Genomic DNA, 65,466 nt, shown 5'->3' on the forward strand with positions numbered 1-65,466 from the left:
GCATCACAACCAATATCAATTGCTCATCGATCGAAGAAAGGACTGGAGGCCATTTTTGGTCAATCATTTCCCTTGGTCCCTTATCATTCATTCAAACGATAGTCAGCCCATTTGAGCATTTCATCTAAACCCTTCTTTGACAAAACCCATGAGTTTCCAAAGATGCTTGAATTAAAAGGAAAAAATCAATGGGCAAAAAAAAGAGGAAAAAAAGAAAGGAAGAAAGAAAAAAAAAGCATGAAAAAAAAGGGGGCAAAAAGAACTAGAGGCAAGTTCACTAAAGTACCCCAACATTGTCACAAAATAATTCTTCTCCCTCGAATGATCAATTGGGGACAAGCTTAACATGTATTTCATTTCATAAGTCATGAATACAATCAAGAGACAAAGAGAGGCCATCTATCAATCATTTCACCTTGTTTTTGATCCACTAACCAATCCTTTGAACCTCTTCTTTGACTAAACCCCCTTTCTCAAGAGACAAATGTCAAATGTTCGAATGCCCTTACAATAAGTCAAAAAAGGGAATAAAACCAAAAAGAAAAACTAAGTCAACAAAGCACAATTTTGAAAAAAAAAAGAAAAAAAAACTAGGGCAATTAAGCTAAACATCTATTTCCAATTTCATCCTAACCCCGCCTCATTCTTCATGCTGAAAATAAAAATTATCATATTTTTATCCAAAAATATTCAGTCTTTTATACTTAATTAGTACTTAATTGCACTCATTATTCTTGTATTTCGATTCAAGGCATGAAAAAAGGCGTCAGGAGAAAAACAAGGCTAATCGGGTAATTTTACCCAGTTTCGGCACCGTGATACGATTTGGTCATAACTCTTCCATCCGGACTCCGATCGAGAAATTTAAAAATGCATTGGAAAGATAAGGGAAAACTCCACAACTTTCATGTTTTGGGTTTTGACATATTCGGTCTGCATCGAGTTCAAAATTGGGCCCAAAGTCGAAGAAAATTCGTAGTAAAGCCCAGTTCACAACTGAAGCCCAATTTGCATAAAAGCCTTATAGCAGCCCAATTTATTAAAGAAGCCCAACTCGAATTTGAGAATAAAGAGTCCTATCAGATTTAAATTTCAATTGTAATTCTAGAAAGATAAAAGATTGAGATTACTAGATAGGATAGGATAGGATTAGATCTAATTAGGACTTTCTATTTTTAAGAAAGAACTCCTAAGAGGAGTCGAACACAGCCCCTCCTCCTAAAGCTATATAAAGGGGGGGTGGACTAGCTTTAGGCATCAAGCATTCAAGCTCTCTCTCTGAAGTAATCAAGAAGACAATCAAAGAAGCTTCAAGAAGGAGATCAGCAAGGCAAGAAGGCTTCAAGAAGGAGGTGGCGGCAAGGAGAAGACAAGATCTCGGCTTCAATGGCGACATCATGAGTTCTTTCTTACCCCTTGATTGTTTTATTTCCTTTATCATGAATTAATTTATTTGTAGCTAGGGCTATGGAAAGCCTAACCACAATAATGGATTGATTTTTATTCTGATTTATCCAAGATTGTTATTTTCATATTGTCTATGAGTTATTATGCATAATGCGATTAGGAGCTTGGCTACCTCTTAATTGATTTGGTTTATATGAATTAATCAAAAGAGAATTTCATATAGTGGACTAAATAATTCATAGTGTGAATTGAATGGTATATAGGAATATATATACATGATTCATTTGATGATATAAGTTTTTCATAGAACTTACTGCATCTCTATCACGAGAACTCTAGTTGAGAGATCGAAGGGTTACTTGATAGAGGTAGATTTGATATATCTTGAGAGGAAATATTAAATAAATTTGGAAAAACTTCAGCTTATGAAAATAATAAATTATCTTGGTTAATCTAATAAATTGATATCCATTGGAAGGGTTAGGTGGACCAATAGTTCTAGCGCTTCCAATTAGATCGTTGCAAGTTTTGTCATTGATTGCCCTTATTTTTATTTCTTTTTCTTCTATTCTTAATTTTCAGTAGTTCTTATTGTTAGATCTGAAATTTGGTTGTCCAAATAATTAAGGAAGGCTATAGTTCTAATACTTATTTTGTTAAATCATCGTGGGAACGATATCTTTATACTACTTGATAACTAGTGCACTTGCTAGGGTTATATAATTATAGCTATCAAGTTTTTGGCATCGTTGCCAGGGATTTAATCCTAAAATAATATTAGAACTTGTTAACCTTGGTTAATTTGGATTTTTATTTTTTCTTTTATCATTATTTATTTGAATTCTTGCTTAGTGTATGACACGTACTAGAGGAGAAGAACTAGCAGAATTTGATCCTGAGATAGAGAGAACCCTTCGCAATTTGCAAAGAGCTAATAAAAGTAAAGAAAGAGAAGAGGTTGAAGAAGGCGAACCAGCAGAAGAAGAACAGATGGAAGATGAAGCAAATCGAACCCTTTTGGACTATGCTTATCCAACAATTGATGGGGCTACTTCTAGCATTTGCAAGCCCAAAATTCAAGCCAATAATTTCAAGATCAAGCCTACAATTATCCAAATGATTCAGACGAGTATTCAATTTAGTGGGTTGCCAAGTGATGATCCTAATGCGCATATTGTTAATTTCCTAGAAATATGCAATACATTTAAACATAATGGAGTTAGCGATGATGCTATTATGCTTAGATTATTTCCATTCTCATTACGTGATAGAGCTAAGGATTGGCTTAACTCATTCCCGGCAGGAAGCATCACCACTTAGAATGACTTGACCCAAAAATTTTTGGCTAAGTATTTTCCACCCTCTAAAACAGCAAAATTAATTAATGATATCACTACTATTGCTCAATTAGAGAGAGAATCCTTGTATGAGGCATGATAACAATTTAAAGAGATGCTTAGGAAGTGTCCTTACCATGGGATACCGATTTGGCATCAATTCCAAACTTTTTATAATGGTATTACCCCCTCTAATCGTTCCATTATTGATGCATCTGCAGGAGGTACTATCATGAGGAAAACGCCAGAGGAAAGTTATGATCTATTGGAAGAAATGGTGTCAAATAGCTACCAATGGAATAATGATCGAGCTGATCGAAGGGGAGTACACCATATAGATTCTTTTGCAGCTTTATCTGCTCAACTTGCTAGTTTGAATAAAAAATTAGATAATCTTAATGTTGCAACAATAAATGCATCATCTAGCAATCCATGTGATCTTTATGGTTAATTAGGACATATTAATTCTGACTGTCCAGTAGGTAACCCTTTTGCTCCACATGAAAGTGTTAATTTTATTTCTCATGGTAGCAGGCCGAATTTCAACCCCTATTCGAACACATACAACCCAGGGTGGAAGAGTCATCTGAATTTTTCATGGAACAACATGGGATTTCAACAACAGCCGCCCCCACAAGAAAAGAAGGGTAATTTAGAAGAAATGATTTCTAAGTTCATTAATGTTGCTGAAGCAAAATTCCAAGAACATGAAAAGAGATTCTTAAATCAAGAAGCATCAATTAAGAACTTAAAAGTCCAAGTGGGGCAGATTGTGAATATATTGTCAGAAAGAAGAGAGGGATGACTGCTTAGCAATACAGAGAAGAACCCAAGGGAGCAAGTGAATGCCATTGCTTTAAGAAGTGGAAAGACTATTGGAGAGACCTAGAATGATGATCAGAAATCTGAAGTGGTCGATTCACAAAAGGAGACCAAAGGGAGTACACCTAAACTGAATTTAGATGCTATTAAACTTCCTCTCCCCTACCCCAGCAGAGTTTTGAAAGCTAACTTGGATAAACAATTTGAAAAATTTTTAGAAGTGTTTAGAAAAATACATATTAACATCCCTCTTCTTGATGTATTGTCGCAGATGCCAAAATATGCCAAATTCTTGAAGAAGGTGATGTCGAATAAAAGGAAATGGGAGGAATGCGAGATGGTGAAATTAAACGAAGAGTGCTCTGCCATTCTCGAAAATAAATTGCCCCCAAAGCTTAAGGATCCAGGGAGTTTTTCTATACCTTGCACCATAGGAAATACTGAATTTGAAAAAGCCTTATGCGATTTAGGTGCCAGTATAAATCTAATGCCATATTCTATTTTTAAAATACTTGGATTGCATGAATTAACGTCTACTACTATTACCCTGCAATTATCTGATAGAAGCATTAAATATCCTAGGGGAATAGTAGAAGATGTTTTAGTCAAAGTGGGCAATTTTATTATTCCTGCTGATTTCATTGTGTTGGATATGGAGGAAGATAGGATAATGCCTCCGATTTTATGGAGACCTTTTCTTGCTACTGGTAATGCTTTAATTGATGTGCAAAAAGGTCTACTTACCCTTAGAATCAATGGTGAAGAAGTGGTGTTTAATGTATTGAAAACCATGAAGTATCCCAACACAATTGAACATGAAATATATGCAATTGATTGCATTGATGTTTGGGCAGCTGAACTCGATACAGATGATCCTTTAGAACGTTGCAGTCTTAATTCTTGTAAAAATGTGCAGGTCTTGGATGAGGAAGCTAAGGAGGTTTTGAACTATTTGGAGGCCGGTCAAGAAGGGTTCAAGCTAAGACAAGGTAATGCTCATTATATTATGTTGTCAATTTCTAATGAGAGACTGTTACCCTCTGTTTTGCAGGCCCCTATTCCAGATTTGAACCCGCCCATGATGGATGAAAGGGGAGCACACTGAAAGCTGCAACCACGAGAGTTAGAGGATCCAATTCATGTTTATTAAAAATAGGGAAGTTTGTTTTTCCTTTTTCTTTTTGTTTTTACATTTCTAGTTTAGTTTTTCTGCCCTTTCTTTGCATTTAACCTCACATTAGGGACAATGTAAGTTTTAAGTGTGGGGAGGGGATTTAGGATTTAGGTTAGAATTTAGATTGTGTTTTAAAATTTGATTTAGGTCATGTTTTTCTGCATTAAAAAAAAACTCAACTCTTTTGAAATCAATTGAAACAATATTCTAGAAAAATTCTTATGAACTGAGTAAAGAAATATGATCAGGGAGCACACCATTCATCTGAAGCCATCCCTTTTAAGCTAGTCCTAAATTCAGGTTTAAGTAAATAGGATAAATATTTTACCAAGCAATTCAATTGGTAGGATGGAACATAAAATGCACCTACCAACCAAGCAATTCAATAATAGGATGGAGCATAAAATGCACCTATTGACCAAGTAATCCTAACAGTGAGATGGAGCATAAAATGCACCCACTGACTAAGTCCTAATAGTGAGATGGAGCATGAAATGCACTTACATCCACCAAGGAGAGAGAAAAAAAAAGAGCAAGTAAAAATGTTTTCCCTAGTTTACTACCTGGTTTATAGTAGTAAAGAAGGGATTGGCTGATAGATGAGTTGAGTATAACTTGGTTGTGTTGACTTAATAGTTCGCAATAACCGACTTAGGATATTTGTGGAAAAAGATGAAGGAGAGTTGAGTTTAAAAATCGGTAGGATAGTTAGTTTGTTCTTGTTTTATTTTTGCTTGAATTTTGTCTTGCCCGAGGACGGGCAAGGTTTAAGTGTGGGGGATTTGATGAGAATAAAAATTATCATATTTTTATCCCCAAATATTCAGTCTTTTATACTTAATTAGTACTTAATTGGACTCATTATTCTTGTATTTCGATTCAGGGCATGAAAGAAGGCGTCAGGAGAAAAACAAGGCTCATTATTCTTATATTTTGATGATTTGGGCATAACTCTCCCATCCGGACTCTGATTGAGAAAATTCAAGATACATTGGAAAGATAAGGGAGAACTCCACAACGTTCATGTTTTGGGTTTTGATAGATTCGGTCTGCACCAAGTTCAAAATTGGGCCCAAAGTCGAAGCAAATTTGTAGTAAAACCCAGTTCACAGTTGAAGCCCAATTCGCAAAAAAGCCTTGTAGCAGCCCAATTTATTAAAGAAGCCCAACTCGAATTTGAGAATAAAGAGTCCTATCAGATTTAAATTTCAATTGTAATTCTAGAAAGATAAAAGATTGAGATTACTAGATAGGATAGGATAGGATTAGATCTAATTAGGACTTTCTATTTTTAAGAAAGAACTCCTAAGAGGAATTGGACACAGCCCCTCCTCCTAAAGCTATGTAAAGGGGGGGGGGGGGGGGGGGACTAGCTTTAGGCATCAAGCATTCAAGCTCTCTCTCTGAAGTAATCAAGAAGACAATCAAAAAAGCTTCAAGAAGGAGATCAGCAAGGCAAGAAGGCTTCAAGAAGGAGGTGGCAGCAAGGAGAAGACAAGATCTCAGCTTCAAGGGCGACATCATGAGTTCTTTCTTACCCCTTGTTTATTTTATTTCCTTTATCATGAATTAATTTATTTGTAGCTAGGGCTGTGGAAAGCCTAACCATGATAATGGATTGATTTTTATTCTGATTTATCCAAGATTGTTATTTTCATATTGTCTATGAGTTATTATGCATAATGCGATTAGGAGCTTGGCCACCTCTTAATTGATTTGGTTTATATGAATGAATCGAAAGAGGAATTCATATAGTGTACTAACTAATTCATAATGTGAATTGAATGGTATGTAGGAATATATATACATGATTCATTTGATGATATAAGTTTTTCATAGAACTTATTGCATCTCTATCACGAGAACTCTAGTCGAGAGATCGAAGGATTACTTGATAGAGGTAGATTTGATATATCCTAAGAGGGAATATTAAATAAATTTGGAAAAACTTCAGCGTATGAAAATAATAAATTATCTTGGTTAATCTAATAAATTGATATCCATTGGAAGGGTTAGGTGGACCATTAGTCCTAGCGCTTCCAATTAGATCGTTGCAAGTTTTGTCATTAATTGCCCTTATTTTTATTTCTTTTTCTTCTATTCATAATTTTCAGTAGTTCTTATTGTTAGATCTGAAATTTGGTTATCCAAATAATTAAGGAAGGCTATAGTTCTAATACTTATTTTGTTAAATCCTCGTGGGAATGATATCTTTATACTACTTGATAACTAGTGCACTTGGTGCACTTGCTAGGTTTATATAATTATAGTTATCACTTCACCCCGACAAAAAGTTCTCCTAGATCAGGAAAAATGTATGGCTCACGGCATTGAAAGACATGCAAAGCATTTCTCATCCAATGAAAAAAAAGTGAAAAAAAGGAAAAGAAGAAAAGCAAAAAATATGTACTAAAGGCTTCGTTTGTCAATTCAAGCATCTAAAACCTATGTTAAAAGAATATTTGAGCCTCCTATCTTTCGATTCTGAACCATGTCCCGAGCCATGTTTCTGAAAGAATGGTAGGATCCATCTAATGGACGCCAATAAGGTTGCAGAATGGGTGGGCGAATTTCAAAAATTTTCCTACCTTCTTCCAACTGGGAATCATATTCCCTAAATTTAGAATACTATATTCAAGGATCTTACTTGAACCATAATCGAACCAGATCTGAACCAAAAGGCAAAAGGGAGGAATATACCTGATCCGGAGAAGCAGTATCTCCCAAAGTTGGTGTTCACGCCCAAAGAAGAAACCAAGATCCGCTCCTGCTGAAGATGACACAGCTGTGGGTGGAACGGAACCAGCAAAGTGCATCCTACACACTGGATCCTTCGCAAGAATCCTCTGGAAACTCTAAACACCGAATCTTTTTCAGTCTTTTCTGCAAGACTGATGTCAAGAACTGGTTTCTTGACTTCTTTCTTCTACAAAGCTCGAATCTTGTAAGAAGCAATGGCGGCGGTGACTGGAGGAGAACTCCAAGGACGAAGACAGCTGAATTGCTTCTCTTCTCTCTAGAGTATGAATGAGATCTAATCTCTATTCGCAAGAAGCTTTCTTGCTTTTTCTGAAACCCTTGGTTCAAAATTTGATATTTTTCTCACTTAGGGTTTTTCCTCCTTTTTTCTTGATTAAGAAACCTCCTAATTAGGAGTTATCCCAATCCAAATCAGTATTTGGCTAGGGGATTATCTTAATCCTATCTGCAGATTAAGTTAGCTTAGTCCAGTTCTTATCAGAAGGTTACCAGATTCAAATCTGATTTGAATTTGGTCTCCCATAGTAGATAAGGTTAAAAGGCCCTATCCTTTTGCTAACATAATCTCAGATCCGCCCCATAGATGGGTGATCACATCAGCCCAGTTCGAAATGGGCTTTTGGCCCATTAAGTGTTCAGTGCTTAATTTGTTTCCAATCTGTTGCCCAGTTGGGCTTCTTTGTATGGCGTAGGACCCAAACATTGATCTACACACCAACCACATGGGTTCGGCCTAGCCTTTATTACAAGGCCCAGCCGAATTCACTTTAAAGCTCAGTGAACCCCTGAGCCCATCACATGGACCCTATGGGCCCAACACTTACATTAAGTGGTCCCTGGGCCAAGCCATATTATAAAAACCCAGGGACTGTGGGCAGGTGCAAGATTAGCGCATCAGGTACTATCCTAAATGGTCTTACACTTAACCTCTCAGCCCTTAATGATCAAGCACTGCCCGACAAGAGAGGACCTCTCCCTCGGCTGCAAGGAACAGTGCCGCACTCTCCACTCACATGGATCTCGGGAATTAAAACCATTTGCAAACATTTTGAAACCATACATATATATATATATATTAATTTTGCAAAACAAAATTCTAACGATTGAAATCAATTGCTGGCAGTTTGGTTTCCATCAGAGAGAGTGCATTCCCGATCATTACCCTTTGTCCGACAAAGGGGCTGATCCTGTCACTATGATCACCCACTCAGATGAATTCTCAGACTGTCCCAACATACCCAGGTTTTGATCCCCATCTAAGGATCTCACTGATTGGCATATCAAAAACAGCCCGATCCGACACCTAGTGAAGTGTCATAATCGAGTCTAGGGGTCAGGTGTAACTTTCCAGTTTTGCCCATCTATCTCCAAGGTCCAGGGCAATACTGGAAATCTAGTCCGGTTCAAGGATTCGAGTAATCCCATACTGCATGTGCCTTGGGTCTCACCCTGGTGGCCAAGACAGGCCATCCCAACACTTGGTGGCACATTAGTATCAGCCTTGGTAGGATAAATCTCCCCAGACTTATCCAATGGCTGTGAACATTTAAAACTAACACGAGTCTCTATAAGTATCCAGTTTTAGGGTCTTACACATAATCATACCAAACAACATGAATCAAACATGTACTAAAAAACAAAAGTACATCAAAACGGATTGAAGCTAAGGGCATACAAAACTGTCAAACAGTTTCGTCCCATGTAATAAGACCTCATCGATCTTTGAGAGATTAGCAAACTGACCTTGGGCACACCTATTTCCGCTAATAAGGACAGAATCAAGTGTAGGCCCCTAAATGAGAAAAAAAAAAAGAACAAGAAGAAGAAAGAAGTCAAACCTGAAAACACTAAACCAAGGGCAAAAGGGCGAGAAAAAAATAGAAAAGGGGAAGAATATATTCCAAACTTAAGGTAAGCATTTCAAAGCACAAGAAGTTCAATTCGGCAAAGTTTTCAAGATTCAATCCTTTTATGAAGGGGCAACTACTTCTTGCTCGAACATTTTCCCGAAGTGAATTTCCAATTGGCATCTAACATTTATAAGACGCATATCTCTGAAACCAATAGTGCTGCTATCATCAATTCTCACACCACATTAAGGGTAAGCAGGGTCTTTTGAGTGTCATTGTTTCGTCCGAAGTAAGCCATGACCATCCACCTAATCCTTGTCAACCTCTTGTCATTTCGACCCCCCCCCAGATAATTCCAATCTACGCATCATTTTCCCAACCGACATCATACACATTATCCTCTACTCCAGCCTAAATGTTTAAAACTGACCAACCATCACAAGAAAAGAAGAAAATGGTCCTCATCTATTTACCATGCTTTTTAAAATCATCAAGCTTCCAGATAGTCATATCATTTCCAGCACTATGGCATAGAAATCAATGTTTGATCATCAAATCTGTTTTAAGGTCCCTCGTCGCACCAAAGTCTCTCATGGCACCAAAGTCCCTTGTGGCATCAAAGTCCCTCGTGGCATCAAAGTCTCTTGTGGCACTAAACTCCCTCAAGGCATCAAAGTCACTTATGGCATCAAAGTCCCCCATGGCATCAAAGTCCCTCGTAGAACCAAAGTCCTTCGTGGCACTAAAGTCCCTCGCGGAATCGAAGTCCCTCGTGGCATCAAATTCCCTTATGGTGAAGAATTAATTTTGTCTCACATCATCGCATAGCGAAAAGCCCAGTAGCATTCTTTTTTCTTGCATCTAAAGCATCCAAAATTTATTTTCAAATCATCCAAAAGTTTTCCAAAAAATATAAAATCATTCAAAAATCTTTTATCCCAACCATCTAAGAATTTTCATACAAATCTCCTTCATTATGCAAAAATCTTTTCATCATATCCAAAATTTGGCATGCACTTAATCAGAAGTTCTTTGCATCATCATCCTTTTCATAATCTTTCTGTACAAATTGCTTTCATCTAAGTTGTCCAAATCCAAAAGTCATTAATCATCCAAATTTCTTTCATCCAAATCATCCAAAACTTATGAGATCCATTGAAAATCATCAAAATCTCTCGCTTTGTATGATCAGCTTTCGGTCATAATCGAAAAATCATCAAAATTTCTCGCTTTATGCAATCCGCCTTCCGGCATAATCGAATAACCATCCAAATTTATCAAAATCTCTCACTTTGTGTGATCCACCTTTGAGCGTAATCAAATACCCATCAAAAATCAATGAAATATCCCATAATCGAATAACATCGAAATTCATTGAAATCTCTCGCTTCGTGTGATCCGCCTTCGGGCATAATCAAATACCCATCCAAATTCATCGAAACCTCACTTTGTGTGATCCGCCTTCAAACATAATCAAATACCCAATAAAAATCTTCAAAATTTCTCACTGTGCGATCTGCCTTTGGCCATAATCAAATACCCATCAAAAATCATTGAAATCTCTAGCTTTTTACAATCCACCTTCAAGCATAATCGAATACCCATAGAAAATCATCAAAATTTCTTGCTTTGTGCAACCTGCCTTCGGGCATAATCGAATACCCATCAAAATTCATCAAAATCTCTCACTTTGTGTGATCAGCCTTCGAGCATAATCAAATACCCATCGAAAACTATCAAAATTTCTCGTTTTGTGCGATCCTCCTTCGGGCATAATTGAATACCCATCCAAATTCATCGAAATCTCTCATTTTGTGTGATCCGCCTTCGGGCTTAATCAAATACCCATTGAAAATCATCAAAATTTCTCGGTTTGTGCGATCCACCTTTGGGCATAATCGAATACCCATCCAAATTCATCGAAATCTCTCACTTTGTGTGATCCGCCTTCGGGTATAATCAAATACCCATCAAAAATCACTGAAATCTCTCACTTTGCACAATCCACCTTCGGGCATAACCGAATACCCATCCAAATTCATCGAAATCTTTCGCTTCATGCAATCTGCCCTTGGACATAATCAAATACCCATTGAAATTCATTAAAATCATTTGCTTTGTGCGATCCACCTTTGGGCATAATCGAATACCCATTGAAATTCATCAAAATCTTTCGCTTTATGCAATCTGCCTTCAGTCATAATCGAATACCCATTGAAATCCATCAAAATCTATCACTTTCTTAGAGTAACTCAAAGGAAGCATAACCCAAAAAAAAATCTCGTGTGAGATAACTTCAAACAAATCACTAAAAAGAACAAAAAAAAAAACTTTCAGTTCAAGCATTCCTAAAATCAATTGTAGAGTTCAAAAATATTTTGCCCCCAATGCATGGAACTATGTCCAGAATTACAGAAAGCTTGATAAGTTGTAACCAGACCACCTTATCCTCAAACCACTCTTATGAAATCCAAACCATTACTGAAGGCATTAGACTTACTTTAACGTCGTACACTTTGCATCGTACGGTTTTTGTTGCTCGAATTGTCGAAGTTTTAATGTGCAGGTAACTCCTATCTGAAGGGAACTCATTACTATCAGAATCACAACATGCGCTATATTAATCACAGGACCTTTGTCATGTTTTCAAAATGGATTCCAAAAAGGATTTCAACTTCAAACCTGTAATAAATCAAAAACAAAAATCAAAATTCATACTAAACTTCCCTCAAATATTTTTAAAAATCAAAACCCGTAATAACTCAAATATAAAAGTCAAAATCCATATTAAGCTTCAACTAAATATTTAAATCAAATAATTAATTTCAAAACTCAAAACCCGTAAAAACCCAAAACAAAATTCAAAATCCATCAAATATTTTCAAAAAAAAAATCAACACCCATCAAATATTTTCAAAAATCAAAACCCGTAAAAACTAAAAACAAAAAAATTGAAATCCATCAAATATTTTTCAAAAATCAAAACCCATAAAAAAAACAAAACAAAAATCAAAATCCATCAAATATTTTCAAAAATCAAAACTCGTAAAAACCCAAAAACAAAAAAAAAAATGAAATCCATCAAATATTTTTCAAAAATTTAAACCCATAAAAACCCAAAACAAAAATCAAAATCCATCAAATATTCGTAAAAACTCAAGACAAAAATCAAAATCCATAAATCAATGCCCAAATTCAAATCAAAAGACAAAATCCATCAAATATTCGAATCAATTTCAAAAATCAAAATCCATGAAAATTCAAATCAAACGTCAAAAACCATCAAATATTCAAATCAAATAACCAATTTCAAAAATCAAACTCATAAAAATTTAAATCAAAAGCCAAAGTCCATCAAATATTTAAATCAAATAAAACCCACAAAAATTCAAATATTTTCAAAAACCAAAATCCGTGAAAATTCAAATCAAAATTCAAAATCCATCAAATATTTAAATCAAAATCAAGACCTGTAAAAAGCTCAAATCAAAACCAAAATCCATATTAACTTCGTAAAATTTCATTGAACATTTGAATCAAATAGAAAATTCGAACTTCATAACATCAACTACCAAAAACCTAAATCCAACAATCTTTATAAGCCTTCATCAATCACCAACCTATAAGCATCCAACAAATAACTAATTTGAAATCCATAAAAAAAAACTTAACAAGCTTCAACCAATAACAAAACCTATCAAATATTTTGAATCATCAATGCATGCATCCAAAAATCAAACATCAACTAATGCTAGCTATTTTTGGGATGGCACCACTATGTTTTTCTTGTGTTTGTTTGACAGTTGCAATCACCTTCCAAGGCTTGGGATGGTACAACACCTTCCAAGCAAAGGTTTTGCACTACATCAACTTTAATCTTAATTGAAATTTCAGCAGTGAAATCTCCTCATCTAAACTCTTGGCCCTCACAAAAATCTTCGTGTGCTTTTTTTCCTTTGTTGTTCAACAGCCCACTACCTTCAACAAAGAGGGGCAGCTGTTAGCACCTAATTTTTGCTCGGTCCCTTCACCCTACCTCTTTGTACCCTCCTAGACCCCAAAAATTTAGAAACACAACTAGATCAACTTAAGACTTTCCAAAACCTGAAATACCCTCCTTTAACACAATCCACAGGACAAATAACAACCTTGAAATCAACATCAACATCCAATCAAACATCAGCCTCAGACTTAGAAAACTATAACTTAATTACACATCAATTTTCATGACTAAACTACAAAAATCCACCGTTCATCATGCCAACTCCCTTTCTAATGGCCCCAATCTATGTGATATTCAAACTCTAACTTCTCAAAATCAAATCCAACACACCCATCACCTCAAGATCACTAGGAAGCAATCAAATAGTGAATCCCACTACAAATCTACGATGATCAACCACAAAAACGTCAAGATCTCATTCTAATGGCCCTGAATGATTACCAAGATCAACCATATCTTTCTCAGATCAGAATAATCCACTTGACTCCTCACCCTAATCCATGCCTACCTACCAAATTATAGCTCAAAATTCCCTGTTTGACTCATCATCAAGCTTAGGTCCTATTTCAACAAACCCCATTAATTAGAGCTTACCATCTATCATCCCAACTTCATATAACCAATCAGACCTTACCACAGTGTTTGGAGACCCAAAAAACCCACCACGTCAAATTTCACAACCAAATACCTCCATTCGACAGTTGAAAAAGTAAGATTCCATTTTGGGCCCTCTTGTTGATTGAAATAAACTAAGGCCATGATCTGAAATAAATTAGTCAATATACACCTCTGATCAAAGATCCATTGACTCCATCAGGTTTAAAACATTCAACAATGCCAACCCACCAAATTTTCATCCCAAAATTCCCTCGTTTGACCCTTCATCAAATAAAGATTCTATTTCAACAAATCTTATTGATCTGAACTTGTCTTGTCAACCATAGATCTCAATCATCCTAAACATATTTTACCAATCAGACATCACCACTATGTTCAGAGACCCAAAAAACCCCAACACATCAAATTTCACATCCTAATTCATTCGTTTGCCCGTTAAACTAGAAAGATAACATTTCAATGCACCAGAATAAATTGCTATGTCATCTGTCCCAACCAGAAACCTCAAAAGAGTGAAACAAGAATGGCTGATGTCAGATCCATTCTTGACCCATTAGAATACTTGGATCGATGAAACAAAGCTTAATAGGCTTAAAAAGCTCAAAATACCAAACAGACCCCACTTAAAATTAAGAAAAGACAAAATATCATTTAAAAGTTCATCAAATTTACATTTTCTGCCACCGACAGCCCCAAATACGAGACCGTCATGAAAGCATGCCAAAAGCTCCCATTGGACATCCAAAACCCGTGAAAATCAGCCCCAAATCAAAGAAAATGTTTCACCAAAAAGGAAAGCTTGACTAGGCATCTATTTCTTTGAAGAATCTTTGTCTATTTGAATGAAAAACCTTTGTTGAATCCCAGGTACTGTAGCTAAGCGAATTCAGACCTAACCCCCCCCCCCTTTCTCTATAAATACTAACCTAATTTGAGCTCAATGGGGGGAGGATTTGGAGAGCAAGGAGAAATGCCAGAAGGAAAAAAAAAATGAGGAAAGAAAAAGAGGGAGGAAACCTAAGGAAGGCCCCTAGAGTGAGAAAAGGAGAGAGAAGAGAGCTTTCTCCCAACCCATATACTGAACCTCAGATTCCGAAATCGTCTCCTCCATTTTCAAGTAGAAGTTGTTGCAACCAGAAGCACTCTCTAGCTCAAGAACCCATTTGAGCTTCATTTTATATCATCCTAACTTCTGGAAAACTTTCAACAAGGTACATACAAAGGTAAGTCTTTTTTAGATTTTTTGGGTTGCTTGAGGTTCTGAAATATTGGAGAACCATCATTTATGATTTCTTCTTGACTGAGAATAGAGGCAGAGAGGTGAGGGTCTTAGGGAAATCAGTACCTAAGACCCGATAACATCACCTCAAAATCAGCCTTAGGAGAAGTTGGAAGCATGTTCCTCCAGATTTAAGAAATTCCTACAACCATTTTTGTTTTTATCTTAAAAAATGAGCCTAAACAACCCCCGTATTAGGCTTCTATAGAAGCTTGGAGAGAGGGGTGCCTAATACCTTTCCTCTCCCAACCCTTGGGACTCGAAATCTCTCGGTTGTGTGCCTTTTCCATGGAGGACAGAATCACTATCTAAGGCTTAAATTGAGTTTTTCAAATCTAAAAATGAGGGCCCCTTTCCTCTAAAACATGGGTGGTGACTCCATCTCTTTGAGCCAGCCATGAGCTTCCTGGAGCTCATAATGGTTGGAAATAACCTCAAGATCCAAGGGTTTGTCCCAACCAACGAGACTACACGAATTGCAACCTTCGTAGATGAAGGGGTAAAATGGGGAATTTTGTAATGAAAATTTTCAAGGTGGTTCTAAGGTGTCCAACAAAGGTAAATGATGGGGTTTGATTGCTTCGAAGGGTACGCCAAAGTGAGAAATCGTGATTTGGAGTGCATTGAGCAATGGGGCCTATCGGATAGAGGTCTTTCTTGATAGAGGGGTAAAATGGTTATTTTGGATCTAAAAAAGGATGGTTGATTGAGATCTCTAAGAAGGTGACGATGTAGTTTAGACAAATTGGAGGGTGTACCACAATGCGAATATTGAATTTGGATAATTGCAACCAATGAGAGCCTTCAATTTAAAATCATTTTGGGTAAGGAGTAAAATGGTCATTTTAGGGTGCAAAATTGTTAGGTTATCGATCATAAGGTTTTGGTGGGGTTTTCAGGTGTCGAATGATGTGTAACGATGGATATCTTGAATTTAGAGTGTATCGAATGATAAGGGTAGTCTATTTGGAATCTTTTTAAGTAAAGGGTAAATCTCCATTTTAGGGTCTGAAATTTGATAAATTGTTAAGCAGGAGGCCTTGATGAGGTTTGGAGGTATTGAATGAAGCATGACGATGGATATCTTGAATTTAGGGTTTATCAAACAATAAGGATGGTCCATTTAGAATCTTTTTAAGAAAGGGTAAAATGGTCATTTTGGTATATAAGATTTGATGGATTGTCGATCAGGAGGTTTTGATGTATCGGATGATGTGTGGCAACAAATATCTTGAATTTTGAGAGTATCGAATGACAAGGAAGATCTATTTGGAATCTTTTTAAATGAAGGATAAAATAGTCATTTTGGGGTTTAAGATTTGATAGATTGTCGGTCTGGTTGTGTTGATGGAGTTTGGAGGTGTCAAATTATGTGTGATGATGAATATCTTGAATTTGGCAAGTATCAAGCAATGAGGGTAATCCTGAAGGGATGAGAGATCCATCATATGGATAATCGAACCCTGCAAGTAGATAGGGCGAAATTTCAAAAATTTCTCTCTCCCATAAAGGAATCACATTCCCTGTTTTAGAAAACTACATTTTCATAGATCAATCTTAAACCCTAAACCAGACCAGATCTGAAACCAAAATGTAGGAGAGGGATATACCTGATACGGAGTAGCAGTAACTCCCAACGAAGGTGTTCATGCCTAAGGAAAACGCCAAAGACTGCTCCCACTGAAGATGACACAGCGTAGGGTGGAGCAGAATCAGTAGGTGGTTCTTCAGCAAGAACCAAACTCTTCAGCAAGAATTCGAAGGAGGGTGAGTGAGCACGACTTCAGATCAACTTTTCACTCAAAACTGAGATCAAGAACCTTTCTTGATCGCTCCAACAGGTGGAGATCGAACTGGCAATGGCGGTAGCAATAAGAGGAGGCAAGAGAAGAAGATAGCGTCAGTCTAACTGTAGTTGTCTTCCCTCTTATATCAGTAAGACTGATTTGGGTGAATTGGGGTTTGCCCTCCTCCTCTATTATTTATAGCTTTAAAGAGAGCTTCTCCTAATCCCATTAGGAGTTTCTTAATCCAAATCTGTATTCGGATCTAGACTCTTGTTAAGAGATAAAGACAATCCCTTATCTTATCTACAGATGAAGATCAGCCCTCCTAATCTGATTAGGAGTTTCCTGATCCAAATCTTTATTTGAATCTGGTCTCTCTGAGTGGATTGGGATAACTCCCTATCCTATCTGCTAATCTAAATCCCAGAACCACCCCTCTTTAATTAATCATATTAAACAAGTTCGAATTGGGCTTTAGGCCCATTAAGTCTGTGTGCTCACTTAAACTCCAAACTGCTGCCCAGTTGAGTATCCTTGTATGGAGTGGGACCCAAACAATGATCTACACATCAGCCACATGGGTTCAGCCCAGCCTTTGTTACAAGGCCTGTCTGAATTCACTGTAAATGACAGTGAACCCCTGAGTCCATCACCATGGGCACTTAATGGGGCCAACATTTACACTAAATGGTACCTAGGTCAAGCCACCATATAAAAACCCAAGGACTGTGGGTAGATGCAAGATTAGCCCATCAGGTATTACCCTCAATGGTCTTACACTTAACCTCTCAGCCCATAATGATCAAACACTACCCGACAAGAGAGCACCTCTCCCTCGACTGCAAAGAACAGTGTTGCACTCTCTACTCACATGGATCCTGGGAATTAAAACCTTTGCAAACATTTTGAAACCATAATAAATATATATATGTATATCTCTACATAAATATATTTTGCAAAACAAATTTCAACGGTTGAAATCAGCTGCCGGCAGCTTTGGTTTCCATCAGAAAGAGTGCATCCCTGATCATTCACTTTGTCCAACAAAGGGGCTGATCCTGTCACTATGATCACCCATTCAGATGAATTTTGGGACTGTCCCAACATACCTAGGTTTTGACCCCCTCTAAGGATCTCACTGATTGGCATATCAAAGATAGCCCAATCCGACACCTTGTGTAGTATCATAATCGAGTCTAGGGGTCAGGTGTAACATTCCAGTTTTTCCCATCTATCTCCAAGGTCCAGGGCAATATTGGAATTCTGGTCCAGTTCAGGGTTTCAAGAAAACCCACCCTGCATGTACCTCAGGTCTCACCCTATCAGCAGAGACAAGCCACCCCAACCAACTTGGCGGTACATCAGTGTCAGCCTTGGCAGGATAAATCTCCCCAGATCTATCCAACGATTGTGAAGATTCTAAACTAACACGAGTCTCATATGTCTCCCTTTTAAGGGTATTACATAGAAACACACCTTAATAACATGAATCAAATATGTACTTTATTCATTTAAATTAAAAGTCATAAGGTACATCATTCTGATTGGAGCTAAGGGAATACACTATCTAATAGCTCCCACTTGCACTTAGGTCCAATTGGTTAAAAGCCGGAGTCCCAAACTTTCCACGTGTTTCTCAAACACTTTCTGTGTCAATGGCTTAGTCAATGGGTCTGCAACATTCTCCGCTGATGCTACCTTTTAACATCAATCTCCCGTAAATCCAGTGTTGTCACACAACAGTGGAATGGGTGATGTGCGGAATTCCAAATTCCATAATGAACACCTTCATTCATTAGGTAGCCTCACCTATGGCAATGTGTTCGGCTTGGGTTGTGGACTGTTATTCTTACTACTTAGGACCCCAACACACGATCCTATCGTGTAGATATAACTAGATGTAGACTTTCTATCATATGAATCTAACTGGAAATTAGCATCAGTGCACCCCTGGATCTATAGTGAACTAGCATCGAATACCAGACAAAACTCTTTTGTCCTTTGAAGGTACTTAAGTATGTTTTTCACAGTAGTCCAATGCTCCTGCCCTGGGTTGGTCTGGAATCTGCCTACCACACTCACTGCCTGAGCGATGTCAGGACGAGTGCACAGCATAGCATACATGATGCTCCCTACAGCTAAGGCATAGGGAACGTCCTTCATGCTCCCAATCTCCTCGGGTGTCTTGGGAGACATGCCCTTGGAGAGAGTAACTCTATGCCTGAAAGGAACATTTCCTTTCTTGGAGTTCTCCATGTTGTATCTTTTGACAATCTTGTCAATATAAGCAGATTGGGATAATCCTATTATCCTCTTCGATTTATCTCATTAGAGTCGAAGACCCAATATATAGGAGGCTTCTCCAAGATCTTTCATGGAGAATTGCTGTGAAAACCACACTTTCACCGTAGTCAACATTCCTACATCATTCCCAATGAGTAGAATGTCATCTACATACAGAACCAAGAACGTAACCTTATCCCCACTGGATTTCCTGTAAACACAGGGCTCATCTAGGTTTTGCTCAAAGTCAAGCCTTTTGACAGTAGAGTCAAACCGGATGTTCCAACTCCTAGAAGCTTGCTTAAGTCCATATATGGATCTATTTAATTTACATACCATGTGTTCCTGACCTGCAGCTATGGAACCTTGCGGTTGCTGCATGTAGATATCTTCACTAAGATCTCCATTTAGGAATGCAGTTTTGACATCCATTTGTCAAATCTCATAATCATGGTATGCTGCTACCGCAAGCAAGACCCTAATGGATTTAAGCATGGCCACCAGCGAAAAGGTTTCCTCATAATCGATGCCCTCTTTCTAAGTGTACCCTTTCGCCACAAGACGAGTCTTGTAGAACTCAACCATACCATCGGGGCCCTTCTTCCTCATATAGATCCATTTACAACCAATTGCTTTTACCCCAGGGGGCGGATCTACTAGAGTCCAGACTCCATTGGTCTCCATTGAGTCCATCTCAGCTCTCATGGCATCTACCCATTCCTGGTAGTCTCTCGTATGGGCCTCCGAAGCCCTATCACCCAGACGCTCCGGGGCAGGATTCTTAGCTACTTTGTCTAACATCTCTGAAGTGAGGACCAGCATAAGGTTACGGTACCAGTCAGCATAGTTTGGGCCCTTAAGTTTGTTGCCGTCCAACAGTTTAGCGAATTGTAAGTTTGTTATTTCTGATAAAAAGCAACATTAGTCCACAACCTAATTTGATCCATGTTATCTACATAGATATAGCTTTTAATCTATGTTTCATTCCCATTTGTTCATCTATGAGATTTCCCTCATGTCTCAATGACGAAGACTACAAATTATGTCTCTGGAAATGTGGGAAATCACATAGGGTGCATGGAGCCAACTATTTCAGCTGCATAACCCCACCACCTTTCTGTGAAGGATCATATCCACTCATCGTATGAGCTTTCACTTTGGCCTCTGTCAGACAAGATTCATTGTCATTTTAGGTTAAACCTTTCTGTCCAGTGAGTGCTCACCCATCATATTCGTAAATGCCAAGGTACTGTGAGAGAGTCTTCCATTTTAGGATAGGCCCCTCCCACATCGGTCTATGACGCCCCTATCATCTTATGAAACATTCCAATAGATCCAACAGCAAATGGATAGCCCGATTTTATGGTGCATTTCCTCATTACTGAAAGACCCATCTTCCTGCTAATGATGGAAGGCCTTTAGAGAGTTCATCACATGAATCTCCCTATCACATGCATTCATATTTCAGGAGGGAACAAAAGTTACTCCCTAGTTTAATTTAGGTCAAACCAAAGTGGCTCCCACTGACTTTCATAAAGCCAGATTTAGGTAGGCCCTAAACGGCTAGGGTTCCGCATGGTTCCTCTTAGGGAGGTGTGGGGCCACCACGAAGGGAGATCATCCAATGATCTTAAGGACACCATGGCAATGATGTGCATTCAGCCATGGTGTGCGCAAGAGCCACTGTCGTATCAGCATGGACCAAGTACTTATGGCCCATGAACGTTGCACATCACACATCCATACATCACATGCAGGAATAAAATTGATCCAATCAATTAATATCTGTAAAACCCATTATTAAAGCCCATAATTATCCATAATATTACTGATTAATATTATCTAGGTGTATGGGTTGAATAGCAATGAGCAGTTTGGCCCATATAGCTTTTGTGCAGTTAATGGGCTGAAGCAGTTTTAACATATTAAAATTGGGTTTTACAGGTGTGGGCCGAATTAGGTCTTGCAATTAAATATCAACTCCTGGACCCAAGAGTGATAAATTAGGGCTGAGAACAACCCCCATCGAACTACAGATTCGGTCCAACCAGTTTGGTCCAATCTGGTTCGAATGGGTCTAGGGTTTGATTTTTAATTCAAGATTTGATCTGAAATTAAATTACTGATTATAGACATTCAAGAATCAGTACTAGGGCTGGTCGCAGATCTGCTACCTGCAAAACAGATGTTAGATTACAGTTTGCAATTTCACAAACTGCAAAACGTAGATAGTGAAACCCTAATCTGTGAAATCTCTTCCTTTGGAATGATCAGTTTCGAACTTGATTGAAATAAAATAGAAAAACCCTAATTTCTATTAATATTACATCAAATCGAATTCCTATACATTCAGTCTAGAAAATAAAAAAAAAATAATAACAGACCAGAAAGTAAAGAACTGAAAATCGCAGTTTTCCTACGCCATTAAAGAATGCGATCTCCACCATACGAACAACCCATAAATCAAGATAAATAAAAGGAACAGTTCTAAATATAAATCAGATTTAAAAGATTTAATTTCAAATCAATCGCCCTTAATCTGAGAACTGATTTCCCAAAAAATCTATTATCTGCGCAAATCGGGTAGAACGCCTTCCGCCCATTTGCGTAGTTTCAGATCTGATCAATTTTGGTTCAATATTTGAACCTGGTGTTAGACAGTTTTGTATGCCCTTAGCTTCAATCAGAATGATGTACTTTATGAGTTTATTGTAAATGAATAAAGATACATATTTGATTCATGTTCCCTTGGTATGTTTCTGTGTAATACCCTTAAACTGGACACTTAATGAGACTCGTGTTAGTTTAGAATGTTCACAGCCAGTGGGTCGGTCTGGGGAGACCTATCCTGACAAGGCTAACACTGTGGTGCCACCAAGTCGGTTGGGGTGGCCTGTCTCAGCTGCCAGGGTGAGACCCTAGGCACATACAGTGTAGGATTAATTGAATCTTTGAACTGGACCAGATTTCCAGTATTGCCCTGGACCTTGGAGATTGATGGGCAAAACTGGAAAGTTACACCCGACCCCTAGACTCGATTATGATACTACACTAGGTGTCGGATTGGGCTGTCTTTGATGTACCAATCAGTGAGATCCTTAGCGGGGGTCAAAACCTGGGTATGTTGGGACAATCCGAGAATTCATCTGAGTGGGTGATCATAGTGACAGGATCAGCCCCTTTGTCGGACAAAGGTAATGATCGGGGATGCACTCTCACTGATGGAAACCAAGACTGCCGGCAGCTGATTTCAACCGTTGAGATTTGTTTTGCAAAATATATTTTATATAAGATATAAAAGTATATATGTATGGTTTCTAAATTGTTTGCAAGAAGGTTTTAATTCCCGGGATCCATATAAGTGGAGAGTGCAACACTGTTCCTTGCAGCCGAGGGAGAGGTCCTCTCTTGTCGGGCAGTGTATGATCATTATGGGCTGAGAGGTTAAGTGTAAGACCATTGAGGATAATGCCTGATGGGCTAATCTTGCATCTGCCCACAGTCCCTGGGTGTTACAAGGTGGCTTGGCCCAGGGACCACTTAGTGTAAGTGTTGGGCCCATAGAGCTCATTTGATGGGTTTCAGGGGGTACACTGTCTTCAGCAGTGCATTCGGCCAGGCCTTGTAACAAAGGCTGGGCTGAACCCATGTGGCTGATGTGTAGATCAATGCTTGGGTCCCACGCCATACAAGGAAGCCCAACTGGGCAGCAATTTGGAAGCCTTTTGAGTACATAACCTTAAATGGGCCTTAAGCCCATTTCGAACTGGGCTGATTTGATCAGTCATTTAAAGGGGGCGAATTCTAAAGAGGGTCAGCTGAAAGGATTGGGCTTAGACCCTATCCACTCAGAGAGTCCAAGATCTAAATGGGATTTAGATCTGGAAACCTCCTAATTAGATTAGGAGACAGCTGATCTTATCTGCAGATAAGATAAGGGTTATCCCTTATCACTAAGGGACTTCTAACCCAAATATGATTTGGATTAGCAGCTCCTAATCTGATTAGGAGCTGATCCCTTTTGAGATTATAAAAGGGGAAGGGGGCGGCTGCCTACTACACAACAACATCCATAGCATTCTTCTCTTTGAAGAAAGAGAGATTGAGAGATTGCCTGCATACTGCGAATTCTCTCCTGCCGCCACCTTCCTGCTTTTGCCATTCCTTCAGTTCGATCTCCAGTTCTTGGGAGCAATCAAGATTGGATCTTGATTTCAATCTTTTAGGGAAAAGATTGGTTGGAGCTGTACTCAAGTCGTCCAGTTGATCCTTAAGAAGGGTCAAGTTCTTTTGGAAGAACGTTGCTGATTCTGCTCCACCCTGTACTGCGCCATCTTCAGTGGGAGCAGTCTTTGGATTCTTCCTTGGGCGTGAACACCTCCATTGGGAGATATTACATCTCTGTATCAGGTATATTCCTCTCCCATTATTTTTGGTTCAGATCTGGTTTAGTTTATGGTTCAAGATTGATCCTTGAAAATATGATTTTCTAAATAGGGAATACGATTCCCAGTTGAAGGGAGAGAAAAATTTTTGAAATTCGCCCCTTATTCCGCAATCTTTGGGTGTCCATAGGATGGATCTCTCATCCCTTCACCTGGCTATGATACCACTGAAGGGGTGAGAGATCCATCATATGGATAGTCGAACCCTACAGGTAGGTAGGGCAAAATTTCAAAAATTTCTCTCTCTTCCATAAGGGAATCACATTCCCTATTTTAGAAAACTGCACTTTCAAGGATCAAACTTGAACCCTAAACTAGACCAGATCTGAAACCAAAAGGTAGGAGAGGGATATACCTGATACGGAGTAGCAGTAACTCCCAACGAAGGTGTTCATGCCCAAGGAAAACGCCAAACACTGCTCCCATTGAAGATGACACAGCGTAGGGTGGAGCAGAATCGCCAGGTGGTTCTTCAGCAAGAACCGAACTCTTCAGCAAGAATTCGATGGAGGGTGAGTGAGCACGACTTCAAATCAGCTTTTCACCAAAAACTGATATTAAGAACCTTTCTTGATCGCTCCAACAGGTGAAGATCAAACTAGCAATGGCGGCAGCAATAGGAGGAGGCAAGAGTAGAAGATGGCATCAGTCTAACTGTAGCTGTCATCCCTCTTGTATCAGTAAGACTGATTTGGGTGAATTGGTGTTTGCCCTCCTCCTCTATTAATTATAGCTTTAAAGAGAGCTTCTCCTAATCCCATTAGGAGTTTTCTAATCCAAATCTGTATTTGGATTTGGACTCTCTTTAAGAGATAAGGATAATCCCTTATCTTATCTGTAGATGAAGATCAACCCTCCTAATCTGATTAGGAGTTTCTTGATCCTAATCTTTATTTGGATCTGCACTCTCTGAGTGGATTGGGATAACTCCCTATTTTATCTACTAATATAAATCCCAGAACCACCCCTTTTTAATTAATCATATTAAACCAGTTCGAATTGGGCTTTAGGCTCATTAAGTCTGTGTGCTCACTTAAACTCCAAACTACTGCCCAGTTGGGTATCCTTGTATGGCGTGGGACCCAAACATTGATCTACACATCAGCCACATGGGTTCAGCCCAGCCTTTGTTACAAAGCCTGGCCGAATTCACTATAGATGACAGTGAACCCCTGAGTCCATCACCATGGGCACTTAATGGGGTCAACATTTACACTAAATTGTCCCTAGGTCAAGCCACCTTATAAAAACCCAAGGACTGTGGGCAGATGCAAGATTAGCCCATCAGGTATTACCCTCAATGGTCTTACACTTAACCTCTCAGCCCATAATGATACCCGACAAGAGAGGACCTCTCCCTCGACTGCAAGGAACAGTGTTGCACTCTCTACTCACATGGATCCTGGGAATTAAAACATTTTGCAAACATTTTGAAACCATAATATATATATGTATATCTCTATATAAATATATTTTGCAAAACAAATTTCAACGGTTGAAATCGGCTACCGGCAGCTTTGGTTTCCATCAGAGAGAGTGCATCCCTGATCATTCACTTTGTCCGACAAAGGGGCTGATCCTGTCACTATGATCACCCACTCAGATGAGTTCTGGGACTGTCCCAACATACCCAGGTTTTGACCCCCTCTAAGGATCTCACTGATTGGCATATCAAAGACAGCCCAATCCAACACCTAGTGCAGTATCATAATCGAGTCTAGGGGTCAGGTGTAACATTCCGGTTTTTTCAATCTATCTCCAAGGTCCAGGGCAATATTGGAATTCTGGTCTGATTCAGGGTTTCAAGAAAACCCAGCATGTACCTCAAGTCTCACCCTGTCAGCTGAGACAAGCCACCCCAACCAACTTGGCGGCACATCAATGTCAGCCTTGGCAGGATAAATCTCCCCAGATCTATCCAACGGTTGTGAAGATTCTAAACTAACACGAGTCTCATATGTGTCCCTTTTAAGGGTATTACACAGAAACACACCTTAATAACATGAATCAAATATGTACTTTATTCATTTACATTAAAAGTCATAAGGTACATCATTCTGATTGGAGCTAAGGGAATACACTGTCTAACAAATCCGTTTGGAATCTTTTTTAGGGGAGGGTAACATGGTCATTTTAGTCTCTAAAATTGAATGGGTAGTCGATTGGGAGATTAATGAAGGTTTTGGTAAAGTTTAGGTACCGCAGAAGGTGCGTCGCAATAATAATTTTGAAATATGAGAGTAACAACCAATAAGGATGATTGATTTAGAATCTTTCTGAATAGGGGGGCAAGATGGATATTTTAATGTATAAAATTGGGTGGGTGGTCAATCATGAGGTTAATGGAGGTTTTGGTGAGATTTGAAAATCTCATAAAGTGTGTAGCGATGATGATTTTGAAAATGGGATAATGATGACAAATAAGGATGATTGTTTGGAATCTTTTTGGATGAACAAAATGGGTATTTTGATGTTTGAAATTGGGTAAATGGTTAGTCAGGAGGTTGATGAAGGTGATGGTAGGGTTTCGGGGTGTTAGGAGAAGTATCAAGATAAAGATCTAAATTTTGAGTGTAGCAAGCAATGAGAGTGGTCGATTTAGAATCTTTGTGTACAAGGGCTAAAGCGGACATTTTTAGATTTAAAATTTGCTGGGTGGTCAATGAAAGTTTTGGTGAAGTTTGGGTTTCTTAGGAGTGGTGTCATGATTGAACTCTAAGATTTTGAAATTAGTAGATAACAAGAGTAATGATTTGGAATCTTTCTAAATGAGAGGTAAATGAGTGTTTTTGGGTCTAATTCGATGTGTGGTCAATCAAGTGTCTAATGAAAGCTTTGGTGAGGTTTGGGTGTATTGAGAAAGGTATTGTGATGGAGATCTAAGATTTTGAGAGTAATGTGTAATGGGAGTGGTTAATTTAGAATCTTTCTATATGAAGGGCAAAATGGACATTTTTAGGTTTGAAATTTGGTGGATGGGTATCTTAGGATCTTTAGAGTCTAATAGGAATATCTTTTAGAGCTGTGAGAATCATGAGAATCTAAGTTATGGGTATTTTGGATGATGAGGGGGCTTAGAATGGAATTTCAGTTTGATGGATGGGTAAATGAGGGGTTTTAGGTTGAAACTTAGTATAGTGTAATGGATTTGAATTACAAATCTGTTGGAAGGGTTTGATCGTGCTTGGGACATGTGAGTTATAGGTTTTAGGCTCGAAAAGAGTCATAATAGCAGATGCATTGAAATGAAATATCTGATGGATAAATAACAAAATCAAGGAACCTATGGCTGAAATTTAGTGTGGTCGGTTGTTCAAAGGTTTTGTTTCATGTGATAAAGTCTGATCGTGTTGTGGGTATGGTGGTGTGGCACAATCATGACCACTGGAAAGGAATCTTATAGATTTAATGGTATATTTAAGGGTATTTGAGTTGAGATTTGGATTCCCAGGGTTTTGGTATGTTTTGAAGAGATTGGTGAATTCCGATCATGCATTCAAAGTGTGAGAAGTGGGTTAGAGAGGGGGCCAAGCAAAAATCGGGTGTTAACACCCCCCCCCCCCCCCCCCCCCCCGCATCACAAGAAACACATGTCATCTTTGTACCGTGCAGTGTCGACCCATCATTTGAGTCATGCTGGCATGAGTGGAATTTTTATGTCATGCCATGCTGGCCTATGGGCCTCAAAACGCCCAAGCTGACACAACCCAAGGGTTCAGACCACCCTTAGCACGGCTCTCTACAATAATCAAGCCATGCTGGCCTGCATGCAGTCCGGTCCACATTATAGCTCTAACTTCGACTCAAGTAAAGAGTTTTATCTAGATAGTTGTGACTTGCATTTGAGTACCATGGCTAGGCATAGGATGATAGGAGGACCGAAGTTTAGTAGATTTAAGAACAAGAATGGAGATTGGACTTAAATCCCCCAAGGAAGTGGCTCATGTTTTTATTAATTATTATCAAGGTTGTTCAGCACTTATGGTTGTCCCCATTTGAAATCTATTCAGGAATTACTTGATCCGGTAATCAATGAGAATGGCAAAAACTATTTGCAGCTACGCCAATAGTGGATGAAGTGAAAGAACTGCTTATTGCTTACTATTGGGTCTTAAAACACCTGGCTTGGTTATTTTTTACAAGTTTTGGGACCAAATGGACCTTAGTATTTTTAATTTTTTCAGTTGAGTTTTCCCCAATAAAAGGCTATTAAAGAGGTTGAATCATACTTTTATCACTTTAGTTTCCTAAGGGTCCAAATACTAATTTTGTTCAAGACTTTAGACCCATTAGTCTCTGAATGTTGTTTATAAAAGTATTACTGTTTTTTTTTTTTTTGTTTTTTGGCCAATATGCTTAGGAATGTTTTATATAAGTGCACTCCCGTATCAATCAACTTTTTTTAACTAAGAGATTTTTTTATGGATAATGTGATTCTTGCTCAAGAAATCTTTTGCAGCAATTAAACTTAATGTCTAAGGCTTATGATAGATTAAAGTGAATGGGAAAATAAGATTTACGTAACCGACCCTATATAATTGGGATAAGCCTTGGATGATGATCATGATGATTTATTGTCTTAAAATCTTTGCGCTTCTCAAAGGTTTGGTATTAAGTGATATTTAAATGTGCCAACTGCATCCTATTATATTCTTATTAATGGGTCCTCGAAGAGTTATATGTTTATCCTACTAGAAGCATTAGGCAAGATCATTTTTCTCCATACCATTTTATTATTGCTACTGCTATGGAGGATTTTATTAGTCTACTACAAAAAGCTGAGTTGAAGGATAAAATTGGCTGACTTATTGGATATTTTGGATTTATTTCAGGATTTGTCTAGCCAAACTGTCAAACTACTAAATTTAATAAATCTGGTTAGTTTTGTAGCAGAAGTGTTCCTCAAAAGTGTGTTAAACTTAAGAGAAAACAGCTTAAAATGGATAACATTGATTTGTCTCATTATCTTGGTATTCCTTTTTGTCTCCTAATAAAACTAATTGTTTAAATTTCATTATTGATAAGTTTAATCAGAGATCAAATAAATGTAAAGCTAGTCTACATCAAGTTGGAAAAGTTTTCTTATTAAGGCTCCATTTGGTTCGCAAGAATAGGAATCCGGAATCGGCCTATTTCAACTGTTTGGTTAGGTGGAATTAGAATCACATTCCCATTTCTGGTGGAATGGCATTCCCCCCATTCTCTTGGGAACGAAATATCATTCCTAGATTCCAATTTCCATTCTCATCCCTGTCTGAACAATATATATATATATATATGGCAATAGACCATTCCAATTCCGATTCCAAAGGATTTTGATTCCAATTCCAACTGAATATCAAATGGACCTAAGTTTATTCTGTAATCCATACCTAACCACCGTATGTCTAATGTGTAATTTCCTAACAAAATTCTTGATCAAATAAATAAAATTCTGATGAACTTTTGGTGAAAAAAGTTTCCTCGTCAAAATTGCTTGGAGATTTTTAAATTCTCAAATCCAGGTTAAAGTTTTGAGATCCAAGTATCTAGATAATAAACGTCTCCCCACAAAAGTTGCTGTCAGATTCTCATGCATGGAAGAATAGTTCATTCTCTTTTGGATTTGTATGAGAATACTCGTTGATTGCTATCTGTTAATTTTAATGCTAATCTATGGAATTTTAATAAATAATTAATTGGTTTCTCTTTTTGCCCCCCCCCTCCCCCACCCCTCCCAATAAAAGCCATCAAACTTTATGTTTTAAAGATTTAGTTATTGAAAATTCTAGGAGGTGGGATAGTGATAAAATTCGAAGTATTACCAGGATTGCATGGCTGATAATATTATGAGAACTCATTTGTTTAGGAATATTAACAAGGATAAATTTGTTTTGGATTTCTGGCAGAAATGGATCTTTCACTATTAAAGAGTACTATTATCTGAGGGGAAGTGTTAGGAGAGCTAGTCTTGATGGGAGTACCCTCTGATTAATTAAATACATCTGGTGTTTGAAAATTCCTCCTAGATATAAATTTTTTTATGTGGAGGGTTTGTAGGAGATTTGTAACCGTTAAAAGAGTTTTTAAATTTGTAAGAGTTTACATCTCGTGCTCAGAAAAAAAAAAAAAAAAAAAAAACTGTAATTAACAGTTTTTTAATTCATAGGGAATCAATATCATGAGCATTACAGTTTTTTTGTGGTCAAAAGGAAACAGTATCTCTTTTTTTGTTTTTTTGATAAATAAGTTCTCATTTATTTTTCTACTGTCCCTATGCTAAGACAATTCTTTTTTGTGTTACCTTGAGGAATTTGTGTTCAGCACTAGGGTCATGAAGAAGTTTATGCCGTTAAGGATTTGATAGGTGGTTTTCCCCATGCTCATAAACAACTTGAATTCTTGGTTGGTTAGTAGTTGCCTCTCATTATGTTTGATTGCCCATGATGAATATATAATGGTAGATTTAAACCTGTTGAGTGGGTTCTTCACAAGGTATTTAGTGTCTTCAATTCTTTTGTAGATGATCCGTTTACTCATGCTTAACCTGAATCTGTGAGATAGAGTGACATATTTCATTGATAGGAGTAGGAACGTCCTCCAGAAGGAATGCTTAAGATAGTTGCAATGATAACATAACAGATGATAAATTTGGGTCTTGTGGATTTGTTATTAGAACTGAGCAAAAGTGTTTTATGTGCTGCAGGTGCTAGTTATTGCAGAATATCTCAAGGTGCTACTGAAGCAGAGCTGAAGGCGATATGGGCTTGTCTTCTTTTTGTGAAAGAAGAGAGATGCTTTTATTTATTTTTTATTTTTGGTACTTGAAAGAAAAGGGATGCTTAAGATCAATTTGATGGAAACATATAAATGATAAACTTGGGTCTTACGGATTTGCTATTAGAACTGAGCAAAGCTTTTTTATTTATTATTATTTTTTTTTTTTTGTGCTGCAGATTCTGGTTATTGCAGAATATCTCAAGGTATTATGGAAGTGGAGATCTAGGCAAATACTGGTCTTCTTTTTCTGAAAGAAATGGGATTGTATTTCATTGATAATGGAATCAAATTCTCTTCTTTCTATTAATATTTTGGGAGGTGAAAGGAAGGATGTTCCTTGGGCCTGTCTTGCTCTGGTTGATGATATTTTGTCCATAGTATCTGCCTTGAACCATATTTCTTTCTTGTTTGTTAATAAATCTGGCAATCAGGCTGCCCATTGTATTGCTCAATTCTGAGGTTGTGGGCCAATTCCTCAAGGTGGCTGATGTTCTTTTGGATTGTATAAAACCCTGGATTTTAATGTTAAACTTTGTTTACCTTCAAATACTAAGAACAAATAAAAAATATAAGAAAACATATATACTATATGTTCATTTATTACAGTGTTCCTTTTGTTTTACTATTTTAATGGTAGGTCTGCTATGACAAGGGTGATTTATGCACAACTGGTAACCAAGATCAGAAGCATTAGAACCATGTTAAGAGTATCTCAAACCTGGAATGCGTATCTTGATTGCATTGAGAAACTGTCCTTTAGGTCCAACATGGAGGTGCCACATTTCTTCAAAGAGTAGTTTCAAGTCTCATTTTCTATCCAATAATTATAGAAAAACACTCCCAGAGTCCGAAGACATGGTGTAAACTGATTCACATTTCTTTAAAAAAATACAATAATGCACAATGCATATCTGATATAAAAATCTATCCTTTGGATAGAAAGCAAGTGAGTAATTGGTGAATGCAGAACTCACCCATGCAGCCCAAAGAATATGAAACTATACACACAAATAATAATAAAAAAAAGAAAAAAAATGAACAATAAAGAAGATGAAAAGGAACAAAATCACCTTGTCATCTCTCGTGGATGATCTAAAATAGGATTCATTTCTACCTCTGTTCTTTCAAATTCCTGGGGAATCCCAAACTTCTCAGCTTCTCTAGCAATCTGAACATCAGAAGGACTAAAGTATTGACTAGAAACTTTTACAACAAAACGAGGAACAACTGCTGCCACTAGGATGGCAAGTAAGCACAACCAAAATAGTCCAGTCTTAGCAATATCGAAGATGGCCCTGAGAAAGGACAAAGCAAATGTAAGCATCTTGTTAAGTTCTATATAAAACACACACAGGTATTATTATAATGTTGTAGATCCCAACTTTTGAACATGTTTCATTGCATTTTAGAACCTTGAACACTTGTGAGTTTTGCAATATGCAGCCTGTTGAATGAATGGTTCAGTCAACCAATTTCTGCTGCTTGACACAGCAAATGGAATAGCTGGTCTTTTGATTGGATGAGCTCTAACCGCACATCCCCAAACTGGACTAAAGATGGTATCATGAATGGAAAACGTACATCTACAATGATGACCAGTGTTTTAAAACCCAACCTGGAGGTTACATGGGTCAGTGGTTTAACTATCTGAGTCAACAGGTCAAACCATCATATCATCATTACAGAAAAATTAAAATAATATGAAAAATTGGTAACCTGTTGAACAGATCAGATGGATCAACAGTTCCAACAATCTGGATCGATAGGCCATTGACCAAACCAGCGGCTTTTTGTAATAGAGCCAGTGTTTTAAAAGTGCAAAGGGCATTTTGTGCCCAAGGCGCAAGGCAAGGTGTGCACCTTTTCAAGCAAGGAAAAAATTTTAAAAGTTCAATAAAAGCAAAAAGAAAATAAAAAAATGTAAATAAATCAAAATAAATGAAGAAAATATTAAAAATAATATTAATAAAAAATACAAACTTTAATTTTGAACTAAATATTTCGAAAATAGCTCAAATTAAAATACATAACCATAACATATAAAACATATTCTAAGTAAAAATGCAATCAATAAAATCATAGTAATAAACAAATTCAAGTATGTCAAACTTTTAATTTCTTTATTTCTTTCCTAATTGCATTATTTGAAATAGATAATATGATGTCAAGCATTTAACAAGCCACTTTTGTACCAAGCCCCTTGAGGCAAGACCCCAACAAATACATGTTAGGGTCTTAATCCCTACAAAGAAATGGTTTTATAATTTTAATTATCTCTTAGAAAATATATTTATTAGGAAGAATGAAATGAACAACATTAGCAAGGGGGTCCTTGGAGTGAGCAAGCTGATGCAGAAATGAAACCCCCTATTTGCAAATGTTGTTCATTTTTTGTAAGGGTTAAGAATTCAAGGGACTTAGTTGGGGTTCTGGGGACAGAGACCCCAGCCCAACCACCATGTTTCAAAACACACAAAAAAAAAGTGCACTAGGCACACTAGGCACGTGCCTTTTCAAGGGGTGTGCCTGGGCGTAGGCAAAGCACAGGCCCTAAAATGTGCCTCACTTGTGTGCCTAGGCACACCTTTTAAATCACTGAATATAGAAAATTAGAGGTTGACCAGAACTGTAATAATCACTGGGTCACCAATTAGATGTATGAAATACCTCATAATGGATTAAAATCAATTAATGGGTAAATAGGCATCAATACACAAAATTTAATTGGCTTTTTATGTATGTACTGAAGTGCGTGAATATATAGCAGGCATAAATATTTCCCCAGATGTGAAGAGTTATTAGAGCAACTAGACCAACCAAAATGCTAAAACCATCAGTGACCTAAGCAAATGCACAGAAGTCAAGCAACTGAACTTTTGACTAAATGGCTTTATTATTACAGGAATTCTTAATCCAATCTTCAAAGCAAGCAACCTCATCTATTACAGATAAACTACATTCCGGTAATTCTGCATAAAATTTACAGAGGTCCTAAATCTTGCTAATCATTGTGAAATAGTATTTTGAGATCCAGACATCGAAAGACATGTAAAACAAGGCCAGATCTATAATATATATGTATATGTACACACAGGCACACAGAGAGCATGTGCATGCATGCATGAGAGAGAGAGAGAGAGAGATTACCAATAGCCCGGTAGCGTAGGGATAACATCAATGATAATGACACAGATGAATGTTGCAAGAATAGAACCCCATATCACTACGTGGGTAACCCATGTCCAATGTATTACGTCCATAGCTAGATGAATATTAACTAGAATCACCACTGCAAGGGTCCACAGATCTCCTATGCTGGACCCATCCACAGTGCTCTGCCTATAAGCAAGGAAAGGAACAAAGAATACAACAACACTTTGAAACACAGTATCCGTCATTGTCAGCCAGAACAATTTAAGATTGTAGCACTCTCGTCTCTGCCCTGCTGCATATAGTTGAGGATACTTCAACAGAGTCCTTCGACTCAAGTCTTTGTCAAGAATCCCAACAATTATTGTAGGCAAGGATGTATAGATAATTGAATACAGCACACTACTCCATTCAGTGATTGCAGTAGTCAGAGAAAATGCAGTATAAAGAACATACCTATACAGAAACAATTAAAAATCAGCCACCATCAAAATTTATATGATATGAAAAGAAAACATAGTTGTAAAATATAATTTTAGTTGTATCAATTCAGAAAAAAAATTGACAAGAAATAAAGCACAAACTATGTAACTCATAAGTCTCTACACATTATATTTGGTAATTAGAAAGAAAAAATAAATCTTGTTGTGTGCCTGGATTTTAGGTAACAAATCAAATCCCGTTTTAGTTAAATTATTATATATAAATCAAACCCTAATTCAATTAATAATCCTATTGCAGTTCCCATGTATAATGAAAGAGAACTTTCTAGCATGTAAAGAAGTAACACCACAGCCTTTATACCTTCAGGTTATATAATATTCTGTATAATATCTAAATTATACATTAGCATACTTGCAATACAAAAAAAAAAAAAAAAAAAATTAAAAGAACTAGAATTGGAAAGCAAAGATTCTGTAAAAGAAGCCTACCCCCAACCAAATCAGTTTCATTTGAATGTTATGAATTATAAAGTGATAACCAGAACCCAAACCAAGCAATCCACCAAATTCAATAATGCATTACAGGGTTCCATCATTACTTTTCCCCATAAATACATCTTTCATTGTTTTAATAGACAAACAACTCCAATGACCAGATAATTCTTATAATGAAACTTAATCAGTTCTCAAAAGGCTTATACCATGAAAAATTTGTCATGCATTTATGTAATTTAACCAACGAATAGAACAGTCTAAATACCCAAATATATGATTGATGTAAAAGTTAAACCATCATGAGCCTAGTCATTGGATGGAAGATTGTAAAAGTATGGAGTTTTTAAACTAAGGAGTAATAATATGCCACTTGGTAATTGTACAATTCACTATGTTAAAAAATAAAATATCCAAAGATTCATCTCACATAAAGTACTCACCAAAACAAGATGAGAACAAACACAGCATTCCTATAGAAGTTGTACAATATCATGTAGCCCATTCGTTGATAATTCCAATGTCCATGGACCAATAAAAGAGGAACCAAGAATCTGAACTGCCCCATTGCAAAATCTGATGCCATGACTGCTTGACGTCCCTCTTGGCCACTTATGCCAATTCCCACATCAGCCATTTGGATCATTGAAACATCATTGGCACCTGGATAAAACATAGGAAACAGAGATCTTCAAAAGCAGTTCCATAAATGCATTACGTTTGAATGTATGCATGTATTATGCATGTAAATAAAATGGTATTTACCATCGCCAATTGCAAGGGTCATGTCATCTGTCCTATTCTTTATGAGGGCAACAATTCCAGCTTTTTGTAATGGAGCTACTCGGCAACATAGAACAACACTGCATTTGGTTGCTAATTGGAAAAGCTGCAGCATCAACACAGAAAAAATATATACCAGATCACCACAAATGCAATTAAAGGAAGAGTAGAGAACTGGTTTCTAGAAAAATTTACCTCATCTTCTAGTTCACTGTCAAGAACATAGACAAGGCTGGTACCATCAATGATTAAAGCAAGTGGAACTTTGGTAGGTAAAACACCTGATCCACCATTCTGTGTGGATATTCCCAGGAGATGCTTAGACATGGCCTTTGCATCTTCAAGACTCTTCCTACAGGATTCCTTTGAAGTGCTATTTATTATGATCTGGGTCATCCTACTGGTTAGGAGCTTACAGGAGTAGCCAATTGATATGGCAGTTTCTTGCTTGTCCCCTGTCAAGACCCACACTTTAATCCCTGCTTGCTTCAGAGATTCTATAGCTTCAGGCACACCCTGTTGCAGCTTATCCTCAATGCCCGATGCTCCCAATATGCACAGATTATTTTCTACTTTACCAGCAACAGCACGAAGTAAGCTTGCTCTTCCCATCAATGAAGTACTTGCTTTCTCATAGGCAGACTGCCATTGCTCAAATTCCGAGACATTCAATTCTCGCATCCCAACAACTAGTGTTCTCAGACCTAATGAGGAGTAGGCATGCAGATGGCTCTCGGTAGAACGAATTACCTCCAAACCTAGAGATCTATCAATTACACCAAACATGGAGGTGTCTGCACCCTTCACAAAGACTTTCACCATATTGTCTGGGCAACCAACAATAACTGACATTCTCTTACGGTCACTGTCAAATTCATGTAGACCCAAGACATTGAACCTGCATTTTAACAAGAAAACAACAGTTAAAAATAAAGAAAATGTAAACAGTTTCCCAAGTTCTAGATTATATATGTAGCAAAGACATTTGTATTCTTAAAGCTACTACTCCTGTCAAAACCACCAACACATAGATGTCAAGGAAAAATGGCATTTTCATATTTTCTCTTCTTGTTGTCAAGGAAAAATAACATGTTAATATTCTCTCCTCTCTATCATTGTTGCATTCAAAATAACAAGGGCTCCATAGAAGAGCAGTAGAAACACGAGAGAGAAAGGAATGAGAAAAGAAAGCCGATCGTAGGGGATTAAGAGGTCCCCTTATTGTTATTTATATTAATCTCTACTAGTAAGTAGTAAATAAGTTATATAAACACCCTTCATAAGGTGGCAGCATTAAGAAACATAACATGCTTGGCCCATAGGCCCAATATGACAAAGAATAAAAGACAAATAAAATAGGCTAACAAATAAATAGAATAAACATAAAGCTACCTCTCGACACTCGACCTCAACTTGGGAGTAAATGTCCATCATTAGCAACTTGCCAAAAACAGCTAGTAGCTTCAACCAAGGTACCTCCTTAGTAAAAATGTCTGCTAACTGCTAGTCACTCTTCAAATAAGGAAGACAAATCTCTCCAGACATCACTCTCTCCCTAATTAAATGACAATCTATCTCAATATGTTTAGTACGATCCTGCTGAACTGGGTTGTATACTATATTAGTAACTGCCTTGTCACAGTGAAGCACCAAAGACATCTCCAAACTAATCTCCAACTCACCAAGTAGAGACCACAGCCAAAGAGCCTCAAATAATCCTTATGCTATAGATCTATGCTTAGCCTCTAAACTGGAATGAACAACTAGTTGCTTCTTGTTCTTCCAAGAAACAAGATTAACACCCACAAGAGCACAGAAACCAAATGTTGACCTCCTAACATCAAGAGAATCAACCCAGTCTGCATCAGCAACATCTCTCTAGTCTATCCTCATATGATCATACTTAGAATATAAAATGCCTTTTACCTGGACAACCCTTCAAGGATGCCAAAATGCTATATTCTACTGCAAGATGTGTGGTACAAGGTGCATGCATTTACTAACTCATAAAACTGGCTGAGTAGGCTGTCTGGCAAAGTTATACATTAAGCATAAAATCCCCCCAGTTAGCGTCTGATACATGCTTTGATCAGTGAGAAGCTCCTGCTCATTGGCCTTGTCTTATGATTAGGATCAATATGAGTATCTATAGGTTTCACTCCTAATTTCCTTGCATCTCTAATAATACCCAACACATACTTTTGCTAAGAAATGTAAATACCATGCCTGGATTGAGCTACTTCAATCCCTAGGGAAGTACCTCAGCTCTCCTAAGCCCTTGATCTCAAACTTGGTACTTAGAAACTTGAGATGAACAATGTCCTCTATATCAATCCCTAGTCACGACAATGTCATCGACATAAACAAACAAGTGAGCTGCCCTTTCCTCTTAACAAACAAAGTGTTATCACATTAAAGTTGAGTATATCAAACATTCAACAACACACCTTGAAATATACCAAACCATGCATAAGGACATTGTTTAAGCCCACACAAATCATTCTTAAGCTTACACACACTACCCCTAAACAAGTGGCTATAAAAGCTACATGAAATGCCCATCTAATAAGAAATGCATTTCTGACATCCATCTAATAAAGAGGCCAATAATGAAGAGTAGCAAGACAAGAGTACCTTCGTAGAAGTCATCTTAACAACATGTGAGAAAGTCTCATCATTGTCAACCCCATATGTTTGAGTATAGCCCTTAGCCATAATCCTTGCCTTATATATTTTTGTAAAGTCATCGCCCTTGTTTTTCACTGCGAACATCAATTTACATCTAACAAATGTTTTCCTTAAAAAAGGAGAGAGTGGACTGCCAAAAGATAGTGAGGATTATTTAAAATTGGAAGTTCCAGTTGCAAGGCTTGGAGTTGAGTTAGGTCGAAGAAGGAAATTAGTGAGCAAAGAAAAGTGGATTAGTGGCTGATATTCTGATAAGAGTCTAAATGAGGCTCAGTCAGTCAATTGGAGGAAAAGGGAGAAAAAGTGGATTAGAGGTCGATATTTTGACAATAGTCTAAATGAGTCTCAGTCAGTCAATTGGAGAAAAAGGGAGGAAAAGTGGAGATTGAGTGTTTGACTGACTGACAATGATGTTAGGGTTGGCAAGAGCTTAGGTCTTTTTTTTTTTGGGTGAGGGGGTAGGGGAAGGTGGAGAGGAGTGAGATGAGGAAGGAGACGAGCAAGATGAAGTGTTTGAAGGAGATGACTAAGTTGCTCTTGGCTGGGGAGGTTTCTCTTGTACTTTTTGTGTTTAGTATAGATGAAGTTCTATTGTTTTGATGTTGTTGGCGTGAGTGTTATCTTACCAAAGCCTATTGGTAATAAGGAGAGAGGGAAAAAAACTAATGAACTAACTGAGAGAGGCTAAGGGTGAAAAGGCAATGAACTTGGAGGACTCAATGGCAGAATTTCTAGGAAAGCTTGGGTGTAAACTAAAGGATACAAATGATCTTAAAGTGTTTTTACAGGAGCAGAAGGAGGAAGTTAAAATGAGGAAGCAGAAATTAAGCAAAGTGGAGAGATTAAAGAGAGACATGTAGGAGGATAAAACTTTTGGAGGGAGAGGGGAAAGAAGAAAGGGGTATCTTGACAGTGTAGCCGGCCAGAGATAGGAGGAAGAGAAGAGAAGAGGAAAGAAGAGAAGAGAAGAAGAAGAGAAGAGAAGAGAGGAGAGAAGAGAGAAGGTTTGCAATGTAACAGTATTGGCGGCGCCAGTGTTTATTTTACTATATATAGGGCAACAGAAATAACAAGGGAAAAGACCCTTGTGCCCCTGAGTACAATAACTGACATAACAGAAATAAAAAAAACGAAATAAAAAAACACTTTAATTAGCCAAACAGGCCCTAACATCTGCAACTAAGTTATTTTAACATTATTCTAACACTCCCCCTCAAATTGGAGCATAGATGTCAATCATGCCCAACTTGTCACACAAATCTTTGTGCCGCACATGATGAAGACCTTTGGTGAAGATATCTGCAAGTTGCTCTTCCGAGCTGACATATGGTGTGCACACTTCTCCACTTTCAAGTTTCTCTCTGATAAAATGCTTGTCCACTTCAATGTGTTTCGTCCTATCATGCAGAACTGGATTAGCAGCAATATTGATGGCAGCTTTATTGTCACAGTAGAGTGACGTAGGATTGCTTACTGCGAAACCCAGCTCACCTAACAGATTTCTTATCCACATGATTTCCGCAACCCCATGAGCCATCGCTCTATACTCTGCTTCAGCACTGGATCTAGCCACCACACTTTGTTTTTTGCTTCTCCATGTGATAAGGTTTCCTCCTACAAAAGCACAATAACCACTGGTAGACTTTCGGTCATTGACTGCTCCTGCCCAATCTGCATCAGTATATACTTCCACTTTTAAGTGACTATGTTTCTGGAACAACAAACCAGCTCTAGGAAACTTCTTGAGATATCTCAAGATCCTCTCTGCGGCCTCAAAGTGAGTTGTCATCGGGTTGTGCATGAATTGACTAAGGACACCCACTGCATAGGCAATGTCAGGCCTGGTCATAGACAAATACAGAAGTCTCCCCACAAGTCTTTGGAACATCTTTACATCTTTCAAAAACTCTCCCTAACTGTCTCCCAGATGGTGATTAGGTTCAATAGGTGAATCAGATGGTTTTTGAAAGCTGAACCACTGTAGTCGAAGTAGCAGAGAAGAGGAGAAGAAGAGATGCTGAAAATGTCGAACTGTACTAGCCCGTCGACCAGTTCTTTATTTATAGATGAATATAGTACAAGGTACAAGAAATTACTGGGATGCCCCTGATTAGTGATGGGACACCCAGATGACTTAAATCATTAAACAGGATTAGGCCCATTAACACAAGCCCAGTTACAAGATAAGTTAAACATAAGAATGGGCTAATAAGAACTCTTATCAGCCGAACATCACTCTAACATTCTAACACTCCCCCTCAAGCTAAGCATAGATATCAATCATGTTTAGCTTGCCAAGTATGTCCCTGAACTTCGTTGATGCCAGCCCTTTAGTTAATACATCTGCAATCCGCATCTCTGATGGAGTATAAGGCACACAGAGTTCTCCTGAAATAATTCTCTCTCTGACAAAGTGTCGATCAATTTCAATATGTTTTGTCCTGTCATGCTGCACAGGGTTGTTGGCAATGTTGATAGCAGCTTTATTATCACAATACAGCTTGAGAGGACCCTCTGTCTTGATACCAAGCTCATTAAGGAGAGTCCTGAGCCATAAGAGTTCAGCAACCCCGTGTGCCATAGCCCGGTATTCTGCTTCTGCACTTGATCTAGCCACAACATTCTGCTTCTTACTACGCCATGTGACTAGGTTTCCTCCCAAGAATGTACAGTAACCTGAGGTTGATTTTCTGTCTCCAACAGACCCAGCCCAATCAGCATCAGTGTAGGCTTCAATTTCAAGTCTGCTGTTTTTTCTGAATAAAATTCCTTTCCCTGGGCAAGTCTTCAAGTATCTGAGGATTCTTTCCACTGCTCTCATATGAGGGGTCTTTGGTGAGTGCATGAATTGACTAACAACATGCACTGCATAGGCAATGTCTGGCCAAGTATATCAGTTTTCCTACCAACTTTTGGTACCTTTCCTTATCACAGTATTCCTCACCCATTGATTCTTGTAATCCATGGCTTGGTTCTATTGGAGTGTCTGCTGGCCTACACCCCATCATGCCTGTTTCCTCTAGGAGATCTAGCACATACTTTCTTTGACATATGTAGATTCCTTCTCTTGATCTAGCAACTTCAATTCCAAGAAAGTATCTCAGATTTCCCAGGTCTTTGATCTCAAACTCTGAAGCTAAGAACTCCTTCAGCCTCTTCATCTCTCTCACATCATTTCCAGTAATCACCATATCATCCACATACACAATGAGTGCTGTAAGTTTGTCATCCTGTCTCCTTGTAAACAATGTATGATCTGCACTGCTCTGAGTGTACCCTACTTTCTTCATGGCCAAACAAAGTCTCTCAAACCATGCCCGGGGAGATTGCTTCAAACCATATAATGCTTTCCTTAGTTTACATACCTTCTTTCCAACATCATATCCAGGTGGGGGTTCCATGAATACCTCTTCATGAAGATCACCATTTAGGAAGGCATTCTTCACATCCAGGTGATGAAGTTCCCAAGAGAATTTTGCTGCTAGTGACAGTAGAACCCTGATTGTGTTGAGCTTTGCTACTGGGGCAAAGGTTTCCTTGTAGTCAATTCCTTCCTTTTGTCTAAACCCCTTTGCCACGAGTCTGGCCTTGTACCTCTCAACTGACCCATCTTCCCTGTGCTTTACTATGAATACCCACTTGCACCCAACAGTGCCTTTCCCTTCTGGCAGGTCCACCAATTCCCATGTCCTTGCTTTCATTAGGGCTTTCATCTCCTCATTCATGGCTTCTTTCCACCTTGGATCAGATGCCGCCTCTGAATACCTGGAAGGGACACATACAGAGGAAAGAGCAGACACAAAGGAATGATAGGCAGGGGATAAGTGTGAGTAAAAAACATAATCGGCTATGGGATGCCGAGTGGTACAAGAACGAACAGGCTTACGGAGAGCAATAGGAAGATCCAAATCTGAATTGAGTGAATCAGAATTACCTTGGATTGCAGAGACAGATTGATCTGAGTTCAACTGGTTGCAATCATGAGGTTGAGGGGCCTTCTTCCTTCTACTGTATGTAAGTATCTCTTTCTCTTGTTTATTGGAACCTTCAGAAGTATCAGCCGAATCTGGAGAAGCAACTGGCACAGTGGAAGTCTCACTAGGTTGACCCGGAATGTTATAGCTAGTAGTAGTGGAAGGTGCTGAAATGGGAACAAAAAGGAAGGGAGAATGAGAATCCTCTTCCAACCCACTACTCTCCCCCTGAAGAGGATTCTGAGAAGACTCGAAATAGGGTTGAAACTCAAAAAAGACTACATCCCTGGTGACATATTTTTTCTTGGAGACAGGATCATAACACTTATACCCCTTCTGCGTAGGAGAGTACCCCAAAAATATTCCCTTTGTAGCCTTAGGATCCAGCTTGGTCTTCTTTGGATCTTTCACATGTATGAAGCATGTACAACCAAAAACCCACGGGGGAAGAGGAAATTCTGGAAGAGTGGGACACAAAACAGAGAAAGGGGTCTTCATACCCAGTACCTTAGATGGCATCCGATTTATCAGGTATGATGTAGTGAGAACAGCTTGAGACCAATATTGCTTGGGCACATTGTGCTGGAAAAGAAGAGCTCGAGCTGTCTCCAATAGATGTCTGTTCTTGCGCTCAGCGACCCCATTTTGCTGAGGGGTGTAAGCACACGATGATTGATGTAACATGCCTACATCTTCCATGAATGAGTTCAGGGATCTTTCAAAGTATTCAGCTGCATTGTCTGAACGGAATTGCTTGATCTTTTTATCAAATTGTGTTTCAACCATCTTGCAAAACATCATAATTATCCGGAGAACTTCTTCACGTCCTTTCAATAGATAAATCCAAGTGCACCGAGAATAATGGTCAATAAAACTGATGAAGTAACGGAAGCCATCAATGGAAACAATGGGTGAAGGACCCCAAACATCAGAATGAACCAAGTCAAAAGGGGCTTGAATTTCATTACTAGAAATTGGATACATTGATCTACATTGTTTTGACATTTGACACACATCACAAATTAAACTTTGACTCGAAATGCCCTTACATAATTCGGGAAACAACATTGCTAAGGAAGAAAAGGACAAATGACCTAGCCTAGCATGCCACAAGTGCAGCCTAGCTATTGACTCCACACTCTCCAGACTAGTAGTAGAAGCTTGCATGGCTGAGCTGACATCTTCATCAAAGTAGTAGAGGCCCCCATACTCATGACCACTCCAAATCGTTCTCCTCGTCAATCTGTCCTGGAAGACACAATGAGAAGGAAAGAAAGTTATACTGCAGTTCAAGTTTTTTGTAAGCTTTGAAACAGACAACAGATTTGAGGTAAGACTAGGAACATGTAGGACTGATTTAAGAGAGAGATCCTTGCTTAGGTCAACCACCCCCTTTCCAGAGATGGTGGAGAGGGACCCATCAGCTACTCTCATCTTATCCTGGCCAGACAACAAATGATATGTGGAGAATAAGGAGGACATATGTGTCATATGGTCAGTGGCTCCGGAATCAATCACCCAAGAGGTAGAACTAATGGAACTAGATGCACTAAATGCAGAGGCTGTACCTGATTTGGCAAGAGAGGTGGAAGCTAAAGAATTGTTCTTCAGACGGGCTAATGCCCGACTGAGAATCTCTACCTCACTAGCTGTGAAGCCCAAAGTAGTTGGTCCAGAGGAGTCGGCAGCCTGCCTTGCGGTGGAAGATGACACTGTCTGAATACTCTGTGAGTTGTCACTACTGTTGTTGGTGGCAAGATTCCCACTTGCTGTGTGGCCCTTCTGTTGCCTTTTGTCCTTTCTCAGAGCAGCTGGCTTCAGATGAGGGTACAGGACCCAACATTTCTCCTTTGTGTGTTTCTCACCACCACAATGTGTACACTTGAGGGACTTCTTGTCTGAAAATCTATTCCCCTTAGTGGAGACTAAGGCTGAATGCTCTCCAGGTTGTTCTGTTGACTGTGTCTGGGAGTCAACTTGCATCTCCTTTCTCCTTACTTCTTCATTCCTCACCAGGTAGTAGACATGGTGAAGCTCAGGTAATTCATCTCTCCCTAGAATCTGTGACCTTATACCTTCATATACAGGGTCAAGACCCGCCAGAAACTTGAAGGCTCTGCCCTCCTCAATCTGCTTATCATGCCTCCCCTTATCATTAGCATTTTCCCAATCCAAAATCAAATGGTGGTCAAGCTCTTCCCAGAGGCCTTCCAGTGTTGCAAAGTAGGTTGCCACGGACATGTCTCCTTGCCTTAGGGCTGCAATGTCTTGGTTCAGCCTGTAGATTCTAGCATTGTTCTTTTTCTGGCCATATGTCTTAGATACTTTCTCCCAAATTTTAGCAGCTGTGGGGAAGTGATGAACAGTTCTGGCCACCCTAGGAGTCATAGAGGCCAGCAACCAAGACATGACTGTGGCATTTTCCTTACGCCACACGGTGTATTCAGGACTGCCAATTTCTGGTTGTTTCTTGTCTCCATCCAAATAGCCAGTGAGGTCACGAGAGGTAATAAACAGTCTTGCTGAGACAGACCACTCTCTAAAGTTATACTCATCCAATAGCACACTTGTAATCTGCAAGCTATGCAGATTAGGGTTCTCCAGGTTTGAAGACCTTATAAGAGGTCTGTTATCTTTAGAAGAAACTTCACTGGATAGTGATGACATCCTAACTTCGGTCAAGGAGTTGTTTACAGTACTGTTGGTGGTTCTGGTTAGGGCTAGCCGAAGTAGTCACAGAGTTCACAGTGCTGATAGCACACAGATAGGCTTCACCTCAGAGTTCACAGTGCTGGTAGCACACCGGATAGGCTTCACTTAGACTAAACCAGTTCGGGTACAGCAGCAAGAAAAAAAATTCTGTAACTGAACCAGTTCACAGAGCTGGAGTAGGGCTGGTAACCGACCTGGAAATGATCAGTAACTGAAGTCGCCACAGTCTTGTAAAGGTTTTTCTGAACCAGTTCTGATGCAGGTTCTGATTAGCTGAAGTAACCTCAGCAGGTCCTGACAGCTCGCAACACAGTTTCAGACTTGTCGAGACTGTCACAGTTCTGAAGCAGCTCTGTTACAGCAGCAAAAAGTGTTCTGGGCTGGTAACCGACCTGTGCTATGTAGACACCACTTTGCACTTCGAGTACTGCTACTGTAAAGGGAGTTCCCCTCCTTACAGACAACACTAGGACTGCTGAAATCAGTCCTCAACTAGGTCTGTCCTATACAGACCTCTTCTTAGCAGCCGAATAGCTGCTAACTACTAGAAACTAGTAGGACTCCAGCTTCAGGGTCTTACCTCCCTTGCGCCCTACAACCAAGGGAAACCCTAGGTCGAACCTTGTGTTGTTCTCCTGCAACCCTAGGGTTTCACAGCAGCAACCCAGATAAAAAAAAGGTGAACTACAGCAAGAAAGATGAGATGGCGTCAGCAGTAACCAGGAAAGTGCTCAATGCTCTGATACCATGAAAGCTGAACCACTGTAGTTGAAGTAGCAGAGAAGAGGAGAAGAAGAAGAGATGCTGAAAATGTCGAACTGTACTAGCCAGTCGACCAGTTCTTTATTTATAGATGAATATAGTACAAGGTACAAGAAATTACTGGGATGCCCCTGATTAGTGATGGGACACCCAGATGACTTAAATCATTAAACAGGATTAGGCCCATTAACACAAGCCCAGTTACAAGATAAGTTAAACATAAGAATGGGCTAATAAGAACTCTTATCAGCCGAACATCACTCTAACATTCTAACAGTTTTACCCCCAACTTGCATGTATCTTCTAGTAGATCTAGTACATACTTCCATTGGGAAATAAAGATGCCCTTGTGAGAGCAGGCAACTTCAATTCCAAGAAAGTATCGTAAGGGGCCTAGATCCTTCACCTCAAATATAGTGGCTAAGAATTTTTTTAGTCTCTGGATTTCAGCCTCCCAATCTCCTGTGATCACTATGTCATCCACATACACAATAAGAGCTGCAATTTTACCTTCACCTCTTTTTACAAACAGGGTATGATCTGACTGACATTGTTTGAATCCCATCTGTTGGACTGCTAAATGGAACTTACTAAACCAAGCCCGAGGTGATTGTTTCAACCCATATAGGGACTTTTTTAACCTGTACACCTTTTGTTCACTGCCTTTGGCACAGAACCCAGGGGGTTGGGTCATGTACACTTCCTCTTCCAAGTCACCATTCAAGAAGGCATTCTTGATGTCCAATTGGTGAAGATCCCAATCAAGATTTGCTGCCAAGGAAAGGAGAATCCGGATAGAGTTCATCTTCACTACTGGAGCAAAAGTCTCTGCATAATCCACTCCATATACCTGTGTGAAGCCTCTTGCTACCAATCTAGCCTTGTACCTTTCAACAATTCCATTAGCTTTGTATTTCACTGTGAACACCCACTTGCACCCCACTGGTTCCTTCCCCTCAGGAAGATCTACCAACTCCCAAGTACCATTTTTGTGTAAGGCATCAATTTCTTCCTGCATTGCATCTGTCCATTCAGGTTTTGACAAAGCTTCTGCCACGGTCTTAGGGATGGGGACACTATCCACAGAAGAGAGAAAGGCACGGTACGAAGGTGAAACATGCTCATAGGACACAAAATTAGAGATAGGATGATTAGTGGTACAAGATCTAACACCCTTTCTCTTAGCAATAGGAACATTAAGATCATTGGTGACAGGTGAATCAACATTTAAAGGAGCAATGAGAGCAAGTGTACCTGGCTGATGAGATGGATCTGCCTCGGGTGAATCCGATGATGTTGGTTGCATAGTGTCCGGCTCCACGGCTCTTGAACTCTGCTGGCTCTTATGGCGATGATGAAAAACCCGGAACGAAGGAGGATCGGGTAAAGGAGGTAGTTGAATCTGAGTCGTCGCCTGTTTCTCCTCAACCCTACTCTCCCCTTGAGGAGAAACCGAGAAGAACGGTTGACTCTCAAAGAATGAGACATCAATGGAAACATAGTACTTGCGGGCAATGGGATCATAGCAATGATACCCCTTTTGAGATGAAGGGTAACCAAGAAAAACACAAGGAATAGCCCGAGGGTCAAGTTTACCACGAGTAGGTGACAAGTTGTGGACAAAACAACGACACCCAAAAACACGTATCGGAATGGTTGACAGCGGGGCTGTAGGGAACAAGAGCTGATGTGGGGCCTTATACTCTAGTAGCCGAGAGGGCATGCGATTGATGATATATGTCGCACACAATACTGCATCCATCCAGAACTGTTTTGGCACATTCATATGAATCAGCAAGCCACGAGCAACTTCGAGAAGGTGACGGTTTTTTCGTTCAGCCACACCATTTTGTTGGGGTGTCCTGGCACAAGAGCTTCGCTGAAGTGACCCACTCGAAGCAAAGAACTTCGTGAGATCATTATGGAAATATTCCTTTGCATTGTCCGACTGGAAGATATGAATTTCCGTTTGGAACTGAGTAAACACCATGCGTTGAAAATCTTTCACAATTTGTGGCACTTCATCTCGAGATCGCATAGGGTAAACCCAAGTGTATCGAGAATAATCATCAATCAAAGTAACAAAATACTTATAGCCAGTCGCAGTAGGTAGAGTAACAGGGCCCCAAACATCAGAATAAACAATATGAAATGGAAATTTAGATCTTTTATTTCGTAAAGGTAAAGAACTTCTACAATGCTTACTCAACTGACAAGTTTGACACTGTAACTGACTCACTGACAAGGACTCAAACAACTTTGGGAACAACTTTAACGACGAACTTGTGGGAACATAACTTTTAACGACTCAAAAGAACATAACTTCTCCAACACGTAGAGACCATCCACCATGCTTCCTCTACCAATCGTCTTCCCCGAGGTCAAATCCTGAAACACACATGAAGATGGAAAAAAGGTGACTGAGCAGTTCAAAGAGTGAGTAAGACTACTAATGGACAGCAAATTAATAGGTAATTTCGGAACATGCAGGACATTAGGAAGAGTAAGGCCAAGTGGGAAAGATATGGTGCCTCGGCCAGCTATGGTAGAAAAAGAACCATCAGCCAGTCTTACCTTATCTCTCCCAGAGAGAAGGTTATATGTCTGGAACAAATTTGACTTACCGGTCATGTGATTTGAGGCTCCGGAGTCAATAATCCAAGGTGAATCAGTAGTATGAGATGACACATGGAAAGCTGTGGCATTACCTGATGTAGACGCAAATGAGGTAGGAGTAGGCCCAGAATCCACCTGGCGGAGAGTCTTACCATACAATTCCAAATGTTCACGGAAGGAGTTGATAATATCTTCCTTAGAGTCAGAACCGGGATGTCTCTCCTGAGTTACGAAAGGTCTAGTCTCTGCTGGCCTGGTTTCCTGCCCTGATCCGGTGCTGACTTCTTACCCAAATCCTGTGCCCATTTAGGTTTTCCTTGGAGATCCCAGCATGTATCTTTCGTGTATCGTGTCTTCTGGCAGTGAGTGCACCAAAGCTTGCTTTTATCTTCTGATTTTTTCCGAGTGTCACCCCTTTTAAAGCCACCTCCGACATTTGTATCTGAATTTCCCCGGACCGCTAGGGCAATTGACTCCCCTTCTACGCCATTCATCACACTTATTCTGCTTTCTTCTGACTGCACCAAGGCATACACCTCCTGGACTGATGGCAAGTCTTTACTACCCAAGATCTGTACCCTGATGAACTCATATGACGGATTCAGCCCTAGGAGGAAGGCAAACACTCATTGCTGTGATACAAGTGACTTGTAGGCCTTTGCATCTTCATCACACTTCCAATTCACATTCTGATAGTGATCAAGTTCTTTCCATATTGATGTCAAATCAGAATAGTACATCGAGAGACTCCTCTCCCCCTGCTTGCAAGTAGAAGATTCAGCTTGTAGTTGATATATCTTGGCATAGTGTCTCTGTTCTGAATAGTAGACTTCGCTTGTTCCCATATCTCACAAGCAGTTTCAGCCCACATAAAAGTCTTCCTTACTTGTGGCAGCATTGAAACCAAGAGCCAAGACATCACCATACTATTCTCTTGGTTCACCTATCATGCTCAGTACTTCCATACTTCAGTTCCTTTACTCTCCCATTGATGTATCCTATTCGCCCCCTAGCAGTGATGTAGAGTTTTATCCCCCTAGACCACTCAAGGTAATTCAGACCATCAAAGGGAATGACAGCCATGGGAAAGCTCATATCCATTCCCCCACTCACTCCATTGTGGCTCCCTGAAATCTCTGAAGTAGCAGAATTCTCAGTCGACATGGTCAAGCAGTTAATCAGTCCCAAACACCGGACTTAGGACCCCTCCTTACTCCACAAAACAATGCTCCACTCAGTTCACACCCACACACTCGGGTTTACCAACCAGATTGAGCACAAACAGTACCAAATTCCGGACCAAAAACTGAGGTAATATTCGGCAGATTTCAGACCTGTATAGTTTTAACAGTCCCCACCTACCAGAATTCCAGAATGTCTAACAGCCACTAATCAGCAGGAGAGATCCTTCTTACTTATAGTCAACTCAAACCATTGAGAAGACAGGTCATCCTTGACCTACAGTTGTCTTAACACATGAACAGGATCACACGATCCAAGAAAACTAGGGTTACACAGGTTCGACAGCATTCAGCCGCCCCAGATTCATAGGGTTCTCACTCGGCACATGACCAAGGAGAGTAAAGAAGAGAAAAATAGGGAGAACTGTACCAGTTGTAGCTATTCTGTAGTCCAGAATCAGATTTCTGTTCCGCTAGTCGGTTCGATCTGTTCTTTGGGTTGATCGATCTTCTCTTGAAAGTAGGGTTGATCGATCTGCTCTCTTTTAATCAGCATTCTCGCTCTGATACCATCTTGACAGTGTAGCCGGCCAAAGATAGGAGGAAGAGGAGAGAAGAGAAGAGAAGAAGAAGAGAAGAGAAGAGAGGAGAGAAGAGAGAAGGTTTGCAATGTAACAGTACTGGCGGCACCAGTGTTTATTTTACTATATATAGGGCGACAGAAATAACAAGGGAAAAGACCCTTGTGCCCCTGAGTACAATAACAGACATAACAGAAATAAAAAAACGAAATAAAAAACACTTTAATTAGCCAAACAGGCCCTAACATCTGCAACTAAGTTATTTTAACATTATTCTAACAGGGTATAAGTAGACTGTCTTCAGTAGGAGGGTCTAGAAGGTAAGGGGTATAGGAAATGCAAGGAAAAGAGCAATAATAAGAGAGGTTATTGAGAAGCTGAATCCAGACATGGTGTACATTAAGAGTCTAAATGGGCAGATTTTGATAGCAAATGGGCTAGGAGTATATGGAAGGCCAAAGGGATTAGTTGGGCAGCGGCATCTTCTTGGAGATCCTTAGGGAGTATAGTGGCTGTGGAAGAATGAGGAGTTAGAGAGTATTGAGGAGCCTATTGGTAATTTTTTAGTGTCCATGAAATCTGAACAAATAGAGGATGGATTTGTTTGTGTGCTTACTAAGTCTATAGTCCTAATGATTATCGAGAAAGGAGGAAATTGTGGGAAGAAAGGGAGGATTTTAGAGGCTTGTGGGAGGGTCCTTGGTGTGTAGGAGGAGGTTTCAATGTAATTAGGTCCACAAATGAAACCAAAAATTCCAGGCAAAGGGTGACAACTAGTATGAGGAATTTCAATAGATTTATGAACACTTTTGAGCTCAAAAATTCCACTTTTTCACAGCAACTTCACTTGGTCCAATCTCCAAGCTAACCCAATATGCTCCAAATTGGATAGGTTCCTTCTCTCACTAAATTGGAAACAACATTGGAGAGGGTTGACGTCTAGAGCACTCTTGAGGGTAATATCACACCATTGGCCAATAGTGATTAGTAAGGATGAGCTAAGAAATGCTGGACCAGCTCTTTTTCAGTTTGAAAACAGGTGGTTTTGCTAGTCGGGTTTTATTAAGAAAGGGAGTGGTGGATGGAGAGTAACCCTAGAATGGAGTGGAAAGGTGTGAGGTTCCATAGGAAACTTCAATACCTAAAAGAGCGAATTAAGGAGTGGAACTTTCTTGAGTTCGGGAGACTAGAGGAGAGGAAGACTAATCTTGTTGACCAAATTGAGGAGATAGATCTGAAAGAAGAAAGAGGGAGCCTTGAGGAAGGCAACATGGGACAAAGATGGAATTTAAGGAAGCAATTGGAGGATCTTTTGCATAAAGAAGAGAAAAGTTGGAGACAAAATCAATATAGAAATGGATTAGGGAGGGTGATAGGAAAACAAAATTTTTTTCATGCTCTAGCAAATCGGAGAAGGAAAAACTTTGTTTCTAAGCTAAAAGTGGAGGGCTCTATTATTACACAACAAAATGAAATTGTTGAGGCCTTTGCTAACCATTTCAAATCAATTTTTAGAAGACCATTCAAGGAGAGAGTGTGGATTGAAGGTCTGGAGTGGCCAAGGTTATGGAATGGTTAGAAAGAAAGCTTGAATTGGAAGAAATTAAAGAGGAGGCTTTTTCTATGGACCGATCAAAAATCTTGGGCTAGATGGTTTCATAACGGCCTTTTATCAAGATTGTTGGGATATTTTGGTAGTATGGGGGTCTTTGATGAATTTTATAAGAGAATAATTAATCTGATCTTGAACTCCACCTTTGTGGCTTTGATCCCTAAGAATACAAATGTTGTCCATCCAAGAGATTTCAAAATGATTAGCTTAGTAAATAGTTTGTACAAGATCTTAGCAAAAGTGTTGGCCCGTAGGATTAGGAAAGCCCTACCTACTATTATTGCACCAAATCAAGGAGACTTTGTGGAGTGAAGACAAATTATTGATCAAATATTAATAGCAAATGAAAGTGTGGAGGCCTTCAAAGAGTTTGAAAAGAGAGGAGTAGTACAAGTGGATTGGTCATTCTTATTTTAGGTGATGGTGAATTTTGGGTTTAGAGACAGATGGTACAAGTGGGTGATGGAGTATTTTAGAGCTTGTCATTACTCCATCTTGGTAAATGGGACATGGCTGATTTTTTCCCGACCTTGAGGGAAATAAGGCAAGGAGACCCTTTTTCTCCATTTTTGTTTACTTTGATGGCAGATGTTCTGGGAAGGTTAATCGCTAGAGTAGATTCTAGGAATTTAGTAAAGGGTGGAGAGTGGAAAGGATGGGATACCACTGACCCACTTACAATTTGTTGATAATACGGTGCTCTTTTGTTAAAGTGGTGACTTGAGTTGTATGAGAAATTTAAAACATATTGTAATTTGACCAAATGTCAAATTTAAAGGTGAATTTTGATAAAAGTTATATAGTAGGTTTGAATTTAGAGGAGAGGAAGATGGAAGAGTATGCAGGTATCCTAGGGTGTGTGGTATCCAACTGGCCTTTGAAGTATTTAGGGTAGCCCTAGGGGATAACCCAATGAGATGAAATTTTTGGGACCCGATAGTGGAAAGATTTGAAAAGAGACCAACATCTTGAAAGAGAAACTACTTGTATCTTGGGGGAAGAGTTTGGTTAAATCCACACTAGCTAATTTGTCAATCTACTTTCTGTCAATTTTTAAAGTGTCAGAAGGGATATCAAGGAGATTGGAGAAGCTAATACGAGACTTTCTGTGAGATCCAAGGGAGGAGAAAAAGGACCATAGGGTTAGGTGGGAACTGGTTAGCAGATGTAAGGAGTGTAGAGGCCTCGGCCTAAGGAATTCAGAAGAGGAATTCAGCCTTGTAGGGGAAGTGACTGTGGAGGTTTCCCTTAGAAAAAGAAAAATTGTGGAAAAAGAAAATTTGTGGACAAAGATAGTAATTAGTATTCATAGGCTTGCAGATAATGGATGGGACGTTGAAATTTTGGTTAGGAGCACAAAGCTTCTCCTTGGAAAACTATCCAAGCTTCTTTGCCTCTAGTCTTACCCTGGATCAAGTATGAATTGCACTCTAGTAACCTCATTAAATTCTGGGAGCAAGCCTAGATTGGGGATTCCCCCTTGAAGGAAAAATTTCCATCCTTGCAAATTCAAATTAGATAAGGAAATTCAAGGAAAACAAGGTCCCCCAAAACCTGATAGGTAAATAGTACCCTGACTCTCTTAAGCATTCTTGAGGAGGTTGTTTTAGATCCCACAAAACCTGATAGCAGGGTTTGGACTCTGTCAGCCTTTAGGGTTTTCACTTGTGCATCCTTTTCCAAAGCTTTAACTCAACCAATTGATATGTATGGGCAGTCTTTCCCCATTAAGGAAGTTTGGTGCAAACCTATTCCACCTAGGGTTGGGAGCTTTTGTTGGGAAGAAATCCTGAAAACATTCAAAACTTGCAGTTTACTTCAGAGAAAGAGACCTAATAGTTACTAATCTCCTCACCAGTGTGCTCTCTGCAAGACTATTTGTGAGACTAGTTACCACTTATTAATTTCCTGCTTTTTAGCTAATTGTATTTGGGAGTGGTGTTTTTCTTTGTTTGGGTATAGATGGTCTTCTCTGCTAGATGTAAAAAGTCTCTTTACCCCTTTTCTGTTCAGTTGGCCAAAGAAAAGAACCGTGTGGAGATGTGTCAGGGCTGCCATGTGTTGGACTATTTGGGAAGAAAGGAATCAAAGTTTTTTTTCAAATAGAGAAAGAAGTCTACAACATATTCTGGAGGTAATTCATTTTAGAGTGGTGCAGCTAAGGGCATCCCCCTACTGACTTGGACTCCTCCTAGTGTTTTCTTCAAATTAAATTTTCGATGGAAGTAGCACTGGAAATCTAGGTCTCTCAGGTATCAAAGATGTTCTAAGAAATGAGGAGAGCATTGTAATTGCTCTTTTTTTCCAGGCTAAGATTCCTTCTGTTTTGGAAGGAGTTCAAAGAGTTAAAGAGCTGAACATCACTAAATTGGTCATAGATAAACTGGTGGTGAGCTGGCTGAAAGAAGACTCTACTGGTTTCTAGAATTATAGTAATGAGAAGAGGAAATTTAATTGGCTGACTAAGCATATTGAAGTAAAATTGAACCAGGTAAAAAGAAGTGCTACTGCTAACTCCTTTGCTGATGGGTTAGCCAAACAAGGGGTGACTAAGGACTTTATGTTTAGGGCTAGAGATGAAAATTATCCCCATGAGGACCCACCCTGAACGGGGCGAGGATGGGAATGGGGAAATTTTCATCCTCATTGGTAGGGACTTAATATTTTTAAAAATATGGTTGAATATGTTTGGATATATTTGGATCTTGTTTAATAGGATTATAAATTTTAACTATTTTATTTTTAATTTCTTAAATGAAATAGAAAACAAAAACGAAATGATTGATACCGTAAACAGGGAATGGGGATCCTTGTGGGGACAGAGATGGGGATAACCTTGTCCCCGCCAGCAGGGATGGGGATGGGGGTGGGGATAGGGGTTGAGGCAGGGATGGGGATGGGGAATGGCTTCCCGTCCCCGCCCTGCCCCACTGCCATTCTTATTTTGGCCTCATTTGCTTGTTATTTTTGTCTTGTGGTGGGAGAGTTAAAAGAGTTTATCTCCCCTCTTTCTGTATTTAATTCTCATTAATCTTGATGAAAGTTATAAGTTATTGAGCACAAAAAAGGTTGCCTTTTATTGTTCTATGTTGTTTCTCTTTTGTGGCCTAATCTCATTGCAATAGACTATTGGTGTGTCAATCGGAAATGGCACAAGAATCCTCCACCTCGAGGTCCACTGTTACTTTGGCCTCTGAAGGAACCAAATCCAACCTTGTAGAGCACTGAAATCTTCAAATCACCACCATCAAACTTGATGGTACCTGTTAGAAGTTTTAGGAGTTTATTTTTGAAGGAGGAGGAGGAGGAGGAGGAGGAAGAGATTGAAGGGAATCAGAGGCTGGCTGGTTTGGTGTCCTCTTTATGCAGTTGCACCATTTGGAGCCAAACAAAATAAGCATAATCATATGTGCAAACATAAAACGATTTTGCATTCTCACAAACCCTTTTACATTGCTTTTGCGCTGTACACTTTTACATTAGTATTGTTTCCAAATGCAGCCTAAAGTATCAGTCGTGCTGTTCTCTGCCCTTTGAACCTGTTGAAATCACACCTCCATATCTATAGTCAGACATCTGAATTTCTAGATTTCATTCCTGTAAAACCATAGAGCCACCTCTCTATTCTGTACCACCCAATCAAAAGTCTTGAATTTCCTTCAATAATTAATTTGTTCATATTCATATTCATTTCCCTTTGCTTACCTTCCATTACAGCCATAATCTCAGCCTTAGTGAGTCCCCTATACCAATCAGTCCGGAGAACATTGCAACAATATGACTATCATCATTCCTCAAAATACCCCCTACTCCTAATGAACCCTTTATTGAAGATGTCCATGCAGGTCGATATGTACTTTTTTTATCAGCTAGGCTGATAAGTACTTTATCTGTGAGAATGTGGAGAAGGGCAAGATATGTATTCCCTTTATTAGTTCCAAGAAGCAAGTGGCTTATGTCTTTACAATATATCTATATATATATAACCCAACTTGAGGGGAGTGTCATAATTCTTTAGTTATCAGGGTGAAGGAGCATAAATGTAATTTTCTCTTATTATAACACTAAATAAAAGACCAGAGAGTGGCCCTGCCACAATCACTTTTCCTCCTCTTTCACACATCTGTCTTCTTGCTTCTTTCTTTCTCTTCTTTCCATTCTCTATGATAGACAGACCATAAAACCCAGACAATGAGATAGTCCTAAACCAACCCCATACATTAATATGCAAAAGATGAAAATAGTAAAACTTCTATTATTGCTTGGAGAAAGTTATTTTACAAAGTTCTAATAACTAACAAGCTTGGAGCAATAACTCTAACAACTGACAAGGAAACAATGGCTTTAAGGACTGAAATGACAAGTGACCCAAGTGCTTGTGCCACAAGAAAAGGCAACTCATACAAACTATTAGACTAATAGGAAAAAGACTGACCCAACTTAGACACAATTGACAAAAATGCATGTTGCATCAACATGGACACAAGAATCAGAGGACTTGGGTTGAAAGAAAAGAGCCCTTCTCCATATAATGTTGTATTGAGAAGACATGCTGTTATGTACAAATGGCCCATGTTTCCCAGATTAGGGAGCCAAAGGGGATAGACATGCGTTATGTACAAACGACTGATGTTTCCCAGATATGGATATGGACACGAACATAGATATGAGAAATGGGAATACAACTCTCCATTCGGACACAGATACAGTTATTGGTATCTCACATAGTATGTATCTACTTTTTTGAAGCTAAATGTCATTTCTCATGATTTATGTCTTGCCAAATTTAATTAAATTTCTGAGATGTGTGGATTTAGTTATAATATGTTAAGGCATACCATTTTACACATTTTACAAGTGTTAATGCTATTTAGTATATCTAGAAGTATCCATGCAGTATTCGGGTATCATAATTGATGACTGCAACCAACATATTTCTTGAACAACCATGGTGATAACATATATGACTGACAAGTTAATAAAAGCTATGTTTTCTGTTGCTGATCAAGAAAACAGATATGAAAATAACTACACTTTTCAACAAGGCCTCAAAGAGTTCATCTTCAAGCCAATGAAGCCTAAGTTGGCATGAAAGTACTCCAAAGTCCAAACAAGTTGCTTCCTTCAAAGAAGGCACATTTGCATGACATCACAAATGGGTCCACCAGTTAAGAACCCTATTGGGATACCCCATAGAAAGATCTCTAAAGATGGCATACAACAACTGCAAATACATGTGAAAAACATGTTGGAGTCCAATAGCAAGATATCTATCCTCCTCTTAAGTCAAAGGGTCAAGTTCTTCAAAGACAAGAGAAACTGATGTAGGCCTTGCCTAATGCCCCAAGCCCCACCTAGCCATCTATTTTAGGTCATGGGCCTACAGTTTTGGGGCCAGTCCACTCACATGACCAATGAGTATTCTAGCGCAGACCATGTTTAAGCCCAGTCTTGGAAGTTGAATGGATGATGCCAAAAGAGAATATTCCAAGAATGTGATAAAATATATTTTATTTGTTATTTTATTAGAGAGAAACAGAATTAGAATTTATTGTCTCTCTATAACTAGTGGAAATGATATTTGAATGAAGGTTTTTTTATCTTTTCTGCAGCTCTTGGAGTTCATACATTGAGGAGCCCTCTTTTTTTCCTTTGGTGACAACACCATTAATCTCTCTCTCCCCTTATTCTTCCTTATTTTGATAGGTTTTTGTTCTTCTTACTGTTACTCTTCTCTCTCTATCCCCTCTAGTTTCCACTCTTTCTATGAAAGTTCTCCCATGACCCCTCCTTGAGGAATAGTGCCACACCACAACCATTTTATGCAACCCATACCACCAACCACATCTAGTTCTAGAAGAATAATGGCTATTAAATGAAACATAGCAGCATAACAAAGCAAGATAGAATTACCTCTGTCTCTCTCCATTAACATCAATGATAATGTGACCAGAGGTTCGTTCTAGAAGCATGAAACCATAAGTGGCAGCAGCATAAACCAGTGCCTGTTCATCAGGAGATTCACCCTGATAATCTACCAACCTGACAGCTGGGTCAGATGTCTCTGTGACAAGAGGCACAATTGTATTGCAAGCAGCCAATGCAAGGAAGAAATCATAAGCGCGCTTTCCCTCCTCTGTTTTCTGTCCATTTCTTAGCAACCATTGGAGTTCTGGGTCAGCCTTTACTGTCATTTTTGGCCTCCATATCTTCCCATCAACTAATTCAAAAATGAAAAAAAAAGGCATAAATTTCCTCTTTTGTATAATAGGTCACATACAAGGGAAACTAAATAATTAATTAAGAAGAGAGGAAAATGCTAAAGCAATGTGGATATTACCGCAACACACATTCTATCTCATGGCGGTATTGTGTATGGTGGCCCTGCCATGTAAATCCCACCTGGATGGTGGGATGAGTACATTGCGGTGACATCCATGTTGTTTATTTCCTACGAAAGATTGTGTAGTACCTTTGACAGAGTATCCATCTTGTTCACCTGGCATAAGATTTCTAGCACCACTATAATCTACTCCCCAGATGCTGGCACATCGAAATTCCATCTTGTTTTCAGTAAGTGTTCCAGTTTTGTCTGAAAAGATGTATTTTATCTGTCCTAAATCTTCATTTATATTCAAAGCCCTGCACTGGAACCTCGAATTTGTTGTCTCATCATACAAAGTTGTATCTCGGATCATAAAATAGGCCTGGCCAAGGCGCACTAACTCCATTGAAATGTAGAGAGAAATAGGGATCATAATCTGGAATACAATGACTGACATGAGGAATGTGAAGAATATCTCCCATCCCCACCCATAGTAGTTGTAATTTTCTATATTTCCCTCGGAGTAATCCTTTCTCCTGTAATAAGGCGAGGTGTCCAGTTCATCCCGATGGTGCCGCAGCCAAATCCCAGCAAAAATAGAGACTATACTACACAAAGTAATCAGAAAAAACGAGAGCAAAATGATCTCCCGGTTCATACGAGTCTCCAGTCTGCTCCTCTTAGAAGGAGCTCCAGAGCTGTTAAGCATGACCTTAGTCTCACGGCCAGCGTATACTGCAACTCCAACAGCCCAAGCTGTGTTCTTGAGCTCACAACCGCGAAGAATAATGTTTGAGGGTCCCAAAGAAAGCCGCTTCCCGTCAATCTCCATGTTTGCATGAAAACCATATATGTTCCTATTGGGGCGCTCACATTTAATCAGCCCATTGATCCCCTCTTTCTCAGGCATCTTCGACAGGGTCTCCTGTTTCGCATACCGTGTTTTCAAGTTCGATTCTCCATCTAAGTTCAGTGTCTGAACATAGGCAACCCCAGTTTGATCACTAGTAGAAAGCAATACCATGTCACAAGGAAGAGTTTCATTTGCGGAGACCATTAAGGTCTCCCCAACCCTGATGTCCGCCCATCTTTTGGTTTGAAACTGACCATTTACGAGCACAGACGCTAATCTATTATTCTCAATTCGGTCTGAGCGATGACGCCTCCAGTCCTCGTACGCATCCTTAACTGCCGTAACCAGTAGAACGAAGGCCAAAGGCAATATCGAAGCTCCCCGACCGAACACCGCGAGCTGAGGGAGTTGGTTCAGGATTGCAATCACAAGGAAATATATATACGCTACTCTGTGGAATTGTTCAAACAGGTTGCGGGGCAAGAAGGTTAAAACAGAGTACTTGCCTGTTCGGATCGAATTGCCTGCAAATTCAAACCTCTCGTTCGTCCTCAAGGGATCATTGATGTAAACCAGCCTCGCATCCTCGTCGCTGATTTCCTTCTGGGACGAACCAAACCCTTCAGATTCAGTTCTCCCCGACCCATATCTTACCGGCTTCGATCCCGACCCCCGGAAGCTATCCACAGTGAAAGTCACCGATTCTTTTGACTGAATAGAAGAAATACTCCGCACAGAAGACGACTTAAGCGCCGAGACGCCTTCGTGGGAAGAATTCTCAACTAGGTCGGACCGATCCATCCTAGAAGACGTAGACGGGTCTGGATTACGAGGGGTGGACTTGATTAGATCGGCAAAGGTGGACATTGCGATATGACGATTCTGGGTATTCAGAGTTTGGGGAGAAGGGATCAACAGAGGTCGCTCAGAGGCCATGATCCGAAGACCAAAGGCCTCTCGAGCAGCGAAGAGCCTCCAAACTTCAAAATCATGAAAGATCTAATAATTATAATGGAAATATCTGACTAACCACCAACTCCAACACCTGCAAGGCTGCAATTACAACGAACAAACAAGAGCAGCTTAAAGTAAAATGAAGATAGAATAGAACATGGGAAAGTATTCTGTTTTCTCTACTGCTTCCTTGTCCTGTTGTAAAGACGAACCAACTACTAACGTACCTGAGATATAAAGACTGAGGGAGATAGAGATAACCAACTATCCGAACGTCTTAGTTTTCTGGATTTGTAAGATGCAGCGACACAAAAGAAGGATTGTAAGAAGAAAAGAGGGGAGCAACCTGTAACCCTGAGAGAGAAAGCCAAAAGGTGGACAGAGAACGCGAGAAACGAGGGCGGGTCGTAATGAGATGATGCGAGCAACAACAGAAAATCAAAAACGAGGCAAAAGATTTTCAAACATGGAGAGAGAGAGAGAAGCAACTGATTTGGATTTGGAGAAACAAAGAGGGGGAGAAGTGTTTCTAGAAGGATTCGATTCTTCTATTCTAAAAATCCAAACTGATGGGCTAATGGCTGCGTGAGTTTGCATTCTAAATTCTAATTTGACCGGCGGCTTGTGCCTCAAGAAATTTCAACACAGAAGCCTTCCTGTGGCTTCGCCAATCGCCATTGTCAACGACCCACCCAAATTGAACCATTTTCTACGTCCCTCTTGGTTTGATTTTCAAATCAATTTAAAATATCATACAAGTGGGTCAATTTTTGGTTGGGTCAATGCACTGAATTCACATTCACACTTGTAGACCGAAAATAAGACAACCTGTATTTTTGTTTTTCAATTTGATCAAAGAAATCATCTCAACTCAAGGTTGTTTTCTCTTCCTTTGTGCCAAATTATTATACCACCAAGCCATGTAATTTTTTTAATTGCTTGAGATAAAGAGTACATGTGTGTATATGTGTGTATACATAAAATTTTTAGTTAAAAATTCAAAGACAAAACAATGATAACAAATATCAAATCTTTGATATTAAATAAATTGGGATACAAATATGTAAGACATAATCTCTTTACAATGAAAAAACCTTTGGTTCTTTTTTTTTTTCTTCTTTATTCTATCTAAGGGCTTTAGAAGCTTAATTTCTGATGAATTTGAAAGTGTGTATGATCTAAGAGTCAATGAAGCTTCCTCTTGAACTGATGCTTGTAGATCTTTTAACAATTATACGATAGGGATCTCTTATAGAGAATCACTAAGGATGTTTTTTAGTTGGTGAATAACTCTCAAGCTTTTGTTGATAGAGATCTCTTATGAGTTGGAGAAAATGGTAATAGAAAACTCTAAGGCTTCTACTGATGGAAAACTCTGAAGGTCTTTTAAAGCTTTCTTTCACTTCTTCCAAAGATCTCCTGTGATGTGGAAAAAAAAACGTCATTTCCTTGTGAATAAAAACCTTTTAGTAGAGGTATATTGAAAGAATCTTAATCAGCCTCAACCTTCTTGGTGAAAACTTATTTGTCTGAGTTTCAGCCAATATCCTTCAACTTGTGGGACTTATGTGGTTAGAAGATAAGATTTTCTTCTTATTTGTAGAATTAAGATGAAAGTAACCATCTTGATTTTTTTCTAGATAACTCGGGATGTTTAGAGACTCTTTTAGTGGGTTCCACTTGAATCCATTGATTTTGGACTTTATTTTGTAGAATTGAGCTTAGCCAAGGCCCACTTAATTTGAACTTGAGTTTCTTGAATGTTTGGCCTCCATCTTGGATTTGCAAATCTATCCCATTTGCGATGTTGACATGTAATACCAAAATTTTATGTATTTGGCAATCTAAATATAAGTACCTCACAAAATGTATTCTACCATTCTATGGGGAATATGGTTAAATAAGGCTATGTTTGATTCAATTCTCATTCTTGTTCACTTTTTCTTAGAATTATATTTTAGAATAAGCAAGAATGGAAAAGAATAAGCAAAAGGAGAAAATATTTCTATGAACCAAATGCTTTCTCCAAAAAAATAAAAAGAATTCTTTACATTTATAGAGACCCTTGAAGTGAACAAAAGAGGAAAAAAAACCCTTGAGTTTGAAAGAGAGTAACACCCCATTTAAGCCACAAGTCTTCACGGTGCTAGTTTTATTTGTATTTGCCATATTTACCTATTTGAGAGGCATTTGATTTATACTTGTGCTTTCATTGTAATATTTATTGTAAAAGGAGGTGTTCAATTTTGTAAACACTAGTGTTGGTAGGGATAACACAAAGTTGTAAACAAGTTCAAAATATCGATACGCCCGATACGTCGATAGGGGCGTATCAGGCGAATCGATACTATTTTTTTTTACTTTTTTTATTTTTTTTTTCTGAAACCGGTTCGGTGGGTGGTTTAGGGCTCCTCCACCCCCTGAATCGGTCAGACCCTCGATACACCCACTATAGGGGCGTATCGGAGGGGTCTCGGAACGATACTATCAACCAATATGGGCCAATACGTGTCGATACTTTGAATCTTAGTTGTAAACACTAGTGTAAAAGGAGTTGGTCCATATGAATATATATTATTTTATATTTTAGGATAAAATATAGATTGCCCCCGTACTATGGGGGTAGTGGCACTTACCCCCAACCCCCCCCCCCCCGAACTTTCATTTGTGATAAAGACCTCATTGAACATTTAGATTCCAACAAAGACCCCCTTCCTTAGGGTTCCATTAAGAAAAGATTCTCATGTAATCGGCATGTGATTGTTCAACATTTTATAATTCCCAAACTACCCTCCCATTATTTTTTGGACCATTTTACCCTTTTAGTTTATATATCGTCCAAATGCCTAACATCTCTTATCTCTTACTTTCAAAGTCTTCCTCATTACAGCTGAACCCTCAACGCTCAAAGGATCAATATGTATGCAAGCTTCTTTCTTCATAGTTTAATATGTTGCATTCCTATATTTTTGCTACCAAATGGAAGCTTTTCTTTTTGTGACATGTATCTTTTGCCAACAAATGGATTTGAACACATGTATATTCATCCTTATTTTTTGTGAAAAATTTCTCCTCTCCCTCAACGAAAAATACTCTCTTCTTCCTCTAGGCATTGCTTTTTTCCTATTCTTCTCCTTCAAATAACCAATAGAAAATCACAAATTTTTATTTTTTCTCTCCTCTTTATTAAAGGGTCTTCTCATTTTTTGTGTAAGCATAACAATGTCACTATGATGGTGTTTGGAAGCATGAGCGTTTTCTGGGATCGATTTTCAAAAAAACACCCATGCTTGTTAGACCCATTTTTCACAAAAAAAAAAAACGCTTTGATATGTTTGGGAGTGTTTCTGCCACGTAAGCGAGTGCAAGACTTGTCTTATTTATTATTAGAGCCATTTTCTGAATTCATAGTGGAAATAATTAAATGGTTGTTCATCATAGCAGAAATGACTAAACCAAAAATACTAAGTTGGGTATTTTTTGAATTCACACAATTTCTTGGACACTTATCTAGATTTGGGTTTTTATTAATTGACTTTATTGCATAATTATTCCAGAAAAAACCATAACTTGGTAAATTTGGGTTATTGTTTGATTTCATACAAATTTTAAGAAAAAACCTAATTTCATAAATTTGGATTTTTTTTTTATTTCACACAATTTCAAGAAAAACCCTAAGTTAGGATACTCGAATGAGTGGAGTTATTGTTGTAATGTATACTCGAATGAGTTTGCAATCTACTTGTGAATATACTTCATCTTGCAATATTTAAGAATGTAGTAAAATTTTATTTGTGTGGGAAGAAATGAGCGATTAAACTTTCTGAGGCACCTGCCAACCCACATAAGTTTTTCTAAAACTACCTTAGTAATATTGTTAGCAATTATCGATCTTAAATTTCATTTTCATACATGTAGGGAAAGCAATGCAAATTTTTTGAATGGGTTATTCCAATCAATTATTACATAATTGTTGAATGGGTTATTCCAATCAATGTTTCTTGTATCATATGTGCTTAACAAGAAGCATATATTTGGGAAGATGATTTTCAGGCTCATAGCATTGCACCTCCATGGTGTATGGTGTAAGTAGGATTTATCTGTTTTTTGTTATTCTTCCTTCTATTGGAATGAATAATTCAAATGGCAATACTATTGTAGGGTGAGAGTGGTTATTCAAACTCTCCAAAAGTGGTCTAGGCATATCAAATGCCTTCACAAGTTTTGTCATTAGTTCGTTAAATAGCATATTCAGGCATATTTTGGCATGTCCTCTTATTTTCTATGGACAAAAATTTGAATAAAAAGTTGACCAAAAAATGCATCCAATTTGAAGAATATAGAATTTGGTAAACGGTATGTTTTCGGAGATGAATTATTAACATTTATCATGTCCTAGAATTTGGTAACTAGTATCTTCCAAAACCACTCGGGCACTCAGATGCTAAACGCAAGGATTTATTTAATCTTATAGTTTTAACAATCAATTATTTGCACTTGAAAATGCTTGGACAGTAAGGCATAATTTCCTATGTACGTATTTGTGCTGTTAAGAAGTATCCTGTAGCAACTATCACATGGACTTTCTTTTTCACATTTCAAATAAGCATTCGGGGGGTGTTCTTTTTTCAGATTTTTAGAGGGGGGAAAGTTGGTCAATGGGATTTCGGTTCCCATTGACCAAGAATCCCATGTTCTTTTTTTAGATTTGTGTGGGGACCAGGGAAAGTTTATTTTCTTAGGTATCACTTACCCGGGTAGGTGATAACCATCTCCTAGGTGGGTAAATAACTCTACCACCTAAGGGGAAAGTTGTCCACACTTGAATGGGAGAAAAATGCCCTTTTTAGTAATGGATTTTTATGGCTAAAATGGTCATTGCCTTATTTGCATGAAAAATAAAAAAACATGGGTAAACGCACTTACCTGGGTAAGTGTTTCCTAGGAAAAACTTACCTAGGTAACTGCACTCACCCGGGTAAGTAACTTACCGAAAAAATGAACGGGGCCTCAAAATAAAATGCAAAAAAAAAGGTAAAATAAAAGAAAAAGAATGACCATTCCAAATTCTTATGCTCAAGGATCACGTAATAGGATGATCCAAATCCCATTAACATCTATCTCGTAATGGAATAAACATTCCCATATGTAAGTAAACAAACCAACCAAAAAGAAGGAAGCAACCCCGGTCTCACCACCCTCAAATCAGTTTCACACTCCTGTTCAAACTACTACTACTTCGATCTCTCCAAGTCTTCTAACAGCGACCACTTCGTCTGTTCCTCTAAGGGAGTGTTCTTTTTTCGGATTCTGAGAGGGGGGGAAGTTGGTTAATGAGATTTTGGTTCCCATTGACCAAGAATCCCATGTTCTTTTTTTCAGTTTTATGTGTGGGGCAGGGAAAGTTTATTTTCCTGGGTATCACTTACCCGGGTAAGTGATACCCATCTCCTAGGTGGGTAAATAACTTTCCCACCTAGGGGGAAAATTGCCAACACTTGAATGGGACAAAAATGCCCTTTTTAATAATGGATTGTTATGGCTAAAATGGCATTGCCTTATTTACATGAGAAATAAAAGAACATGGGTAAATGCACTTACCCGGATAAGTGCTTCCCAGGAAAAACTTACCCAGGTAACTGCATTTACCCGGGTAAGTAACTTACCGAAAAGCGAACGAGGCCTAAGGGTTTTTCCTGGAACCTTTAGTCTAGCTGCAAACCTTGAGATAGATCACTCCTCTCCTGATTTCCCTATTTACGATAGGCTAGAGTCATCAGGGTTCTCTCTGGTAGAACGAATCATCCCTATTGATC

At 38.8% G+C, this 65,466-nt stretch overlaps 1 protein-coding gene across 2 annotated transcripts; it reads right to left on the minus strand.

The window, feature by feature from the left end:
- Window positions 1-31,380: 31,380 nt before the first annotated feature.
- On the minus strand, window positions 31,381-60,368 carry ALA1 (aminophospholipid ATPase 1). Of its 2 annotated transcripts, XM_088898489.1 has the most exons (9): window positions 59,878-59,968; window positions 59,203-59,749; window positions 57,991-59,095; window positions 57,432-57,738; window positions 35,588-36,290; window positions 35,375-35,498; window positions 35,053-35,272; window positions 33,672-34,130; window positions 31,381-31,819 (listed from the first exon to the last, which is right to left on the minus strand). In XM_088898489.1, the coding sequence occupies exons 3-9, from the start codon at window positions 58,898-58,900 to the stop codon at window positions 31,591-31,593; spliced, it is 2,952 nt and encodes a 983-aa protein (XP_088754615.1). In that variant the 5' UTR covers window positions 58,901-59,095; window positions 59,203-59,749; window positions 59,878-59,968; the 3' UTR covers window positions 31,381-31,590. The 2 variants fall into 2 exon arrangements, with proteins under 2 accessions (XP_088754615.1, XP_010266737.1); XM_010268435.3 differs by having other exon boundaries at window positions 57,991-59,749; window positions 59,878-60,368.
- Between the last annotated feature and the right edge of the window lie 5,098 nt (window positions 60,369-65,466).

The sequence above is a fragment of the Nelumbo nucifera genome, chromosome 2 (genome assembly GCF_055504915.1).
Source record: "Nelumbo nucifera cultivar China Antique chromosome 2, China Antique-T2T, whole genome shotgun sequence".
In the NCBI taxonomy this organism is placed as follows: Eukaryota; Viridiplantae; Streptophyta; class Magnoliopsida; order Proteales; family Nelumbonaceae; genus Nelumbo; species Nelumbo nucifera.

Bases quoted from the DNA above. Each gene is read 5' to 3' on its own strand.
- ALA1 (XM_010268435.3), bottom strand. From the start codon at position 59,632: ATGGCCTCTGAGCGACCTCTGTTGATCCCTTCTCCCCAAACTCTGAAT. The intron at 57,739-57,990 runs GTACTACACAAT...TTTTTGAATTAG, and splicing joins AGATGGATACTCTGTCAAAG to TTGATGGGAAGATATGGAGG. The intron at 35,273-35,374 runs GTAAATACCATT...TGTTTTATCCAG, and splicing joins GACCCTTGCAATTGGCGATG to GTGCCAATGATGTTTCAATG.